The 72,089-nt window shown below is 40.8% G+C and overlaps 1 long non-coding RNA gene across 1 annotated transcript; it reads right to left on the bottom strand.

Annotated features, from left to right (window-relative positions):
- Window positions 1–31,383: 31,383 nt before the first annotated feature.
- Window positions 31,384–37,533, bottom strand: LOC125139086. The gene is made up of 4 exons (XR_007138204.1): window positions 34,806–37,533; window positions 33,765–33,833; window positions 33,593–33,658; window positions 31,384–33,367 (listed from the first exon to the last, which is right to left on the bottom strand). It is a non-coding gene; the product is annotated as an uncharacterized LOC125139086 (long non-coding RNA).
- Window positions 37,534–72,089: the final 34,556 nt, after the last annotated feature.

Raw genomic sequence — 72,089 nt, forward strand, 5'->3', positions numbered from 1 at the left:
GCTTTTGTCTATTAATATTGCTTAACCAATTTATGTTAAAATCTCCTTGGAAGATAGTCTCACAGCGACAATTTAACTGTTTAAGTAAGTCATCTAGATCATTCTAAAATGATACACCATGTGAGGGGATTATATAAAGTAACAATATTAAACTTCATTTTTGTCGACAACACTACAGTGATGCCCACACACTCTAAAAGTGTGTCCAAATTAATTTGGACACATTTAAATGTTTCTTTAATATAAATCAACACACCGCCACCAGTTAGTCCAGTTAGTCTATCTTTTCTAAAACAAATATAACCAGGTACATCAATCATGTGTGTTGGAGTATTGCTATATACCCAGGTTTCACTTAAATATAGATAATCCAAATTAGAATTGATCAGTAAATGTTGAATCTGATCTTTTTTTGATGTAATACTTCGAATGTTCAAATGCCCTCCAACAATGCCACGTGGTTTAGTCTTCGGGTCCCATATAGCCTTTGCATGATTCACAGTCTGAAAGAATCTAAATTGTCTTTGTTTACATACCGCATGTACAGTAGCCCTGGTGGTAACTACACTGCAGCAGTTACTAGGCCCGGAATTGTGCCAGAAGTCTGGCCCAGTGGTAACTGGACTGCTGCTGCTGAGGCCTAGTTCTGGCCTAGTAGTTACAGGGCTACTGCTACTATTGCCACTGCTGAGGCCTGAGCCTGGCCCGGTAGTAGCGAAGCTATTGCTACTGCTGTTGCAAAGGCCTGGCCCAGTGGTAGCTTGGCTACTGCTGCTAATGCTAAGGCCTAAGCCTGGCTCAATGGCAGCTGGGCTACTGCCAATGAGGCCTAAGGCTGGCCTGGTGGTTGTAGATCTTCCGCTGATGAGGCCTGGCCTGGTAGTTACAGACAGTTTGCTTCTTACATCCACTGGTTCATGTTCATATTGGTGAAAAATAAGACCATTAATACACATTTGCTGTTTAGTAGCCATCAGTCCCAGAGAAAATGTATCTGTTGGTTCCTTCCTTCCAGTTGAATCGTTCCAAACCTACACTGCTTTCTGTAAACAGTGTTTGGACAAGTCACTGTTTTGGTCTGGGTTAAAATTTACTGATGGGCCAGTATTTAGTTGTATATCCCCACTTAGTAGCAGCAAAACCAGTAGAATCTTGTAATCATGCCATTTACTTCTCTTTGTATATTGTGTTCTGTCTTTAGTAGCAATTCCAGTATAAGAAGCTTTCTGACAAAAAATAGTATAAGAATTATAATGTCCATATCCAAAAAAAATTGGTCTTGATATATTATTTAAAGATACAGAATGTGCAGGAGCAACTAATTGATTTCTAGCCAAAAAAGGCCTTGAGCTGGTGAAACAACCAGATACAAAGCAGCATTGTCCAAATACATCCATTTTCTCTGTACCTTTTGGTTAGTTCTCGTCTTTGATGCATGCATTTCTTTGAGTTGAGGAATCTTTGTTGAAAAGCATTGGCTAAAACTGTTACAATCTAATGTAAAATGCTGAATAAAAGGATAGGTGGGGAGCCTAAAAACCCACACCTCACCTTGGCAGCCATCTTTTCCCTCTCCCTGATAATCTTAATTCAGAATTTAAAAAAAGTGTGACCTTGCTCGTATCTCAAATTGCTCACATCTCAAAACAATTTTCCCCATTTAAATGAATTGAAATCCCATTAATTCGTTCCAGCTTGTAAAATTCCACTCCAGTTGTTTTGTTTATGTGTTTTGAATATGAAAAATGTTCAGTACCGGTATTTATAAATGACAAATATTGTATAAAAACATACAGTAATAGAGAATGTTAAAAAAATAAACTGGTTTTACTTTACGGAAGATGAGCACGGAGGTTGAGGGAGGAGTAAACAGGCGGAATTTTGTCTCGTATTTACACTTTCGCTTTCGTTCCCTTACTCACTACTGTACACAATTTTGTCTCGTATTTACACTTTCGCTTTCGTTCCCTTACTCACTACTGTACACTCTTAATGCTACTTTACACTTTAATTGAACTTAACCAAACTTCACTAAAATTAACGAACTTAAATCAAGCATCGCGTTAGTTCTGGCAGGCAATGTCGTCAAGCATGCATCAGCTGTTAATCAGCTGTCCATGACGTGCACCAATGCGGTTACAACATCCATATTACCCGAAAATTTTAATTCCAATTCATAGAGATACTCTAGCGCTTTGCTGCTGCCGCGATCTGAACTCCCTCCTCCAACCCCAACTCCACCATGCCGGAACTCGCATTCCTTGTGCGAATTTTCGTCATAAATCTCCCCCTCCCCACTAATTATTTAATTATTTATTTATCCATTCATTCATTTATTACTTTCCAAAAACGCGTAAGCATGCACATGCGTGCACATGCGTGGTCAGTATGCGCTCTGACCACGCATGTGCACGGACGGGGGCGTGGATTTTTGTCTAGAACAGAACCAGACCGCCAACACTAACTGTATGCATATCATCTAATAAATTCTCTTTTGACAAAGTGGTCCTGACAGAAGTGAAATTCTCTTAACTTAACTGAACTTAATTGCTACAATTTCTGTTTTCTTTACATTAATTTTGCTTAATTTTCTCCATTGCATCACTTGTTTTTGCCTTTTTTGTCACTCTTTCCTCACTAACATCTGCCGGTTGTTTTAATAAAAACCTGTCTGGTCGGCATATAAGATGCGGTGTAGTCGCACACGTTAAATTTTCTTACGCAAAAAATTACGGATCCGCAGATGGTCGGCAGTCCCTTTGCGACTCTCTATAGAAAATGAATGACTTCCATTTTACCGGCGGTCGTTTGTCGTGTGCAGTGGAACGGCGGCTTTAACTGATTGAGACGCGGGAAGCTGAGGCAGTGGAAACAGAGCACATGTGGTTGTTGGGATCTTTGTTTCAGCGGCGGCTCGGATGTTCGTATCTCAAAAATTTGCTCGTATATCAAGACAAAAATTTGGTCTAATCACAGCTCGTATCTCAAAAAATTCGTATGTCAATGCACTCATATCTCGAGGCATCACTGTACTATGAACATAATATACAGATGGCTATTAGTATAAACTGAAATTTACAGAATGGTATGTGCTATAGACAAAATATATGGCTATTAATATAATATATTGCTGTTACTATAAACAGGTGGATATATACAATGGTAAGGCAATGGCGAGCAGCGATGCAAAAAAAGAGCAAGTGTGCAAGTGAGCATAGTTTGAGTAATAGTCCATTAGTGCAATAACGTCCATTTTGTAAGCAGTCCATTAGCGCAATAAGGAAGTGTGAGGGGGGAGATGGAACAATGTATGAAGGACATTGATAGTATGATCAGCAAGGAGCAGAGTTCAATAAAGAGACAGATTTAGGAAAAAAGCTGTTCTTTAGTTGGCTGGTCCTAGTCCGGAGGCACCTGAAATGCCTGCCGGAGGGTAGAAGTGAGAACAGTCTATGGGCGGGATGAGAGGAGTCCTTAAGAATGCTGCGAGCTCGACGCAGGCAGCATTACTTCTGGATGTCTTCCATGGCTGAAAGTGGAGTCCCTGTGATGCGTTGGGTGTTTTTCACCACCCGTTGCAATGCCCTGTGCTCTGCTACAGAGCAGCTCCCACACCAGACTGTGTCACAGCTGGTCAGGATGCTTTCTATTGCACAGCGGAAGAAGTTCTCCAGGATATCTGAGGAAAGCTTATTTTTCTTTAGTGTCTTCAAGAAAAAGAGGCGCTGGTGAGCCTTCTTGACCAGGCTGGAGGTGTTGGTAGTCCACGACAGGTCCGCGAAGATGTGGTTCTCCAGGAACTTGAAACTGGAAACGCGCTCAACAGCCATCCCATTGATGTGGATGTTGTTATGTGTGCCTCTTGTCTCGTTCCTGAAGTCCACACTAAGCTCCTTTGACTTAGAGATGTTAACGAGCAAGTTATTGTCATTGCCTACAGGGAGGAGATCCAGCACCTAGCCACATGTTGCAGTCTCATCATTGTTGGTGATGAGACCGATCACTGTAGTGTCATCTGCAAACTTGATGATGGAGTTAGATCCATTCACAGGCCTGCAGTCGGAGGTGAAGAGGGAGTCATTAACTTGGATGGCTATTAACTTGGATGGAATGATGGTGTTAAATGCTGAGCCGAAGTCAACAAAAAGCATACGTGCATAAGTGTTCTTGTTGTCCAAGTGTGTGAGCACAGAGTGCAGCCCCATTGAAACTGCTTCTTCTGTGCGCCTATTGCTGTGATAGGCAAACTGGTGAGAGTCCAATGTGGATGGAAGAGAGTTCTTCAGGTGTGCCAGGACAAGCCACTCAAAGCACTTCATGACAATGGGTGTCAGTGCTACAGGGCAGTAGTTGTTCGGGCACATTAGGCTGGAGTGTTTTGGCCCTGGCACAATGGAGGTGCATTTAAAGCAAATGGGAACAGCTGATTGGGCAAGAGACAGGTTGAAGATGTCAGTAAAGACCCCAGCGAGCTGCTCAGCACATGCCCTGAGTACGCGTCCAGGGATGTAGTCTGGTCCAGCGGCTTTGTGTGTGCTGATCTGGCTCAGTGCATTGCAGATATCTGTGGAGGAGAGTATTATTGGAGGGTGGTCATCCGATGGTTTGAGCTTGGTGGCAGTTTCTCTGTTGTCTCTCTCAAAATGAGCATAAAAGTCATTAAGCTCATTCAAGAAGAGGACATCAGTGGCAGCAGGGGTGGAGTGGGAGGATTTGTAATCACTGATGGCCTGGATGCCTTGCCACAGGCATCAAGGGTCAGAGTTGGAAAAATGCTCCTCTATCTAGCAGTGCTTGGCCTCTTTGATGCTCTTTGATCTGTTTCTGAGTAGTGACACTGTCTATGGTGGTATTGATGTAATCCAGTACAGAGGAGGTGTAGCAATCAATGTCCATGTGAGTTTTATTGGTGGCCTGAGAAGCAAATGTACTCACATCTGTGTGTTGGAACCTTTCTTTGAGTGTGAAATCTGCTTCTGCGGGCCAGACCTTGATGGTTCTCTCTGACCGCTTTACTCGCTTGATGAGGGGTGCATATTTGGGGGTGAGGAACAAAGAAAGGTGATCTGACTATGACTGATCTGACTGATCTGACGGGCAGTGTTGTGCTAGTTACTAAAAAATAGTAACTAGTTACAGTTACTAGTTACTTCATTCAAAAAGTAACTCAATTACGTTATTGATTACTTACACCAAAAAGTAACGCGCTACTGTTAAAAGTAACTTTTTAGTTACTTTTTTTAAAGAACGTACTTTCCTGTTCCCATTAATGCCCTTTTATGCGTTATGGTTTATACAAACACAAAACCAGACATCCCAAGTGTCCCGGATGATGAGTCTCCCGCATATTGATAGCAGCTCCCTGATGCCCGCAAATTAGTTACAATCTCCTGGAATCTAGAGCGAGCAAGCAAGAGCGCACATGTGCGACAGAGACAAGTATTCAAGTATGTGCTCCAAACCTTGTAGCGTGCACAGTAGAGAGGGAGAGGGCCAATCCTGATTGGCCTGTTTTGGTAAGTCAACCAATCAATTGTCAGTGTGGGCAGGCTATAGCCCATGTGTTTCGAAATTACTGCCGCACATACTTGAATAAATGGAAACACGCCCACAGCGCGTCTTCTTTGTGTTTACTGGTTGGCATCCACCAATCCTACACTGCGTTGCTGCTGTAAACAGGTTAGGCTATAGGTTACACTTCAGCCAAAATTAATTAATTTAAAAAAGTAACAGGTAACGCACCATATAGTAACTGTAACGGAGTTACTTTATTTAAAAAAGTAACGCATTAGAGTATTAATTACTGTCAAAAGTAACGGCGTTACAGTAACATGTTACTGCCTAACACTGGAGGTGGGTCACAACATAAGCTCCAGCCATGTTTGTTTATATATGGTCTAAGGTTTTGTTCCCTCTGGTGTGACAGGAAACATGCTGGTGAAATTTGGGGAGCACTGCCTTTAAGTTTGAGTGATTATCACCCGCAACAATAAATGCAGCTTCCGGATGAACAGTCTGTTGTTTACTGATGGCCGCATAAAGTTCTTTCATAGCAAGCTTAGCATCAGCATAGGGGGAATGTAAGCTGCATTTATAATGGTGGAAGGGAACTCCCGCAGTTGATAAAACAGTCTACATTTAACCATGAGAAATTCCAGATTAGCCGAACAATGTCTCCCAACAATAAGAGAGTTCGTGCACCAAGCTTTGTTGACATAAATGCACAATCCACCACCTCTGGTCTTACCGGACCCATCTAATGTCCTATCTGTGTTTTGTGCCACTAGCTCCATAGCGTTGTCCATAGCCATGTTTCTGTGAAAATCATCACATTGCAGTTCAACAGTTTCATGCTGTGAGTGATATGATCCAGATGATTCTAAACCAGAAGGTTATCTTCAACAGTGACCAAACATTGGTCAGGAAGATGGGTAAAGAGAGCCAGTGTGGAGTTAGCTTTAGCTTAGCTTTCACTCCATCACACTTCCACCGCTTTTGTTTACGGTCTCGACACTGCCTGCAAGCACTTCCTCCCGGCCGGGTAGAATAAGCATCCTCGGGTGTTCTAGGTATCTCAGGAAGGAGTTGAAGGTTGTCAATAACACTTTCGGGAAGTTGCAAACCAAAAGCTCCAAAAATATCCAAAAGCTCATGTCGGGTGTGTGATGTATAGGCACAGCTGTTCTGCATGAACAGACTCGAGATAAGCAACAAAAATACTGCAAATTTGCAGATTCTGGAGAGACCCTGAGCCTCGCGATGGACTGGAGCCACCATCTTGATCAGGAGTGGGAGACCCCATCTGGGCCGGGGGCTTTCCTTGTCTTCTGATGCTAAAAGAGTCAATTCACATCCTCTTCACAAATTGTGAGTGCAACTTGATTGCTGAGAGGAGTTTTTAATGGGGTTCCCAGAGGTGTGATGTCAGTCAGTGTGCTGGGTTGGATGGGAGGTGTGAAGCCAGGTCTTTGTTTGCTTCAGTGGGAGATAGGGGGTGATTCTTGTAGTTCGTAATGTCTTGCAGGCCTTTCCACACTGACGCAGGGTTGTTATCTGAAAACCTGCTTTTCAGAGTAGCTTATTTTGGCTATTCTGATCTCCTTTGTCAGTAGGTTCCTTGCCTGCTTATACAGAGTTTTGTCTCCCCCTCTGTAGGCATCTTCCTTGGTTTGTCAAAGTTTCTTCAGTTTGGCTGTGAACCATGGCTTGTTATTACTGTACTTTCAGAAGGTTTTGGTTGGCATACACACATCTTCACAAAAACTGATGTACAATGTCACAGTGTCAGTTAGTTCATCCAGGCTGTCAGTTCCAGCCTCAAAGATATTCCAATCAGTGCAGTCAAAATAGTCTTGGTTCCAGGTTTGGGCTGCAGTATTTATTCAGCACTGTGACATCTGTACACCGATGTTCATTAATGTAGAAACAGATTCCACCGCCTTTCACTTTACCCGTTACGCGATCCGCGCGGTGTAAGCGGAAGACCGAGAGAGGTAATCCAATGTCCGGGATTGAGTGACTGTAAAGTTTCAGTAAAATAGAGAGCAGCGAAGCGTGAAAAGTCCTTGTTTGATCCTTTGAGAAGAATCAGTTCATCCATTTTGTTCGGCAGTGAGCGAAGGTTCGCCAGATGAATCGATGGGAGGGCAGTTCTAAATCCTCTAAAATCCCCTCAGTCGCAGCTTCACTAGCGTACTATTGAGCTTCTATCGCCGGCATTTGCTCCAAGGTCCATAGAATGCAGCTGCGCCTCCAAGTAAGATTTCCAAAAAACTATCCGCGTTTGTGAAAACTGGTGAAAAGTTGTCTGGAGTGAACTGCCCGATTTTAATCAGTTCTTCTTTCTCTTATCACTATAGGGTAACAGAACACACAGAAAGTAGACAAAAAGAAAGAAAGTACTAGAGAGAGTCGTGCCGAGGCAGCCATCTGCGGTGCCATCTTGCTTTATTTCCTGTGATTTATGTAACACTTCTTTCAGTAATTTTGTTGGAATGGGGAAGTTAACAAGTTGTTGATTTAGCTGTAGTAGTAGTAAACTTATCTCTGGCTGTCCTGTACTTGTAAAGCACTGTAGTTGTGAGTGTAGAGCTTTAGGTGAGACTGGGTCACTAGTTGTTCTCATATGTTGAACATCACCTATTTTATTCCTGATGCTTTTAATTTTATCAGTGAAGAATCTCATAATGACTTTTTTTGTTGTTGTTGTTGTTAATCTAGCCACTGTGCTAAATAAAACCCTGGGATTGTTCTGGTTATTATGAGTTTGCTCAGATGCTCAGCCCTAGCAGTTTTTAGAGCCTGTCTATAGCTGGACATACTGTCCTTATACGCAATTCTAAAAACCTCTAATTTAGTTTCTCTCCACTTTTGCTTGAGGTTACGGGTTTCTCTCTTGAGGGTGTGAGTATGACTATTATTGTCTCTAACTTTCTTTAATCTGATGGAGCAACAGTGTCTAATGTGCGAGTGAATATAGCGCCTATGCTGTTAGTCATTACATCTAGATGGTTTGTGTTTAAGGGTAAAGTAAGAGGTCCAGACAGATCAGGCAGGTTATTTGTGAATCTGTCTTTGGTGCTCGGAATAATAGTTCCACCAAGTCGTTAACATGGTGAGGTAATGGTCTGTGATGTCATCACTTTGACGTATGATATTGTCGGAACTCAGAGCCCATCTCAGAGTGGACACATCGCAGGGTGAATCACAGCCAAATTAGTATTCCTTAATATTATCAATATTAATCATTCAATTAATTAATCATAATGTACACCAAACTAGTAAACTGTATATTTATACTATATTGGATCTACACAAAACAATAAGAATAAGATGAATTTCCAGACCAGAATGAGAATGAGCAAAACTTCTTTATTGGAGCTGATCAGCCACCGCTTCAGGGAAATCTTCTAAGTCGAAAGTAATCAAAGAAAACCTGAACAGAGCATCCCCATGCCAAAAAAGAACCCCACCCCTCCCTTGAAAATTTCTTCAATATATACCCTAGCACCTCTAGGTGCGTATATACCTTCTTACGTCAATCCACCTAACCTGTCTGAGTTTTTTCCTGACTTTCCAGAATCGCCCCGTGATCCCCCTCATTTACCCGAAAACATGTCTGCCTTTTACTGAAAATCAAGACTGGCCTTTTGTTTTTTTCTGTTGTTGTTCCCACTGTACTTCGGCCTTATTATTAAAATGCTGCGTTGTCAAAACTGTTGTTAAAAATGTGCTCCAGAGAAGTTCTTGTACTCTTCCCTGTCACGTATCACACAGAAGACACGTCTCGTGGACCAAACTCCCTTTACAGCTACAATGAGTGAGTTTTTCTTTATCTTTTTCTATATTTTTTGTCTGTGTATGATTTCCACTGATCATACGCCTATATATATATATATATATACACACACACACACACACACACACACACACACACACACACACACACACATATATATATATATATATATATATATATATATATATATATATATATATATATATATATATACACACACACACGTAAATACGATAACCATGACACACATAAACCTATGTATGAGATATTCGCACATACATACATATACTACATCAAACACATCTCTCCCTACACAAGCGATGGTCGATGAAGATACGATATTACCTATGTTATATGAATATTGAATTAGGATATACTTATGACATGAGTTCATGATCATAGGTTAGGATTATGGGTTTTGATTAAGATAACCTTCTGATTTAGAATCATCTGGATCATATTTTAGTAGTATTCAACTGTTGATCAAAGTTGGATTGATTATTATAAGTGTAATATTACTACATTTGCCAAGCCTTTGCATTTTATAATGTTGTTTTGCATATATGTGGAGGTCTGTTTATGTGACTCCTCAAGCTTGCTAGACTTATGATCTCAGTCTGACCTGTTGTTCCAGACTGGGCCTGCACATGCATTTTTATTTTTAAGCCTTAGTTCCTCTGTTTCTCCTAAAGGACAGGTTCCCTTTTTCTTGTTTTTTCTCAGATCCTCAGAGTCAGCAAGTTCGTCCGGCTGGTCAAATGATTCGGCCTTCTCGCCCTACTCCTTACACGAGGCCTGTGTCAGGTGAACTACTGGCAGGATACCGTCGATTTCAATTATCTTTACTACTCTCCACATTCATGGAACAACTCTGTTCTCCTGACCTCCCTGAGCGTCCCTTCATGCCATCCTTCATTATGAAGCCTGTGACTCACACTTCCTCCACCCAAACTCCACTGTCTAAACTCGCTGACCAGAGGACTCCGACAGATGGCTGCCCGCATGCCAAAACTTGCTGCCTTGAGCTGGGAACACCTGCCTCTCCTCCAGCATCCTCTCCCTCCGAGGCGTTCGGACCTGGATCTCCTACTTCCTACACTCCTACTTCTCCTCGGCCTGGGCCTAGCTATGCCTACTGAGTTTATGACTTCAATAAACCCAATAAACCACCTTTTTCCTGTTGTCTCAAGTGTATATTATTATATTATCATCGTATATATTACTATCTTATAGCTCCCTAATATTACAACATCTGGCCTACCCCCATATGTTTTATGGCATCAATTGTAATATTATAATATAATAGCACAGTCCAAGATTTTTCCCAACAATATCTATATCAGTGACATCTATTCCGTGTGACATTACTAAATCTAGTGTGTGATTCAGACGATGAGTTGCTCTAGTGATGTTTTTGTTAAGGCTCAAATGTGTTTAGTAGGTCCATAAATGTGAGTCCTAAAGCATCGTTTGTATCGTCAACGTGAATGTTAAAATCTCCTACAATTAATGCTTTATCAAAGTTAACCAATAGGTCTGAGAGAAAATCTGTGAATTCTCTAAGAAAAACTGTGTAGGGGACTGGAGGTCTATACACGGTCGCTATAGCAAAAGACATCAGGGATTTTTTTGTGTGCATGTGCAAGAGTGTAACATTGAGAGCAAGCAATTCACAAGAATTCAATCTATACTGTGTTCTCTGAGTAACAGTAAGGAAATCACTAAAGATAGTCGCAACACCACCTCCACGACCAGTCTGGCAAGGCTCATGCCTATAGATATATCTTGATGGTGTAGACTCGTTTAGACTGATGTAATCATTTGGTTTAACCCAAGTTTCATTAAGGCAGAGTGCATTAAGGCTATTTTCTTAGATGATTTCATTTACAATAAGTGATCTGATGATCAGAAGCCCAAACTTTAGGAACTGTTTTTGTTTGTTTCTTTGCCATGTTTCTGGTCTAATTACAGTAAGATTATTTTGAAAACTTCTCATGCATTTACTTTTTGATTTCACTGCTTGGGGAACAGACACAGTTTCTATAGGATGAGCTAGGATGTTCCCAGAAAACATTCCAGTTATCAATAAAGAGTAAATTCTGAGCCTGACACCATGACTGTAACCATTCATTTCAAGCAAAAAGTCTACCGACACTTTCGATTCCATGATGGTACTTGGGAAGCGGTCCAGACATGATGATTCTCGCCACGGGCGCTGTGCTGCGAACTGTCTCATCAGGGTGTTGAAGTCCCTCTTCAGGATCTCAGGCTAGTGTCATTCATGCCAGCATGAAGAACCACAGCTCCGGTGTTTCTGCTCACGACCCCAGGTACCTGTGCAGTGACATCAAGAAAACGAGCACCAGGTAAGCAGTTAGTGCAAGCCTTACCATTAGCTACAGTAGCACAGATGTGGTGGATGATGGAGTTTTCAATGATCACAGCATCGTGGTTTGTCTCATGAAGGGGGCCAAAGCGGTTCCGGGTGGGGATCTTGAAGACCTTTACTGGGGCTTGGCCCGCATCTTCCGCTGCTAACACCCAGGGTCTGCGGTACCCTGGCACTGGAGTGAACAGCACCTGGGATAGCAGATTCCTGGGTGAGCTGGGCCTGGACAGAGGAACACATGGAGTAGAGGTGGAGGGAGTAGTAATTTCATGCTGGGAATTTTCCTGAGACAGGTGAGCAACCAACTGGGAAGCTTCCAGCATGGCTTTCCGCTCCCACAGATCGGCCTGTTTTACCTGTAAGTCAGGGATCTGCTTCCCCACGGCCGCCAGCTCCAGTTACACCAAGTGCAGCTCGAACATGTCCTCGTCTGCACTCAAAGGCAGACACACAAGCGGCATGGTGTTATAGGGCAAGTACAACAGAGATAATTGTTGTGAGAAGGTTTACTAACCGTAACTGGGCTAACAGGCTAGTGATGCTAACCAGTTAGAAGCGGACGTTAGGAAAACAAATCAAATGTTATTGATAAAAAGTATTTCGAGCAATTTTTCTGCTTTAAAGATGATATTGCTATTGCCGATGTGTTAGCCCTTTGTAAAAAGTAAGGAGTTAAATTATAAACTCAGGATAACTCAAAATTTAATTAAAATAGTCAGCCAAGCAAACAAATGTGACTAGCATGCATCAAACAATTCAAACACAGGAAGTGACAGGAAACAGGAACCAGGAACCACCACTTTGGTGTCAGAACAGAAAAGAGTCTTGTAGTATTCTTGCTTCTTACTCTGAGAGATGGTGGAACCATTTGACCAGTGCTGGTAGACCAGAGGGTGCGGTGTGAGGAGTGATGAGGGCTTGTCCGGAGCTGGTCCGTTTTTAGCTTTGTAGGCCAGCATCAGTGTTTTGAATCTGATGCGTGCAGCTATCGGAAGCCAGTGGAGGGATTGCAGCAGAAAGGTGGTAAGTGAGAACTTAGGCAGGTTGAAAACAAGCTGTGCAGCTGCATTGTGGATCAATTTCAGAGGACAAATTGCATTCATATTTAGACCTGCCAGCAGTGTTTTACAGTAATCCAGTCTTGAAATGACAAGAGACTGAAATCGAAAGTATCAGGAATAAAATAGGTGAAGCTCAACATATGAGAGCAACCAGTGACACAATCTCACCTAAGGCTTTACACAGCTTTACAAGTACAGGACAGGAAGAGTTAGATAAACTTATTACTACAGCTAAATCAACAACATGTTCACTAGACCCCATCCCAACTAAACTACCGAAAGAAGTGTTACATAAAGCTGGTGAGCCTCTTCTTAATATCATTAACTCCTCGTTATCTTTAGGTTACGTCCCGAAGTCTTTTAAGTTGGCAGTTATTAGGCCACTCATCAAAAAACCTAACTTAGACCCTAATAAACTATCAAATTACAGACCTATCTCACACCTTCCGTTTATGTCTAAAATACTTGAAAAAGTTGTGTCTGTTCAACTGAGCTCCTTCTTACAGGAGAGCAACATCCTTGAAGAGTTTCAGTCAGGTTTCAGGCCCCATCATAGCACAGAAACTGCACTTGTTAAAGTTACAAACGACTTGTTCTTAGCTTCGGACCAAGACTGTATGTCACTATTAGTTCTACTTGACCTTAGTGCTGCATTCGACACTATAGATCACAACATTCTTCTAGATCGCTTACAATATTACACAGGTATTCATGGTCAGGCTTTAAGCTGGTTTAGATCCTACCTGTCTGACCGATACCATTTTGTAGAATTAAATGGTGAATCCTCCAGTTTAATACCAGTTAATTATGGGGTCCCTCAAGGATCAGTTCTAGGACCTCTGCTTTTCTCTATATACATGCTTCCATTAGGGAACATTATTAGAAGACATGGGATTAGTTTCCATTGTTATGCTGATGACACACAGTTATATATCTCATCAAAACCAGATGAAATAGCCACAGTGTCCAAATTAACTCAGTGCCTTAGAGAGATAAAAGACTGGATGAGCTGCAACTTTCTATTGTTAAACTCCGATAAGACAGAAATACTACTCATAGGTCCAAAAACCAGTGCACATAAACTCTCACAACTTAACTCCCATTTAGAGGGATGTACTGTTACAAGTAGCTCGACAGTGAAAGACCTCGGTGTTATATTAGACAGTAACTTGTCTTTTAAAAATCATATCGCTCATACCACCAAAACAGCCTTCTTCCACCTTAGAAACATTGCCAAGCTGAGAAATATCCTGTCTGTATCTGATGCTGAGAAGCTAGTTCATGCGTTCATGACCTCTAGACTGGACTATTGTAATGCATTACTAGGTGGTTGTCCTGCATCTTTAATAAATAGGTTACAGTTAGTCCAAAATGCAGCTGCCAGAGTTCTCACTAGGACAAGAAAGTATGACCATATAACCCCAATTTTATCATCTCTACACTGGCTACCTGTTAAGTATAGAATTGACTACAAACTGCTGCTACTTACGTACAAGGCTCTTAATGGTTTAGCTTCCATGTATCTAACTAGTCTTCTAACACGTTACAATCCTTCACGCTCTCTGAGATCACAAAACTCAGGACTTTTGGTAGTTCCCAGAATATCTAAGTCTACTAAAGGTGATAGAGCGTTTTCTTATTTAGCTCCCAAACTTTGGAATAGTCTTCCTGATAGTGTTCGGGGTGCAGCCACACTTTCCCAGTTTAAAGTAAGTCAGGCGTACACATAATACATCCCATAATATCATGCACCAGTACATCAGACCAGCACATTTTTATGAACAGCAGATATGTTAATCCCTTTCCACTACTTCTCTCTTTGTACCTATCCCGAGGCATCCAGACACTGTACCAGCTCCCAACGTCCTCTGTGGGACGAAGCCTTTGGACGTCCACTGAGCCGAGGCCGACTCTAAGAATCCTGAGACATCTCCAGTTAGACTCTGTGGTACTCAGGAGATCAGAAGTCCTTGAACCTCACATCAATACAACATTTAACTGACTGTATATTACAATCACACCCCCAGTGTCACCCATATGAGGATGGGTTCCCCCTTGAGTCCGGTTCCTCTCAAGGTTTCTTCCTTTACCAATTTAAGTGAGTTTTTCTTTGCCACTGCTGCCTGGGTCACCTCAGACTTGCTCATAGGGGAATAAATACATACACACTGTGAACTATATACATCTAATAATAATCTAGAATTTTTATTCTGTTAATTCTTATTTCTTTTATTATTTGTTAATTCCTTTATCATTAATTATGTTTACCTTCTGCTCTGTGTTTATGTTCTGTAAAGCTGCTTTGAGACAATGTCTATTGTCTAATGTCATTTTAATGTAAAAAGCGCTATACAAATAAACTTGAATTGAATTGAATTGAACTGAACAAGTACCTGAGCAGCCGATTTGGACAAAAATGGCCGAATCCTTCTAATGTTGTAGATAAGACAGTGACATGAGCGAGTCACATTAGCAACATGAGAGGAAAAGGAGAGTTGATTGTCCATGGTTACCCCAGGGTTGTGAGCTCATGACCTGGGGATGAATCACCTGGGATGAACAGCACTTCAGTTTTGTTAGGATTGAGCTTTAACTGATGAGCAATCATCCATGATGAAATTTCTGCCAGACATGTTGAGATCTGATCAGAAGCTGTGGTATCTGAGGGTGGGAAAGAAATGATAAGTTGTGTATCATCAGCAAAGGAGTGGGAAGAGAACCTATGTGAGGAAATAAATTCACCAAGAAGAGTGAGTATACAGGGAGAAAAGAAGAAGACCAAGTACTGAGCTCTGTGGGACATCTGTGGAGAGTCTGCATGTTACCTGATATAAGTGTCCTTCCAGGTAGGAAGTGAACCATTCCCAAGCTGATCCACAAATCCCAAGACTCTTGAGGGTGGATAAGAGAATCTTGTGGTTGACCATATCAAATGCTGCTGAAAGGTCAAGGAGGATAAGGACGGATGACAGTTTGGCTGATCTAGCAGCATATAGCTTCTCAGAGACATCCAAAAGGGCTGTCTCTGTAGAGTGAGCTGCTTTAAAGCCAGACTGGTTGGGATCTTGGAGGTTGTTCTGTGAGATATAGACAGACAGTTGATTATAGACAATGTGTTCAAGAATTTTTGAAAGAAACGAGATGAAGTGATACCGACTTGTAGTTACTGATGTCTGATGGATCCAGAGCAGGTTTCTTTAGGATAGGAATAACCCTTGCTCTTTTTAAAAAAGTTGGTACCTGACCAGATCCTATGGATCTATTGATTATAGTGTCAATGAAGGGCAGAAGGTCTTGTGAGATGGTCTGGAGAATAGTGGAAGGGAGTGGATCCAATTGGGCAGGTGGTAGGATTGCAGGACTGGATGAGTTGTAAAATCTCTTCTGCTGTTACAGTTGAGAAATGTGACAACGAAGGTGTAGGGGAAGCCATACTCTGAGATGTAAGTGCAGTCGGTGCTGAAGTGAAGGTCCAGCAGATTTCTTCAACCTTCTCCTGGTAGAAAGAAGCAAAGTCTGCTGTCAGGGAGGATGAAGAAGGTGGAGCCGGGGGTGAACAGAGAAGAGATGATGTGGAATTTACGATAGTCATGTGAGGAAGCTTCAGGCTTTTCCTTGTAGAAGGAAGTCTTGGCAGAAGTCACATCTGAGGAGAACTTGGCAAGGAGTGTTCAGTATGAATCAAGATCTGCATCAAGTTGTGATTTCTTCCACTTTCTCTCTGATGATCTTAGCTCTCTTCGATTGTTGCGCAGAACAAAATGTTTTCTTGAGTTTAGTGGACATAGGGCAGATGAAGTCCATAGTTGAGGAAAGAGATAAAAAGAACATATCTGTGGCTGAGTCCAAGGGTAGTGAGGAAAAAGGATCAGGATCAGGAGGAGAAGAAAGAGTGCCAGAAGCTACAGAAGAAAGGGAGACAGTGTGAAGGTTGTGGCAGGTAAGAGCAAGGGGTTGTCACAACCGGCTCAAGTCATGACAAAAAAATGGAGGACGCAGTGAAAAACAAAATACCAGTTAATCTTTTATTTAACCTGTTACAGGTCGGGGTCGCGAGAACGAGACACCACCGCTAGGAGGCAAGACTGCATCAACTTCATTGTAAATTCATTGTAACTTTTAAGCTTTAAATCCTCTAAATACACGGTTAAATTATATACTGTTTGAAAGCTTAGACTCTCAGGATTTTATTAAGTGCACACACAAAGCATAATATGATTTATAGTAATTTAACCATTTGATAGAAATTTGAACTAGGTGGCGCTAGTTAGTGCGAACACACCTTTAACGCTGGTCTTTATATTTCCCTTTCTTCACATTGTCACTAATGTTAATGTATTTTCCAAAACAAATGCTTGTAAAAATCCCCTAGAGTCCAAGAAACTTGAAAATGTAATCCTTTTAATCCAAAACGCTTTGCTCGCTTCACAAGAATTATGTGTTTGACCGGGAACTGAACACGCCGCTTCACTTCCGCCTTTTGTTGGACTCCTATGTCTCATTGGACGCATACCAAAATTTCAAAATGTTTCAGATTTGTAGTCGAGGATCTGACGAATCAAACAAGCCCTCGCATGAGCCAACCAGTTAACAAATAATTGTGATAATTAATCTGAGCTTTGGCAGAATGTTTTAACAGTTTACATGTGACAGTGAACTCAAATGGAAAACAATACTTACAGAAACAAAACAGAAAACAACCCCAAACAGATCCCAAGTGGAAAAAAAGATCTCCTAAACACAATCAACACCAAACTTAAATAAGGAGAGATAACAATAAACAGGTGCACCCGATTTAGCAACACAGCTCCACCCACTGGCCGGCCGTAGCAGGGAAGCGGGAGACCCGTCACAGGGGTGAGAGGTAGTTTTAGGTAGGGTAGGGAGAGTGATGCTGAAGGATACCAGGTGATGATCAGAGACGTGTAATGGGGTAGCAGTCACGTCTGTAGCTCCAGGACGGGTGAAAACCAGGTCCAGGACATTGCCTCCTTTGTGTGTGGGGTTGTAGCTGTTGAGTGTCGGGGCGAATGAGTCGAGAAGAGTCAGGAGGGAAGAAGATAGAAGCTCGTCAGAGGGGAGGTTGAAGTCACCAAGCACCATCAGAGGGGAGCTATTGGAAGGGAAAAAACTAAGTAGTGTGTCCATTTCTTCCAGGAAGTCACCCAGGGGACCAGGAGGGCGGTAGACAATAATGATAATAAGGTTGATCTGAGAGGTAACTGAAATGGCATGAAATTCAAATGAAGAGATGGGTAAATGAGACAAGTGGAGAGGTTTAAAGCACCATTTCTTTGACAACAATAAACCTGTACCACCACCCCTGCCTGTTTCTCATGGTGAGTGAGAGAAAGCATAGGCAGAGGATAAAGCAGCTGGTGTGTCAGTGTTTGTAAGTATCTCACATTGTAACATTAGTGTCTAGTACTGTTTTAATATATTCTACCATACCTTAATTCTCACTTTTGGTTGACTGCAAATATGTGCCTCAAAGCCATCTCTGTACTCAATTCCTACTGTTGCATATGCTTACGTCTACAGAGCAGAGGCCACAATCCCAGTAACCTCCTCTATCGTCCTCTGTTGTGTAAGTCTCAAACAGTGGTGGTAGGTGGGCTCTGGAACTGCCAGTCTTTTGAAAAGAAAGCTGATTTTGCCCCTGCTTTAACTTCCCATTACTCCTTTGATTTTCTTGCGCTAACAGAAACCTGGATATCCCACAGAACCACTAGAGACGCTAGCGGAGAACCTTCAATTCAAATGGGTAAGCCCTGCCCACAATTCACACCTTAAGGGAGACTGAAACTACTCCTGATTAATCAGCTGAGAGAACAACAAAGACTGACACTATAAAATCAACAATGATATAGAACCACCACCTTATTGTGGTGGAGGAATTTGCGTGCCTGAATGGTGAAGAAGAATGAAGAAGAATACAACAAGGTCCGTGACGTCGCCCAGTATGGCACAACTGGGGCACCACCCTGGAGCCAGGCCCGGTGTTGGGGCTCGCATGCAAGCGCCTGGTGGCCGGGTCTCAGCCCGAAGGAGCGACGTGGGGCCGATCTCCAGTGGGCCCACCACCTGCAGGAGAAACCGTAAGGGGCCGGTGCATTGTGGATTGGGTGGCAGCCGAAGGCGGGAGCCTCGGCGACCCAATACCCGGACACGGAATCTGGCTCTAGGGACATGGAATCTCACCACGCTGGGGAGAAGGAGCCTGAGCTAGTGCGGGAGGTAGAGAGATACCGACTAGAGATAGTTGGGCTCGCCTCCATGCACAGCTTGGGCTCTGGAACCCAACTCCTTGAGAGAGGCTGGACTCTTTACTACTCTGGAGTTGCCTGCGGTGAGAGGCACGGGCTGGTGTGGGCTTGCTCATAGCCCCCCAGCTCAGCCGCCATGTATTGGAGTTCACCCCAGTGAACGAGAGGGTCGTTTCCCTGTGCCTTCGGGTCGGGGATAGGTCTCTCACTGTTATTTGTGCTTACGGGCCGAATGGCAGTGTAGATTACCCAACCTTCTTGGCGTCTCTTGGAGGGGTGCTGGAAAGTGCTCCGACCGGGGACTCTGTCGTTCTACTGGGGGACTTCAACGCTCATGTGAGCAGCGACAGTGACACCTGGAGGGGCGTGATTGGGAGGAATGGCCACCCCGACCTGAACCCAAGTGGTGTTCTCTTATTGGACTTCTGTGCTAGTCACAGTTTGTCCATACCGAACACCATGTTCAAGCATAAGGGTGTCCATCAGTGCATGTGGCACCAGGACCCTAGGTCAGAGGTCGATGATCGAATTTGTGGTTGTTTCATCTGACCTCCAGCCGTATGTCTTGGACACTCGGGTAAAGAGAGGGGCGGAGCTGTCAACTGATCACCACCTGGTGGTAAGTTGTATCCGATGGCAGGGGAGGAAGTTGGACAGACTTGGCAGACCCAAACGTATTGTGAGGGTCTGCTGGGAACGTCTCCTGTCAGAGAGATCTTCAACTCCCACCTCCGGCAGAGCTTCAACCAGATCCCAAGGGGGGTTGGAGACATTGATTCCGAGTGGACCATGTTCTCTATTTCCATTGTCGACGTGGCTGCTCGGAGCTGTGGCCGTAAGGTCTCCGGGGCCTGTCGTGGTGGCAACCCCCAAACCCGGTGGTGGACCCTGGATGTAAGGGATGCCATCAAGCTGAAGAAGGAGTAATATCGAGCCTGGTTGGCTAGGGGGACTCCGGAGGCAGCTGAGAGGTACCGGAGGGCCAAGCGAGCTTCAGCCCGGGTGGTTGCTGAGGCAAAAACTTGGGTATGGGAGGAGTTTGGTGAGGCCATGGAGAAGGATTATTGGTCAGCCTCGAAGAAATTCTGGCAAACCGTCCGGCATCTCAGCAGGGGGAAGCAGTGCCCTGCTCACACTGTTTACAGTGGGAGTGGGAATCTGCTGACTTCGACTGGGGACATTCTCGGATGGTGGAAGGAGTACTTCGAGGTTCTCCTCAACCCCACCAACATATCTTCAACTGAGGAAGCAGAGGCCGAGGACTCAGTTGTGGACTCATCGATCCCCCAAGCTGAGGTCACTGAGGTAGTTGAGAAGCTCCTCAGTGTCAAGGCACCGTGGGGTGGATGAGATCCGCCCTGAGTACCGCAAGTCTCTGGATTTTGTGGGGCTGTCTTGGTTGACACGCCTCTGCAACATCGCATGGCGGTTGGGGACAGTGCCTTTGGACTGGCAGACTGGGGTGGTGGTCCCTCTGTTTAAGAAGGGGGACCGGAGGGTGTGTTCCAACTTCAGGAGGATCACACTCCTTAGCCTACTCAGAAAAGTCTATGCTAGGGTACTGGAGAGGAGAATTCGGCCGATAGTCGAACCTAGGATGCAGGAGGAACAATGCGACAAACGGTCCACATGTGCTTTGTGGATCTGGAGAAGGCATTTGACTGTGTCCCTCGTGGTGACCTGTGGGGGGTGCTCTGGGAGTATGGGGTCCGGGGCCCTCTGCTAAGGGCTGTCTAGTCCTTATATGACAGGAGCAGGAGTTTGGTTCGCATTGCCGGCAGTAAGTCAGACTTGTTCCTGGTGCATGTTGGACTTCGGCAGGGCTGCCCTTTGTCACCGGTCCTGTTCATTATTTATATGGACAGGATTTCTAGGCGCAGTTGGGGGCTGGAGGGAGTTCGGTTTGGGGACCACGGGATTTTGTCTCTGTTTTTTGCAGATGATATTGTCCTGTTGGCTTCCTCAAATCAGGACCTCGCCATGGTTCTCAGCCAGAAAAGGGTGGCTTGCCCCCTTCAGGTTGGTGGAGAGCTCCTGCCTCAAGTGGAGGAGTTTAAGTATCTTGTGGTCTTGTTCACGAGTGAGGGAAGGATGGAGCGGGAGATCGACAGGCGGATCTTCTGCAGTGATGTATATACCGGTCTGTTGTGGTGAAGAAAGAGCTGAGCTGCAAGGCGAAGCTCTCTATTTACCAGTCGATCTATGTTCCTACCCTTCCTACCCTTTGGGTCATGACCGAAAGGACATGATCCCGGATACAGGAGGCCGATATGAGTTTCCTCCGCAGGGTGGCTGGGCGCTCCCTTAGAGATAGGGTGAGGAGCTTGGTCACTCGGGAGGAGCTCAGAGTAGAGCCGCTGCTCCTCCACATCGAGAGGAGTCAGCTGAGGTGGCTCGGGCATCTATTCCAGATGCCTCCTGGAGGCCTTCCTGGGGAGGTGTTCCGGGCATGTCCAACCGGGAGGAGGCCCCGGGGAAGACCTAGGACACGCTGGAGGGACTGTCTCTCGGCTGGCCTGGAAACGCCTCGGTATTCCCCCGGAAGAGCTGGAGGAAGTGTCTGGGGAGAGGGAAGTCTGGGCATCCCTGCTTAGACTGCTGCCCCCGAGACCTGGTCCCGGATAAGTGGTAGAAGATGGATGGATGGATGGATATAACAAAATTCAAATCACACTACTCTAGAACAAAGTGAGTTAAGCAGATAGTATGCAAAAGTCAGGAACCTACATTACCAGAAGACAATATATTCAAATGTAGAGAATTAAAGCACAGCACTTGATTACAGCGCTCAACCTGACCATTGGTCTGGGGCGGAATCCTTCTGTCAGCAACGTTGGGGTAAAAACAGACCTAACTGCAGGATAGCGTAAAAATAAACTGGATTTATTAACTAAAAAACATTAAACAAAGATGCAGACAATACCAGACCAGACAAATGACGACATAAGAAGACAAGGATTCCATGCTGCAATACGCAATGCGGCACCGTTAAATAGACAGGACAATGAACACATGAGGAACAGGTGTGCAGAGATGGGGAGGAGTAAACAAGGGCGGGGCTGACATGTGACAGGGAACATAAACAAGAGAATGTGGCCAAAGTCCGGGCAAAGTCCTGTACCCCTCCTAAAGTAGCAGCTCCCGACGCGCCAATGCCGTATCCATGGCAATATACGAGGGGACCACAATCCCGAATGAGATCTGGGGGGGGGCAAAGCACACTGTGAGGCAGGTGGAGGGAGCAAGGCACACTGCGAGGTAGGTGGGGGAGCAAGGCACATGGTGAGGCAGGTTTGGGGGCAAGGCACACAGGTGGGGGAGCAAGACACACAGCAAGGCAGGTGGGGGGAGCAGGGCACATGGCAAGGCAGGTGGTGGGAGCAAGGCACACGGCAAGGCAGGTGGTGGGAGCAGGGCACACGGTGGCACAGCCAGAAAGGGCTGAGCGATGTCCACAGCCGAGCTGAAGAGCCGAGCAACATGCACAGCCGAGCTGAAGGGCCAAGTGCAACCCCCTTAAAACCCAGGAGGGGGAGGCAGGAAAGGTCCTCCACAATGGGGCAAAAAATAAATAAATAAACAAAAATCCTATATTCCGCTTGCTTATTCAACTCAGTCTTTTACAGAAGGCCTAAAATTCTGTAGGTTAAGCTGGTGCAGTGCTGCATACACCTGCAGAAACTGCAATTGTGCCACCCTTTTTTTCACGGTGGGCTGATAGGGCTGATCACTAATCCTGTGCGAACCAAATACATGCATCCTGAGAACCTGCACTGCATTGCAGAGTCACATCATTTTCATTAATACACAAAATTGTGACAGTTTGTGACTGTTAGATGCAGGTCATTTTTTTAACAATGGGAATTTACTACTGTTTACATTGTTGGAGTTTACATTCCTATAGCTGTTGAGTGTGACAATCTGAGTGTGACAATCTGAAGTAGCATTCTTGGGTGGTATGTCTCTCTTGTACTTCTTCTGTCTACCCTGATTCAACATTTTTTGGTGTGTATGGCATGTTGCTTAATGATGTTCAGTTTACCATTGTCACAGGTTATGCAAGTGTTTGAATCTGTTTCTTAAGTGCAGCTCAAACACTGACTCAGTCACCCTCCAGGTTATCTGGTTTCAGGAGCCTACTGTGCACATTATGGACATCAGTGAGCCGTGTCAGGTACTAGGTGACAGTTTCTGAGTTGTTGTTTACACAGTCATGTTCATCCTGGCTGGAAATGTGTCTCACAGGCTGTGTGTAAACGGGCAACCAAGTCAATATTGAGCGTTGTCAGCTTGAGCCCAGTCTGGAACTTTTATCATCACAGGTCCATCTGGCCACATCATTCGCAGACGTGTGACAACCACCCTCAGCTGATGACCCCAAGAGCCGTCTCAGTTCACTGAAAGTTGGTCGAAAACAGAATCGTTCTAATTCTTCTCCGAATCTCTGTCCACCCACGTCCTTCAGATTAAGGAGTTGTTTACCTCCTTTATGTCTGCAATAGTCCATGGAAGGTGGATGACAGATAGGTTGCCATCATGACAATAGTTTACTTTAATATTTGCATTATAATGTAGCCGGTCTGCCATTCTGTCTCGTATCTGGCTACCGTTCTGCATTGTGTTTTTGTGAAATGTGAAATAAGAGACCAGAAACAGTCTGCTGGTTCAAATGCTGTTCTTTATCCAGGTTGCTGCATAAATTGGAAACATTCAGTTATAAACCATTGTACACTCAGTTGCCTGCCCCTGCATGCTCTGCTCAGGCCTCATACAAACTGAAGCAAGCTCATAATACAGGAAACATTGTATTCCACAATAACAATATATAGATATAAAGGATAACAATAAATTGCAATAACAAATACCATATATAAATTACTTATGAGAACTCAATTACTTATCACATATGTATCAGAACTAACAAAATATACATTGACAGTATGAAATACATTAAGCACTTATACCAACATCTCAACATCTCAAGATATATATATATATATATATATAAAACTAACATAAAGTTATGCACAAAGAAATGGTTCCATACCTGCATAAATTGGAAACATGCAGTTATAAACCGTTGGACACTCAGTTGCCTGCCCCTGCTAAACATTCCGACACACACACAGAATTAGCAACCATGCTTAACAGGCCAACCTCTATGCTAAACAGATAACGTGGCACTGTATTCCCTCAGTTACATACACAAATTCCGCTGTTACAAAACACATTCATGTTACATTCCAACACAAAAAACAGCATTTTATTATATATAAATATAGTTGAGGCCAAAATTATTAGCCCCCTCATGAAATTAAACAAAACTCTTGATTTCTTCATGGAAATGACCATTAACAACAAGTGTTTTATAGTGTATTTGTTTCCAAAATAACAAAGAACAAAGACAAAATGTCCACTAAGTTTGATTAGGATATTTAATTGAAATAGTGAATTAAAACAAGAAAGGGCAAAAATAAATCGTCCAAAATTATTAGCCCGTAGTCATTACTAGTCAATAGTGTACTCTTTCTGAGCCACAACTGACAACAACCTCTTAGAGTAGTTCTTTACTAGGTTGGCACATGTCTCCTGAGGGATTTTAGCCCATTCTTCCATTGCAAATTGGTAGAAGCATGGTTTCCATGCATGGACATTCACTTTGAACACTTGCCACAGATTCTCAATAGGATTGAGGTCTGGGCTCTGTGCGGGCCACTCCAGAACCTTAGTTTTGGTATCCTTCATGAACTGTTGGACCAATTTTGATGTATGCTTTGGGTCATGGAAGACCCAGCGACGACCTAAGGCTAGACTACGAGCAGATCTCTGCATACAGATGCAGCAGCTCAGAATTGCTGTTTGACTACTGCACCATCACTGTGTGATTCTGCCAGACATCCACTAGGAGTGCTACAATGATCTTGTTCCCCCGCTCTGACTTGGTTAATGAGTAGCTGCCTTATTCACGCCCCCTACACGCATCTATTGCAATAACGCATTGATCAACCAGGTAGCACAGTGCTCAGCGTAACAGTGAAATGTCTCTAAATTAAATTAACCAATGAAATGTCTCTAAATTAAATGTAACGCTCATTCCTATGGGGGATGTTGTGAACATCATTGTCAAGACCTAAATGTGCCTAGTAATAATAACAAAGAATGTTGCTGTCCCCCACTTCTTTCAGACAGAATCGTCAGTCTCTTTAGAACAGGCTTCTGCTGCTGCAAATCTGAGCATTGTAGTCATAACAGTACACTATAAACCCTCTGCTCGGTTTTGTAATATCTTTTATAGTCTTCGATCTTAGGGCTTTTTTACATTTCTGCATACACATGAACCCTCCAGATCTACTCCTTTACCTAAGAAAAGCTATTGATAAAAAGCTAGACTAAACAAATATGTTTTTGACTGAACTTAAGTCAAAGTCCCGAACACTAATTGGAAGTCTGTGGTGCTCTGTGAGAAAAAAAAACTCTAATCCCTGCTGTGGCCTTTTGTACTTGAGGTACTACCAAACAGCCTGCTCCTTTTGATCAAAGTAGGCATGACAGATCATCCTAAAATAAAAGATCACTCAGGTACTGTGGTGTGAGACCATTAAGTGCTTTATAGTTTATTAATGGTATTTTATAATCAATGTGAAACTTGACTGGGAGCCAATGCATTGAGGATAAGATAGGGCTGATGATTTCATATCTTCTGGATCTAGTCAGAACTCTAGCTGCTGCATTCTACCTCTGGACTAACTGGAGCTTGTTTATGCTCCTACTGGAACATCCAAACAGTAAAGAATTACAATAATCTGACCTAGAGGTAACAAATGCATGTCTCTGCATCATGTATTGACATCATATTTCTTGTATTAGCAATATTTCTGATATAAAATGTGATATTATTTATGTGATATTATTGTACCCTGTGATATTATTTATGTAAGCTTAAGCGAGTGCACCATGCTGCACATGATGTAATAGAAAGACAATCCAGAGTTATTCTGTAATCAGAAAGCTTACTTCTGGCTGTCTGTAGACCTAGTAAAAGCACTTCTGTCTTGTCAGAGTTAAGCAGGAGAAAGTTAATAAGCATCCACCGTCTAATGTCCTTCACACAATCTTCAATCTTATTAAGCTGGTGACTCACATCTGGCTTAGCTGCAACATATAGCAGCATGCCATCAGCATAACAGTGGATGCCAATACCATGTTTCTGAATAATTGCACCAACGGGAAGCATATATAGGGAGAAAGCAACGGGGCTAAGGTAGAACCTTGCAGAGCACTGAACATTACCTTAGTTTGTTTATAGTTTTAACCATTTAAATTTACCATCACCATTTAAATCTATGAACTGATATTGAACTGTCAAATCAGATTCAAAACACTGTTGTTGGCCTACAAAGCCAAAAACGGAACAGCTGCCTCTGACCTCAAAGCCCTCATCACTTCTCGCACTGCACCCCGCACCCTCCGCTCTATTACCACTGCACAACTGGTTCCACCATCTCTCAGGGTATGAGGCAAGTATACTAAAAAACTCTTTTCTGTTCTGGTTCTTTTCTAGTCCGGACAGCTGAGTCACTGATTATCTTCAAACAACAGTTGAAGACCTACTTATTCATAAAATACTTGAACTAGCACTTTGAACAGTGATGTCTTAATGGTATCTTTTAAATGAAGGCCTGTGTCAAAAGCTTACATCACCTGGTATTCCAAGGTGGTCTCTAACCCTAACCCTAACTTTCAGGCTTGTTTGTTAGGGATAAATATAAATGTATTTCTACTCCTGTAATTTCTAGTCTATTTTTTTATTTATGTATATTTGCTTTGAGCAATGTCCAGAGTTAAAAACACTCTACAAGTAAAATTGAATTGAACTAAATTGAATCACTGCCTGATTATGCTCACTTACATTTTTATGCTTTTTATGCTGTATTACTCCCTCTGACCACTGGGCCATCTTGTACAGTACCCTTAGTGCTATCTCCTGCCACAATCAAAATGATACTGACTTTAGAAATGCTTTCTTGAGTTCCTTTAGTCATCGAGTTCCTTACACACAGACTATAGACATGTCAAAGTCATGTAACCTATTAATATGAACTATCGACGTAAACCAGCAAACTTCTACAATAATGTCTGCATGGAGTTTTTAGTGTGATGAGCATGTGTACATTGTGCTGAAATATACAAAGATCCCACATGTCCTCCAAAAGACCATTACACTTATACTTCACTTAAGGAGAAGCAGTAATGCCAGATAATGAAATTTCTCTTTAACAGCAGCAGCTCAGTGTGTTTGATACAGAATTAAGACATTTAAAGGGCATGTTCTGCTTGCAAAATATTTGAGGTGAAAAGAACAGAGAGCTTTTAAAATAATAAACAACAGTAATAATAAATTGTTAATAAATTATTAACTTTATTGATTAGTGTGTGTGTGTGTGTGTGTGTGTGTGTGTGTGTGTGTGTGTTTCTAAGTGTACTGGGTGTCAGTAGAGAACCGACTGAGAACCATTCTAAATTATAAATAATTGATAATTATAACTATTTTATATATTTATTGATTAACATTCATACAGTGCAGAGTGTTTGTTCTAACTGGCCAATCTTGGAGTCTAAAATCTGGAAACTCGTGACTCTGTGATTGTGTGTAATTTGCTAAAACATTCAACAAGGTCAAACAGTGACCATACTACGAATTTATTATGAATATCTTTTCATCAAATCTCTCTTCATCCATGTTGGACCTTCTGTGTAAGCTGAATCTAAGTGAAATTGTGAACCAGTATCCATGTTTTCATCAATAGAGACTTCAAAGGACTTTTGTAAGTCACTTTGGACAAGGTCATCTGCTAAATGGAGTAAATGTAAATGTTAATGTAAATCTCCTTGTGCCCTGAATAAAATCAGTACCTTTGCTGTATAGCTCAAATTTTAATTATTTGGCTGAATACTTTGAAGTCAGTGGAATGCAGAGAAAAGGGATTAAGTGATTTGCATAATCCATTTTGCCTAAAAGAAGACGAATAATCAGCTCAGTTTATCACGTAAAGGATAGTCTCTGAAGGTCACAGAGTTAAAATAAAACCACAAGCATATATTTCATATTATATATAATATATTATTATTTCATATATAATATTTAATATTTCAGCTTCCATTTAATACAAAGCTCTTAGACTTGAGTTGTTTCTCAACATTTAACATGGTAAAAATGGTGCTGCTCTTTGTGTGTTATTGCAGTGTAGTGTATTGTCCTATTACACTGTCTTGCACAGTCATCTCCAGTCTTGCATTGTTTACACACGTTTGCACACATTCAGGCAGACAGTGTGGACTGTCGTGAAGGTTATTGTAAGTATATCTGTTGCAGAATCTGGTAATAACACAAGTTTCATGAACATAAAACAAAATCCATAATTAATTAAGAAAGATCCACAAATAATTAATGAGTCTATAAAATAAAAAGGTTTTTGTTTTAGGCTGCTCCATGTTGCCTGCTGTGATAAACACAGCGGAACATCTGGTCCACATATTTGATTTGGCACAGATTTTATGGTTGATGCCCTACTGACACTACCTTCCCATTTCCTCTGGGCTTGGGACCGGCACTGAGAATTAGCACTTCAGTGGCTATGTTAGTGTGAGGGAGTGATGCTATCCCTCTAGATTTAACTGGTTGAGGTGGCCAAATATGAATTCAATTCAATTCAATTCAAGTTTATTTGTATAGCGCTTTTTACAATAGACATTGTCTCAAAGCAGCTTTACAGAACATAAACACAGAGCAGAAGGTAAACATAATTAATGATAAAGGAATTAACGAATAATAAAAGAAATAAGAATTAACAGAATAAAAATTCTAGATTATTATTAGATGTATATAGTTCACAGTGTGTATGTATTTATTCCCCTATGAGAAAGTCTGAGGTGACTCAGGCAGCAGTGGCAAGGAAAAACTCCCTTGGTAAAGGAAGAAACCTTGAGAGGAACCGGACTCAAGGGGGAACCCATCCTCATATGGGTGACACTGGGGGTGTGATTGTAATATACAGTCAGTTAAATGTTGTATTGGTGTAAGGTTCAAGGACTCCTGATCTCCTGAGTACCACAGAGTCTAACTGGAGATGTCTCAGGATTCTTAGAGTCGGCCTCGGCTCAGTGGACGTCTAAAGGCTTCGTCCCACAGAGGACGTTGGGAGCTGGTACAGTGTCTGGATGCCTCGGGATAGGTACAAAGAGAGAAGCAGTGGAAAGGGATTAACATATCTGCTGTTCATAAAAATGTGCTGGTCTGATGTACTGGTGCATGATATTATGGGATGTATTATGTGTACGCCTGACTAAAGAGATGAGTTTTTAATCTACATTTAAACTGGGAAAGTGTGTCTGTGCCCCGAACACTAAGAAAGGGATTAACATATCTGCTGTTCATAAAAATGTGCTGGTCTGATGTACTGGTGCATGATATTATGGGATGTATTATGTGTATGCCTGACTAAAGAGATGAGTTTTTAATCTACATGTAAACTGTCTGAGCCCCGAACACTATCAGGATGACTATTCCAAAGTTTGGGAGCTAAATAAGAAAACGCTCTACCACCTTTAGTAGACTTCAATATTCTGGGAACTACCAAAAGTCCTGAGTTTTGTGATCTCAGAGAGCGTGAAGGATTGTAACGTGTTAGAAGACTAGTTAGATACATGGGAGCTAAACCATTAAGAGCCTTGTACGTAAGTAGCAGCAGTTTGTAGTCAATTCTATACTTAACAGGTAGCCAGTGTAGAGATGATAAAATTGGGGTTATATGGTCATACTTTCTTGTCCTAGTGAGAACTCTGGCAGCTGCATTTTGGACTAACTGTAACCTATTTATTAAAGATGCAGGACAACCACCTAGTAATGCATTACAATAGTCCAGTCTAGAGGTCATAAAGGCATGAACTAGCTTCTCAGCATCAGATACAGACAAGATGTTTCTCAGCTTGGCAATGTTTCTAAGGTGGAAGAAGGCTGTTTTGGTAGTATGAGCGATATGATTTTTAAAAGCAACTTTCTGTAATATAACACAGAGGTCTTACACTGTCGAGTATTAGAACTAATAGTGACATACAGTCTTGGTCCGAAGCTAAGAGCAAGTCGTTTGTAACTTTAACAAGTGCAGTTTCTGTGCTATGATGGGGCCTGAAACCTGACTGAAACTCTTCAAGGATGTTGCTCTCCTGTAAGAAGGAGCTCAGTTGAACAGACACAACCTTTTCAAGTATTTTAGACATAAACGGAAGGTGTGAGATAGGTTTGTAATTTGATAGTTCATTAGGGTCCAAGTTAGGTTTTTTGATGAGTGGCCTAATAACTGCCAACTTAAAAGACTTCGGGACGTAACCTAAAGATAACGAGGAGTTAATGATATTAAGGAGAGGCTCACCAGCTTTATGTAACACTTCTTTCAGTAGTTTAGTTGAGATGGGGTCTAGTGAACATGTTGTTGATTTAGCTGTAGTAATAAGTTTATCTAACTCTTCCTGTCCTGTACTTGTAAAGCTGTGTAAAGCCTTAGGTGAGATTGTGTCACTGGTTGCTCTCATATGTTGAGCGTCACCTATTTTATTCCTGATACTTGCGATTTCATCAGTGAAGAATCTCATAAAGTCCTCACTACTGAAATGTGATGGAATAGTGTGTTCAGATTTCTGATTTTTTGTTAAACTAGCCACTGTGCTAAATAAAAACCTGGGATTGTTCTGGTTATTTTCTATGAGTTTGCTCAGGTGCTCAGCCCTAGCAGCTTTTAGAGCCTGTCTGTAGCTGGACATACTGTCCTTATACGCAATTCTAAACACCTCTAATTTAGTTTTTCTCCATTTCCGTTCGAGGTTACGGGTCTCCCTCTTGAGAGTGTGAGTATGACTATTATACCATGGTGCAAGTGTTTTATCTCTAACCTTCTGTAATCTGACTGGGGCAACAGTGTCTAATGTGCTAGTGAATATAGTGTCTATGCTGTTAGTCATTGCATCTAGGTCGTTTGAGTTTGAGGGTACAGTAAGAAGTCCAGACAGATCAGGCAGGTTATTTGTGAATCTGTCTTTGGTGGTCGGAATAATGGTTCTACCAAGTCGATAACGTGGTGAGACACAGAGTGCAGTAAGGCTATTATCTAAGATCATTTCATTTACAATAAGTGCTTTGGGTGCAAGAGATCTAATGTTCAGAAGTCCAAACCTTAAGAACTGTTTTTGTTTGTTTCTTTGGCATTTTTCTGGTCTAATTACAGTAAGATTATTTCGAGAACTTCTCGTGTATTTACTTTTGGATCTCACTGCTCGGGGAACAGACACAGTTTCTATAGGTTGAGCTATGTGTGTATTTTCTGTGTCAATGTGCTGAGGTGAAGGATGGCTATTAAGATTTAAATTAAAAAAACTAGAAGAAAACAAAAATGTAGCTTGGATTTCCTTACAAAAAAAAAAAATATTGCAATATACTAGAATTTATATTGTTTCATTATCTGTAAGGGAATACACTGAGTGCCATGAAACATTTTCAGTATCTCCCCATTAAAAGACTCAAAAATATATCCTGAATGTGCCCACAAAGGTCCCCAATTTCTCACAGAGTCCGGCAAATGAAGACATAAATGTATGTTAAATGACACCTTGTCCTTTCCATACAGTGTTTCAAACTGTTTGACAAACTCAACAACTAGTTTTTCACATCTTTTTAACCCCTCTGATGGAACAATGTCCTTACATAGCAAGAACATGCAGGTGACAAGGATTAACCAGTGCTGGTAAAATGCATGGGGTAGTATTCCCTTTAGCACAAAGATGCTATAAAAAAGTAACCAGTTCTGCCATTCACTGGCTTTCCAAAACTTCCTTTGCTGAAATGAGCGGGGCACTCTTGTGATATTGCAAGGTAGTTTAATTCTCAAGAGTTGTTTGTCGAGCTCAGGAACACGATTACCAATATAGTATGGCTCCTCATGGTGTTCACTATCCAGCCACATGCTTGTCATTTGCCGAACAACTCCAAGATGTACATTATCCATATGGTCAGGAGACATTCCAGATATGAGGTTAAAGTGTGGGATGTTGACAAGACATGTGGGTCCTTTAATGCCCCTCACAGATTGTGTGGTACGCACAGCCTCCCTTGCATCATTTAGGGTTGAAGCATGATCCCTTTTTGGAACTTCTTTGTATGGATAAACCCTAACAGTTCCATTTCCCTTTGGAACTTATTCACCAGGATGTAGGCAGAGGCTGCACCCATAATGGCCATTAAATTGAGTCATGTTTTGCAGAATGGGCCTGGAAACTGAATCACACATCATAACAGCTGCTATCACTCTACAATGATTCACAATGTTGTTGCTGTGTAACTTGAAGCCAACAGTTGACAATGACTGACACTATTTTGTGAATGGTTTTAAAAATGTATTAACATTTGGCTTTTTAGCACCAAACCACAGGCCAAAAAGTAAAACATTCTCTTTACGGACATGAGAAGGAAGCTCGTTTACCATCCCTTGTAATGGCCAAATTCCATATTGGGATGATTTGAATACTGTAACTCCATCACAATTTAATGTTAAGGAGAATGCATGAGGGCTATCTAGTGGGCCGCCATTTTGGTTCAGATTATGATACATTTTACCACAACATATGTCATCATAATCGTCTGAATTACATGTGCCATTTCCAGACTTAAGACAAGATGCAATATCTTCTCTTTGAAGAAGATGTTCCAGTTGTGTTTGGATGGGTAAGTATTGTATAGGAAGAAATTTCCATTCTTCAGTGAGCTGTTTCTATCCCATGTAGAGTCACATACAGAACACTGCCCTTCAGTGATTTGGTCGCCGATGTAATATTCACAGTTGGGACAGTATATGTGACATTCTAGGTGACCTTGTATTGGTTTAAGCTCTTTTAAGAACAGATGCTTTGAAGTTAGAACATTTTCTGGACAGTGGATATTAATCAAATCTAAAAGATCAGACAGGGCCCACCAGTAAGTGAGTGTCTCAAAGCATATGAAAGGATAAGTAAAAAAAATCTAAGCTTTGGTTAGTTGTGAGCCTGTGTAAAGTTTCTCGTCATTTACTGGAGGAAAACTTTCATTAATGCCTACACTCAAATGTGATTCTTCATTTACTGACTTGTCAGTACTGACTTCCATTGGAAATTTTTCTCCACTGCCAGTGGATTCAGAGTCAGTAAAAGACTGCTATAGTGGTTCAAACACACCAAAATCAACACTGTCCACAAAACTGAAGATTAATGACTCTGTTGTTCGGCTCAAATTTGGTGGTAGTTCATAGGATTCAGGGTCTGCGTGCAGGGTCTGTAATGGGAAATACAGTAAGTTCAAGGCATAGTTGACAAGCATAAACCCTAGGAATTTTGCACAAAATTAAAATTTGACCAAAATATTAAAGATGTGGCATTGTTGTATACAGAGTAAAAATAAGGCTTAGGTTAAAAAAGGCTAGGACAGGAAAGCAAAATTGTTAAAGATTGAAGACACGAAAATCAGATGTGAGATCATTGCACTCTTAAAATTACTTACTTTAATGTCATCAACATCATGTGCATTTTCAGATCTGTTGTCAGAGGAATCCTGAACCAGGTTCTGCTGTGTAAGAATAGAGAAGTCTTAGAGGAAATGCTTTTAGTGAAATACTGTAGTCAAACACAGAAAATAGTAAATTAGTAGTAGTAGATATTAGTAGATTACTTACAGTAATCCCACCACCATCATGTGTGTCTTCTGAGCCACTGTCAGAGTCGTGGTCAGAGGAATCCTGGTTCTGTTGTGTAAGAATAGCAATTGCAATTGGGTTAATGTTCTCTGATTTGTCCTTACCCAATTCAAACAACAAAACTTTGCTTTTACTGATATTTCCTGAGAAGCACAAAATATTTTGGAATATTTTTGAAAATGGAAATAGTGTTTTGGAAAAGAGCTCTTTGTATGTATGTATATATATATATATATATATATATATATATATATATATATATATATATATATATATATGTGTGTGTGTGTGTGTGTATATGTGTGTGTGTGTGTGTGTGTGTGTGTGTTTGTGTGTATACTGTATATATTTTCTCTGCTGGTGTATGTTTGATAAGCAATATACTTAGGCTGTATTTCATATATCAATATTTAATAAATCCTAGCAAAAATGTACTCCAAGGAACTCTTAAAAAAGGGAGGGCGATAAGTGTCCAATGCTGACCACCTGCAAAGTGGATGTCAAGATGAGATTTTTCCACAAAATGCCTCAAATGGAGGGCTTTCCAATTATCCCACTCAACATTTAGTCTGACCCAGGACTACCTATTTGCTCAATTTTCTTAACAGAGAGTAATCAAGAAGGATTACATTTCAATTAACTGGTTATAAACTGTGGCCATTTAGTGCAGCATACTGTCTAATGTGTACAAATTACACACAAAATGTCATGTTCATGACTCACCATTTTCTGGTTTGACTGATGCATGTTGATGGCCTCAATCAGTTTCCCACGATAAGAATAAAAAAAATGTCTTTATTTTAAACAATATCTATTGTCAGAGGCTGTACATGGTGTAGGGTGTGTTAGGCACTTTTTAATTTACATAAATATTTTTTTTTCTACTTAAAAACTATAATTTCGTTATTTTATTTTGGTGCATACTCAAACTCATCTTGAATCGTTTCAGAGACTTTGACATGTAAATACAGAACAACTGTTTAGTAAAGTAACTTAAATGGGCTGGAGTAAAACACAAACCTCCTTTTCCTGTATCTCCTTGTTCTTGATGGAATCACATGTTCTGAACCAGGGTCAGTGTATTTTCTTCTCCTTCCGTCCATGCCTCTCTTCTTCTGGAACGGAACCCTCGATCAATGTCGGTAGCACTTTGCTGTTTGCATGATCCGTTATTCGCATGCGCAGATGATAATATGCATGCGCATAACCGATCGTGCCGGCAGTACGGGACACAAGCCACCACTACTCTGAGTCTGTGCGCACGTGCCTCAGTGGTGAGAGGAGAAAAGAAAAAAAAAGATGAAGTTTGCGCTAGTGAGCTGATCAAAGAGGAAGGATAAAGATACTCGCAGTATAGTCCCCGTAAATTGGATCTTAGATCGTAGACTTCGATCCTGAAAACTCTAAAAAGGAGTATCTTATCGAGTGCTGCAGCATCGGTGGCAAGAGGCCTACTAATGGGTGGATGGTCAAAACAGCGCACATTTTGCAGTTGGCAGGCAAGTACAGTGCTTTTTTATATGTTTTTTAATTGGTTAGTCATGCAACATTATTTATAGCAGTTATCCTGTTGAGGTTTTGCATTATTGGCCAGGTAATGTTCGCTGTAGGCTATTAGCTTTGTGATAGTGACAAGCTAGCTAACGGCCGTCACGATCGAGTCACGCTTTATTTAATCTTTTAGCTAGCTTAAGGGCCATTAGTCACATAAGTATGAATTTTTATGTAGAAGTGAAACACTAATTAAGCACTTACTTTAAAAGTCCTAAATTGAAGATTGTCAGCTAAGATTTGACTGAATAAGAATACTTAACTGTCAACATTGTCAGCCAATAACATTGTACAGTGAAAATCAGTTTAGCGGCTGTAAATGGCAGCAAAATTTAACATGTTAAAATGTACAGACTAAACTTATGAAAAAGCAGGGGGAAACAATGCAAAAAACTGTAAAAACAGCACAAAAATTGACAGTAAAATACAGTATTTGATTATGTAAGCCACATAGTTTTGTTTCTAGGCATTAAATTCTGTCTTGCTACTATTTCTTACTAATAGAAAATGAGTCTACACTTAAGACTGCTGAGAAGAAACTCTTGCAAGAGGACCTACCAAAAAGCAAGAAGAGAAAGAGGGAACCCAACAAACTTTACCTTGACACACAGGAGGTAGAACAAGTGGCAAAAAAGGTAATAGTGTTCTTTTAATGACAGCTATTTTGATAATATATTTTTACATTTCTGTCTGTATATATTTGTACATTTCTGACAGTGGTTAGCACTGTCGCCTCACAGCAAGAGCCCAGCAAGCAGTTTTGCATTTAAAAGACATCAAATAGCCGTCCAAACACAGCCCACACGTCTAAGTTAAAACAAGGCAAAATTTGGGCTGTCAGTGAAAATTTAATAGACCAAATGAAAACACCTTGTAATCACTGTTGAATTTGCATACATGGTGGAGTCATCTCACAAGTTATTTTGGCAGAAGCGACATGTAACCAAATTCAAGGTTATTTTCCCTAGAAGTGTTAAAAATTGCCGGACTATATTTGGTCTATAGTTAACCTAGACGGTGAAATGACGGCTACTGCTTGCTGGGAGGGTTCTGGGTTCAAACCCGCTGGCTGGCTGGGGCCTTTCTGTGTGGAGTTTGCTATTCTCTCTGGGTACTCTGGCGTCATCCCACAGGCGAATATTTGTATGCATGTTAGGTTAATTGGTGACTATAAATTGCCCATAGGTGTTTGTGTGTCTGTATATGTTAGCGCTGCTGGATTGTACAAGAACGTTCCTGGCAACTTAAAAAAAAAAAAAGGAACTATAGTACTACAGATATGAATTTAAACAAAACAGAGTCTAACCATGGAACCTATTAAACTTAATAATTCATTTTAATCAGTTTTTGGTTTAATTTTCCTAACTTTTGTGTGTATTGTTTCATACATAATTGATTTTATAATTTTTACCCATTAGAAAAACTACAGACTCATAGCTGCAAGACAGTTTGAATTAGACTGACCTCAGCCCAGTGGGGACTGCTTTAGAGGCACTTGAGGAGGAGATCAGGGCCCTCAGGGAAGAGAATGAAAGACTGCAGGAGCAGCAGAGTGTAGGATCTTCTGCAGCCAGTAAAGATCTTGAGACCCAAGTCAAGGCTTTACATAAGGAGAACACCAGGCTGTGCAAAATGGCAGTTAAAGGCAGTTAAACTATCTCTTGTACATTAAAATAGTGATTCTTTTAGATTGAATAAATCAAGTCTCCTTATTTTTGGTGTTATTGTTAGAGATGTATCTGTGTCTACATTTTAGAGGATATCTACTGATATAGTATAGGGTTTCCTGTAGGAAAATTTAGCCTAGAGCTAAACACTGTAGCGCCACTGAGACAAAATTGCTCTAGCAGAAACGCTGTTATGCATTCAGAACCTCTTATCAACACATTTTGCTACACTTTGAGACACCAAAAAATGAGTTGGGGTGTATTTGTTTTTTTGACTTGTTTGGAGTCATGTTGTGGTAAATTCGGTGGGCCATATTTTCCAGAAATTCCATCACTCTTAGCAGCTGTGAGGACCCTCATTTCAGACAAGATCACAGAGAGCTCAAGCAAACCCACATCTCCCAAACCAACATCAGTAAGTAAATTTTTGTAACGGTCAGATAAAACATTCTGTGGTGATTTTCTTTGTTTTTATTCTGGTTTGTCTTTCCTTCTTACAATTAATTACTTGCCACTAGGGAATGATGACTTCACCACAGTGTCTGCCCCTTGTTGGGAGACTGCAAAAGCACAACCTACAGCGAAAGGAATGGCCTGCACCCTCCTGCTGGGCCTGTTCAGCATTGATATCCTACTGAAGTCCAACCTGACAGGAGGGGTCAACAAGGTCGATCCATCTGCAGAGAGACGCCAGCAACTGAAGAACTGGCCAATCAGAGTGGGTCTTGAAAAGTTAGCATGCGGAATCCATAACACTGCACTAAAGGATTGTCCTGTTTTTGTTGCACTGAAGACTATTTTATTTTATTACAATGAAGAACAGTTGTCCTTTAGGAAATGTTTTATTAATTCTTTTAAGTATTTTTGTTCATTTATAGTTATTGCCATCTATTGGATCACATAAAAATATCACATGTTCAAAAGAAGAAAAAAAAAGATTTTATAGCGTTGAACTAATTATGATATGGCATATATGGCACATCCCTACCAGCAAACCAGCCGTTTGCTGAGCACATTATGTACATTATGTGCACATAAGATTCAGATGGAACCATGGTGACATGCCTTCATTCTGTTTGTTCTCAGGTCACTGTCCCTTCAGCTGCTGCTTTTGAAATAAACCTCATTCAGTTACTGTGAACTATATTGATGTCTTATTCAACCTATTATATTTTAAAATATATGACCAACATTGTACATTCAATTATTTCATATTTACCATGTATACAATATATAATATGCTAATTATATATGATTATATTACATAATATAAATACATATATTGAAGACATATATCTTTCCGTCGACCCAATCGGTTCGTCAGGTTCCGTCGACCCAGTCGGTTCCGTCGACCCGGTCGGTTTGGCAGGTTCCGTCGAACCGGTCCGTTCAGCAGGTTCCGTCGACCCGGCTGGTTCTGGCGACCCGGCTGGTTCCGGCGACCTGGTTGGTTCCGGCGACCCGGGTGGTTCCGGCGACCCGGGTGGTCCAGCTGGCGGCTTAGGGATGCCGGCCGCCCGAGCCGACCTCATCGGGGTGTCCGCCAGTTTGGAGACCAGCCGGTTAGCACGGACCTCAGCCGAGCTCGCCGGTACGGTAGCCATGAGAACTGGCTCGGTCACTGGTGTGCGCGGGACTGGGCTGGATGGAGGCACTGTAGTGCGTCCGGGCATCCGTGGCTGATTCCACTCTGTGGCCCATGGACCCCGATGCTTGCTGCCCCCCCCAAAAAAATATTTACGGCCGGCTTCCGTCTCTGCACTGCTCAAGGTTAATGCGGACCCGCCCAAGAGCAACGCCAAGTTGACGAAATCCGAGAATAATTCGATCTCTTGGCCAGCCGGCATCAAATACCGCAGAATGTCCCTTAGTCCATGCTTGAAAATGTCCTTGAGCGCCTTCTCGTTGAAGTCGACCTGAGGGTTCTGCCTTGTGTTGTCTGCCTGTTCATCTGTGTTTGTTCATTAAACGGATAACTGCATTTGGATCCCCACTCGGCATCAAGTGGCGCACCTTGCTCTCCAGTCCATACCTGAAAATGTCTTTCAGGGCCTTCTCCCCAAAGTTGACCTCATTGCACAGGTCCACGCATAACTCCATATATTCCTCAACTGGGGAGTCCTCCTGACGTAGACAGAACAGGATTTTTGCTGGATCCATTGGTTGGTCGTTCTGTCACGAGGTGACATGGTGAGACAAAAGGCAAGAGAGGATCCAAATGCAGATTGAACTTTTATTGAACGAAAACAAGAGACAAATAGATAGGCAGGCAAAACAGATCAGGACACTGAACAGGAACAGAGAACAACACAAACCAAACACCAACAACGACCAACACCAGGGAAGTGAACAGACAGAGTAAATGTAGTAAACAGAAACCAATCACAAAGCAGAGACAATCAGAGACAAAGATAAAACACCTGGGGAAGAGATGGAATGCAATTAGTGTCCATGGTAACGAATGAGTGGGCGGAGCAAACAATTAACATCAGAGAGAGACGGCAGATGGAAACAAGGGGAAACACAGACACGTTACAACAGTACACTGTAAAAAGTGATTTTTTTTAACTTGTCAATAAAGATAGCATCATTTAGATAAATTTTACAAACAAATACAATTTTGTCTTTTTACTTCAAAATGTCACGTTTAATACAGTAAGCTACTTGATTTTTCATTTTCATTTATTGTGCTTAAATACATGGGTAAATTCAAATGGAACTGCCTAAGTAATATGTACTTAGTGTTTTGTCATCTAATGAATTAATGCAAAAAAATTACAAAACAAAGTAAAACTTACTCAAAGAAGCCTGGCAATCTATGCAAATGTGTTCTTGGTTGTGAGGAGGCAGAGGAATACATTGGAAATTTGTCTCGAAGACTGATGTGATTATTACACAGTAAGTTAATTAAATATTTGTTTATTGGTCAATTTAGCTACATTTGCAGAAAATTATAGAGCTATTAAGCTGTCTGCAGTCTGGTGGCTAAAGAGTTAAGGCATCAACTGTTAATAGTTGACAGAGTTAAGTTTGCTAAAGAACCGATTTGCACAAACATCTGTTATTAGCAAAATGCATCTGTGTCGAAAACAATTGTCTTGTATTTTACATGTAATCTATGCATATGTTTAATGAACAGTGAGCTTAGCCCGACAAGAGCGGTCTGACTCTTTCGACAAATGGCAATAGAGTCCATGGGTGTGCATCCATCTGTGTGAATAAGTAATTGTGCCCTATGTACTATCTGAATTATAAATTCAAGTTTCCTAATTAGAAATTGGACATGTAACGTTACAGCCTCGGAAGTCATATTACGAACCCAGCATGATACCCGAGCCCCGTGGGTAACTTTAAACGTGATGGAGAAAACTCAAACTTTTTGTATTTGCTCATTGTTTTGCAAGTGAAAATGTCCTCAAAAGATTTGTTAAGATAAATATGAGCAAAGTTTGTACTGTACTGTTTCACATGGACTGTTTGTCCATTTGTTTTATCATTTCTTCTGATTAATTGTTTTTCAAGAGGAAATAAAAGTACTCAAGGAAAATGTCTGTCAGTGATTTTTTTTATTGAAGACATCAGTTGTAATACATCACAAATTATGTTAGGAAATCTTTAAAGAATATTTAAAGTAAAGGTTACTAAAAAACTAAAAAAGACTAGAACGGTACATTTCCTAAAGAAAATGTGAATGTGCTTGCACGTGGCAATTTCCCCTCATCGTGCTGAGTGTTTTGATATAGGACGTGTCCATGTTGTGCTAAATTTTTGATTTCGCTTATTTTGGGGGCGGGGCTACACGTGACGTCAGTTCCCCTCATCGTGCTGAGTGTTTTATGTTGTGTAACTGAGATATGGCTTCTTTATATTTCAATATGGTTCGTAAGGTGCACTACATGGTTGCTAGGGTATGGCTGCACAGTTACTATGGTTATATTTGCAGACTAGTTTCTCACCTGAAAATCCATTTATCTTTTCCTGAAACAAGCGCCATGAAGATCTTGAACTAAAGCATCAGTGATTTTACTGGGAAAAAATATAATCACGTTACAATAAGGATCATTAGTTCAAATGTAATGTGTTAACTAACATTTACTAACCATGAGCAATAAATTATTGTATTTAGTAATCTTTGTTAAAAGAAAGTTTATTCTTTGTTGTAGACCAAAGATGTTTATTGTAACCAGATTCGGGGCTGTCAGGCCTAGTCAGTCTGAGCCCATTTGTAATAACACACTGCAAACTTGTTATGTAGAATGGAAAAGACCATGGTTCTCAGACCTTAGCTCATAGCGATAACTTGTTATGTAGAATGTAAAAAAAACATTCATTCACAGACCTAGGTCATGAAAAATAAGGGGAGGAAAATCCATAAATGGGCATGTGGTGCTCATAAACTTGTTGTGCAGACTGAAGAAGGCCCAGGTGTTTAGTCTGAGGTCATGAAAAATAAGGGGAGGAAGATCCATAAATGGGCATATGGGTGAAAGGTGATGGGAAATAAGGGGAAATTGGGTCAGTGTATTTAGAAAACATAGGAGGTAATGCCGGTAAATAAGGTGATATGGCACCTAGGCTCCTAGGAGCGCCAGGGTATATATTGAGAAGATATCTGAGGCTCCGGTCTCTCTTCGGGGGCGAAGGTGTGTGCGAGTGGTGAGTGCTTTTATTTTTGCAAGGACGTCGCGAGAGTTCTTGTTTTTCTTGATTGATTTTGCATGACATGCTCTTTTTGGGGGTTTTCATTTGTTACTTTTAATTTGGCAACGTTGTTACTTTTAATTTGGCAACTTTGTTACTTTTAATTTGGCAATTTCTCTTATAATTTGTTGGCTGATTGACCACAATAAAGAAGTCATTCTCATCCATGTCTGAGGAGTTTTCTCAGTATTTTTTTAGTAATTATAGAGTTAACAGTTAAGTCTAACTAAAACTAAGTCTTTAGTAACCAAAAAGTCTAAGTGTGGAGATCACCCTGCGATGTGTCGACTTGGAGACCGGCTCTGAGTTCCGACATATTTAATGGCACCCCAGATGGGACTTCAAAGGGGCTAGCGTGACCTGTGTCCGGGACCAGGACCACTCTCTCTGAAGGGTCACAGAGGCCGGCCATAATATTAAGGTAAGCAGACACCTGTTATATTCAAAGTCTGTGTATAGTGAATCTGTGACTCTGAAAAGGGAGGGATGGCCCTGCGAGGTGGACAGCTGCCCTTGAAGTCAAGAACTCTTAAGGGTGAAATATAAGAACTGGATGAGAGGGGAAATAGATAAAGTTGTTTTGATTTGTGACTCTGTGTGTGGCGGGGTAAAATCTCATGAGTGGATTCTGTTGTGAGAGACACACACACTTAGAAAGAGAGAGAGGTGTGTGTGTTTGACAAAAAAAATCTCATGGGTGAATTCTGTAGTGAGAGACACACACACGGAGAGAGAGAGTGAGGGTGTGTGTGTGACAGAAAAAACTCGAGTGAATTCTGGTGTATACATTTTGTTACGTATTTATATTTTTGGTATTAAGGATTGAAAATTCCTGTGGCGTACCGCCGGTGTGTATATAAATCACAGCCGGGACTGAACGGGCAGGTGGAGAAAACGCGTTGGCCCTAGATACCGCTGTCCGGCGAGACAGGTCTGCTTGTTAGGGCTGGGGGGGGGGGGGGGGGTGTACGGTAAAGTGCACGGTATTTATATGTATTTATGTGTATTCATATACGTGCACGTTATCATCATAAGTATACGGCGATACACAATGATAAGTGGATAAGGCAACGTACACATTGATAAGTGGACACAGCCAAATGAGTATTCATAAATAAGTGTACATCGCCATATAAGTATACATAAATGATATGTGTACGGTGTGTAATGTGTATGAATTGTTTATGTGCACATGTGTATTTGTGTATTGTCAAACTGAATGACGATTCAGTTTGATTTGTGATAAAGTACAAACAAGCAATTGTGAAGTGTTGTATGGCACTTATAAGATCTTATAAAATGAGTTGCAACGGAAAAAGCGCTAACATAACTCACACAAGCATAACATCCATTTAAATCACACAAGCATTCAATTTTAACAGAGAACTGTATGAGACACACTGAGTGAAAATAAGATTCACCTGATTCATCTGATTCACCTTGCTTCATAGTTTTCAATATTTTTTCATAAATCCCCAAGGGTCCAAGAAGTATCTAAGCCTTTTAATCCAAATTGCTGTGCTCGCCTTACAATAGTTATTTTTCTGACCGAAGACTGTACACGGAGTTTACTCCCGTCCATTTTTTTGTCCGACTCTCACTTCCTAGTTGATGAACTACAAATTCGGTGTCATATTTGTAGTCGAGCCTTCACATGAGCCAATAGGTGCCCCGTAGAGCAGAGATAGACAAGCTTAGAAGCCAATATCCGGAACACCCGCCGTTTGTTTGGCAGTTGGGCCAGCCAGTAACAAGTAGCGAGACCCTGATATCTTTAGCCAATAAGGAGACGATTCCAACGAGGAGCGATAAGGGCCATCTGGCAAGGGGCCAGCTGTGCCAGCTAGAGCGCTGTGAAAACAGTTATGACTGTTATGACTTAATTCCCAAGCTGAACACACACATACACACAGAACAGCTTTCCTGAGTTTTTTTCTCTTTTTGTGAGCAGATACTAATGCCTAGTGGGAAAAACATTCATATAAAATCAAATCTTTTTAATTTTATTAATGAATTTAAACAATTCTTGGGCCATTCTTTTTGACTTCATAAAAAATTGTTTTTGTTGGGGAAAGTTTTTTTTTTTTCAGGAGTGTTAAACCAGGTGTAGGTTATTTTTATTTTATTTATTTTGTTTTTGTTGTTTTTGTTTGTTTATATGGATCCCATTAGCTGAAAGTCTATGCAATCAGCTAGTCTTCCTGGGGTCCACACATATGCATACTCATACATACATAAAATCTGGTTTTAATTCATAACAGGACTAGACATAAAATACAATATGATTTATAATTACATTAATCAAGACATATAAAAACCTAATGTAGTGTTTTTGTTTCAGTAAAAGAAACCCTCCATTCTAGCCTCTGTAATTCTGTGCCAGTAAGGCCTAGAATCACCCTGACATTTGTAACACACACACAGAGATTGTTTTGGTTCCAATAAGATTGTTGTTTTTTCTTTTTTCTTTCTCTCTTTTCTGAGTGCTAGAGGTTTTAGAAGCTGAAAACTTGGAGCATTGTCTAACCATGTAGAGTTACATAATGTTATAAGTCAGTCGTTAGATGAGTTTTACCAACAAGTTAACAGCAATTTAATTGATTTATTCTTTTCACTTTTATTTTATTTGTATTTTTTCCTTTTTGACAATGTAACTTTAAATTTTTTACAACTTAATTTGTTGCGATTATTTATCTAATTGATTTAACTGGTAGTTTATTTGATTGATTGATAGTTTATTTGATTTTATTTGATTTATTAGTGAGTTAATTAATTAAATGGATCAATACTTGGTTGAGTATGTAATTATTTGAATGTGCAGTTGATTGATTTTAATCAATTTTAATTTAATTTTCATTTTAATTGAAGTTATACTTATTGGACTTATACTCTGATCTTGATATCTGCCTTGTCTTTTTTGAGAACCATACTAGAAGGAATCCTGCACAACCACGTTTTCCAGAAAAAGAATAAACGTTCAACTTCAACTGCAATAATTACAGAACCACGTGACAGTGGCACAAGGGCGAGACAAGGGTGCATGATGGAGAAAGGTAAAAAAAACTTAATTACTCCAAAAAGAAATTAAGAAGCACATGAAAAAAATGGCAAGACCGGACAAAAAGAGGATTGCAGTGGCCTGAAGGAAGGACGTTTGATGAGGTAAAATGCAGGAAGATGAGAGTAAGAATAAAATGCTGTGGAGAAGTAAAAAAAGAAAGCATGAGAAATTTTTTTGTTTAAATTTTTTACATTTTAGTAAGTTTTTTAGGAAAAAGTTGTAATATTGCAACGTTGGGCTCTGCTAGGAGCCGAATTTCTGTATTTGTACCCACTTTGTCTGATCAGATACAGAGCATTTAGGCATTCATTTGCAGGGTTGATTGCTTACTGTGCATAATCATATGATGTATGAATGGGCATTTATTGATATGGGTATTGAGAGGAAAATATTTAGGAAAGCTTTTGTTTCTGTTTTGCTTTTGTTTTTGTTCTGTCACTTTTGGTGTAGTTGGAAGTCTGTGATTGGTTGCAGTGATAGGCCCTAAGACAGTTTTTTTTCTACTGAAGAGCACAGGCGAACATTGCACTTGCTACACAGTGTGTTTGTGTATCCACAATTTATAAGGACATAAGGTGCACAGGCTATTTTGACTACCACTTTGGCCCAAAGTTGTAGAATTACAGCATGGACATAACAAGCTCTAGTTTTCCAAAATAATTAAATATGCATGTGTTCTAGACATTGTAATGAACACAGAAAAAATTTTGAGGAATTTTATTCGGATCTTGACAAAACCAGTCATGGGAAATAAATAAACAAATAAATAAATAAATAAATATTGCAGGTATGGTGAGTTCATGGACAAATAAACAAGGTGGTGTTGTAATTCTGCAACGGTGGGCTTTACAGGGTTAAAGAAGCTAAAAGCAGAACAAAGCAAAGAACAGGGGAAAGAGAAGGCTACAGCCCCACCATCAGGTGAATGGGGGAACAGTTCCAGCCCCCGCCTTACAACAAACAATATAAGCCCAACCACCATGGCATATACCCCGTAATAAATGCGGGAGAGGCGAGTGAAACACAAGAAATAGAACTGGAGATTATAGGAGGGCAAGTCAGAGGAGTAATCGGGCAGACATCAGTAGAAAAAAAACATCCCAAGGGAGAGCAAGAAGTCTGCCCTCCCCTGGTAAAGGGCGGCAGCAGAGGAGAAGAAGGAAAATACCCAGAATGCCCAGAAAGGGCTACAGGAGGAAGAGAGGAAGCCCTGGAAGATGATGAATACCGACACCTGTACTGGGACAGGGAGGTGAAGAAAGCTAATGCCCGATGGGAGGAAGGGGACTCCCACTTATCGAGGCAACAAGCAGAGGAGCGTAATATGGAGTGGTTGACTGAATACACACGCCCGCCAGGTTTAAAAAGACACAGCACACCGACTCCCTGGGCAAGAGAATACATTATCCACGAATGGAAGATGTTTGCCAGCCAGGAAGGAGAGGATCAATAAAGACTGGGCCGATGGAACATCATAAGAACCTCAGCGAAGCACAGGGGTCCCTAAGCAAACCAAACGACCGTGCGACAAAAAAGACCCTCATAGATGACCAGGAGGAGCAAGAAAAGAAACAACAGACCAAGGCAGATGGGAATTCATCACCCAATGGAAATAAAAAGACAGGGGAGGTGCGTCAACAGCTGGAGGAAGGTACAGAGATGCCCGGCGAGAGAATAAAAGGACAGAGTGACCAAAAGTCTCTCACCCTAATGGAAATAGTGAGTGATGACGAAATAAGCTCAAGGGCGGCCCCAGTGGATGTGGAGCCCCAGCTCGATATGAGAGGAGTAAGAGTGAGACTGGCGGGAGAAGTGTAGCTGACCTCCCTGGAAACAGAAGGTGTGTGGCAGAACGAAGGGCAGGAAAGAGCAATAAAGGAAGCTCTGGAACGAAGCCAGAAAGCAGATGTGACGATGGAGGAGTTACGAGGTCAGGCATCACGACTGGAAATGAAGGTGGAGGAATTGGAGTTGGAAAATAAATACTTGGAGGAAGAACAGAAACGAGCGGAGAAACAATTAAAAAATCTCCAATGAATAAGGAAAGCACGGAAGAAGTCAGATAAACAAAAATGGGGCGACATCCAAAGAAACAGACACATGCGGACCCGATCCCAGACAGGAAAAGGCAAAGGTGGGGAGACGCAGCAGGTGGCACCCGAAAGTGAGAGCTCCAGTGAAGAAGAGGAGGAGACAGAAGCACTGAGAGCAACACAGCTCCCCCTGATAGTTAAAGGAAAGCAAATGCTTTATGTGCCATGGACATTCATGGATGTGACTGGATTGGTAAAAAGACTGCCAAGCGTGTGCAAAGGAGCACAAAGATGGATCACAAAGTTCGAGGAACAAACAACCGGACAAAGCTTGGCTCTGGGAGATCTGAAGGCAATCCTATGCCAAACCATAGGAAAAGCAAAAATGATGGAAATACTCCACCTTGCTGGATTAGGAAGAAAGGCAGATGATCCAAGGGGAGATGGAATAACCTTCAGGCCCATACAGGAATGGCCTGTGGGATCAGTTAAGGATGGCCTACCCAACCAAGGCAGACCCAGGAAAAGTGGAAAAAATAAAGCTGGAAGAAGAAGAAGGGGTTGCCGAATTCATACTGAAACTCCAGGTGTCCTGGAGAGAGGAGATGGGAGCAGCATGGGATGAGACACCCGCAAGTGAGACACTGTTTAAACTCATGTTAAAAAGGGCACTCCCTGAGGAAGCGAATGTAATACACCATACAGAGTTACACAGAAAGAGGAAGAGGGAGGCAAAAAAGGCTGCAGAAGATTTATTAGTGCAATTGCACAAGGCGCAGCTGGGAGAACTAGCAAGAAATAAACAAGAAAGCCATGAAAAGAGGAAAAGGGAAGATAAAGTCTATGCCTCAAAACAGGCGGCAGTCATGGTGGCTACAACAGCTGCTGAGGCTGTGCCACCTCAAAATAGAGGAGTACCACAAGTGATGATGACACAGCCACAGCCACTGCCTCCAACCATGATGCAATACCCAATGCAATACCCAATGTGTTATCCCTTGAATCCTCAGTATGCACCTCAACAGCGCGCATGGGGACCACCCAGAGGTCGAGGAAGAGGAGGACAACCTCCACAAAGACCGGCCTGGAGAACAGGAGGACAAGGGAGAAGAACCTGCTGGAATTGCAATCACCCAAGTCACCTGAGACAAGACTGTCCCTACCTACAGTATGGAGCACTAGGAGGGGTCATGGGAAGCCAAGGACAGGCACAGAAGCCTGCTCCAATGCTTCAATAAGGAGCAGGGCAGTCAGGAATTTAGCAGGCACTCGCAGCAACACCACAAGGAGCTGGAAATTGGGCAGGCCAATGGATGGGCCCAGGATTTCAAGGACAAGCCCCAGCACCACCTGGAGGGGGCCCATTGGGCCCAGCTCCAGGAGGAATGTGAAGAGGCCCAGAGAAGCCAGAGGGGGAGCTGGTGCAGTGTACCACCTCATTGCACCCTGCACAAGAACCAACCATTATGGTGGGAATTGGAAATGAAGTACAGGCCCCATTCCTGATTGACACAGGAGCAACATTTCCAAGCATTGGAAAAGAATATTTACTATATATCCCAGACACTCTAACCAATCTTCTTGGTAGAGATGTGCTCTGCAAATTAGGAGCCAAAATACACTGTGGGCCAACAGGAATGTGGATAACACTCCCAGAAATGTTAGCACGACAATACCTAGTAGTAAGCCAAGAAGAGGAAATGACAGAACTGGACAAAGTGTATTGGATGGAAGTCAAGGACAAAGATACATCAAAAATATGGCAAGAATACTCGGAATGGAATTCCATGATTAACTTACATAGATCCGGATTGCTGTGAAGCTAGAGGACCATGGAAAACAATATGATATCAACATAGACAGTATGATAATTGGCCAGCAAGGAGTAGCTACATATGCTCTACTCCCTGAGCAGATTCAAGAATGGTATCAAGTTGGAGATGCAGTTTTTGAATCCAAAGATTTAGGGCCTAAGATGACAGAGGCAGAAAGGGTAGTGAAGTGGAACAAAAAACCCTAGAGTACATATCTCAGAAGATAGAGATTTTAAGGATAGATTAGGGGACAATCATGTTATCATGTAATCGTACACAACCATGTTAGTAAGTTAGCAAACAAACATAAATTCTGGTAAGAGTAGAAGTACAGATACAGATGCCACAGATGGCAGATAAGGAAGAGTCAACAGAGAAAGAAGTAGATGAAGCACTAAGTCAAGTCCCAGAGTAATTATGGACTAAACATTTAACAGATGTAGGACTAGTTAAGTCAGCAGGATTAGCAAAAATAAAGGTTAGACCCAATGTACCATTACTTTATCAGAGACAGTATTCATTGTCTAAACAAGCAGTGGAAGGGATAGAAACAACTATTAAAGGGCTGGTGGAAGCAAGAGTTTTAATCCCCACAAAAAGTCAGTGCAACACTCCGATTTTTCCGATCAGAAAGCCACACTTAGATAAATGGAGATTGGTACATGATTTAAGACCAGTCAATCAAATAGTGGTGGCTGTGACCCCAGTGGCCCCGGATCCACAAATATTCAAATATTATCAAATATTTCGGAGGGAACAAAATGGTATACAGTAATTGATCTATGTTCAGCATTTTTTAGTATCCCATTGCACCCTGATTCTCAGCACTTGTTTGCATTCACTTATCGTGGGCAACAGTATACTTATACGAGTCTGCCCCAAGGCTATTGCGAAAGTCCATCGATATTCAACCAAGGACTGACCGGAGATCTGTTGAATTTACAAATGGAGAGCCTGACTCACTGATTTGTAGCCAATCGAAAGAGCAATGCATACAGGATTCAATAACAGTACTGAAAGCCCTAGCAAACAATGGGCACAAGGTTAGTAAAGAGAAGCTACAATTCTGCCAGAGAAAGGTGGAATATTTAGGACGAGTTCTAGAAGGAACAACACGAAGAATATTACCAGCTCATGTACAAGCTATACAGGATACACCACGACCTCAAACCGTGCGACAGATGTTGTCATTCCTGGGCATTGCAGGATTTAGCAGACCATGGATATGCGAATTTGCCTTAAAAGTACAAGCACTTAGAAACATGATAAAAGCTGCAGATCAGGCTAAGCCCAATACACAGCTGACATGGACACCAGAAGCATCAGCAGCCTTTGAGATGTTGAAGTGCACACTAGCCTCAGCCCCAGCGCTGGCCAGTCCAGATTACAGCAAACCATTTCACCTATACGTGTCAGAAAGACAGAGCTTTGCATCGGCAGTACTAATGCAGCAACAGCAAGGGGTAGGAAAATAACCTATTGCCTACTTCAGCACAGCATTGGATAACGTTGAGAAGGGCATACCGCTATGTTATCGTGCTCTATCAGCAGCAGCATTTGCATATCAAAAGGCTTCTACCATCACAATGGGTCACCCCGTGACCCTGTATACATCACATGCACTGCATGCATTATTGACAAGTCAAGCGTTCGTAATAACCAATGCAAGGCGCACAGGGTATGATGTGATACTGTCAACACCAGAATTGACAATTATACGATGCAACACAGTCAACCCAGCCGAAAGGATGGTGCTGCCGAGTGAAGGGACTCCACACAATTGCACAGAGGAATCTGAAAAGTTCCTGAAAGCACGACCAGATTTAGAGTCCCAACCTCTACTAGGGGCACAACAAATTTTCTTTGTGGATGGATCATGTTTTCGTACCAATGAGGGAAACAAAGCGGGTTATGCAGTAATAGAATACGACCTCATGGAGAATGTATATTGAACAATAAGCGAAGTGACTGTCCCACAACCATGCTCATCTCAATTGGCAGAGATAAAAGCATTGACAGCAGCTTGTAAGCTAGGAGCAGGGAGAACTTGTACAACATTCACTGACTCAGCATATGGGTATGGGGTATGCCATGCTTTTGGACCAATCTGGGCACAGCCAGAGGGCTGATGGTTCAACTATCTCCCATGGACCAGCCATAGTAGAACTGCTGCCAGCGATACAGATGCCTAACAAAATTAGCTATTGTGAAGTGCAGAGCTCACAGAACAGATGGAACAACAATAACAGAAGGAAACACTGCAGCTGATGAAGCAGCTAAAAAGGCAGCAGTAGGGGGTGGATGCATAATGGCACTCATGCAGGGAGAAGAGCCAGATGCAGGTCCAGGAGAGATGTCATTGGAAGATGTGAGGGATGCCCAAACACAGCCACTCGCCGTAGAACAAAGCTGGGCTAAATGTGGTGGTTCAGGCAATAGTAAATGAGAAAACCCGCCGCTCCAGGGTGCGGGGGAATACAAGGCACTTCAGGATTACGTTAAAGTGACCAGTATTAACCAATACAATACCACAGCTGACGGCATCAAGGGAAACCTCTATCGACAGTGGCTGACAGAAACCGCTCACCAGGTGTACCTGTGTAATATGCCATGACCGGTCTAATCAAACTCCCTATGTAATGCCTACTAGAGGTGTGGACGACTGTGATTAATCTCCATATAATGATACATATTTATGTCCTGCACTTTGCCTGTTAGGTTCAGCAGCCAAAACACATGGGCCGAAATGGATGGGCAACATAAGTAGATCCTGTGCGTATCAGCCGGTAGCCGTGCCAATCCCTACAGATATGACTGTTCAGATGCGGCCTAACCAGAAGTTTCCACTATGTATTAAGTCAAGAGGATCAGTGTATGTTGGTTTAATTGGATCCAGACTCCCACTGCTGGACGAGAACAATAGTGATTTGGACTGGAACTAGTTGCGCATATACAGGACTGTAACATATTGGTGTGTGTCCCTGTTTGTCTGTACCCCCTATGTGTCTACAGGATATGCAAGGGCCACCCAATGATTCGGATGCGGTTGTTCCCATAACTCGAGCTTGAGATTTGGGGATCCCTATATGCGGGCCGTCACATTTGAGCCCCCTTGCCACAGTGGAATCAAACCATGCAGTGCAATCACTGTTGGTGGTGGTCGCAGGGACAGCTAGTTTTCTTTTGCCCTGCAACTGTTTTTTGTTTGTTTATTATGTTGTATGTTTATGCTGTATGTTTCGGTGACCCTGGTGATACTGCTTTCACTGTCGCACTATATATGCGGGCAGAGTGAGAATTTTCCCTCAAATCTGGCATCTAGAGGGTTTTTCGCTCACTCTTGGCTCACCTTCTGAGAAAGAGCATGTGTGAATTGTGGTCATTGTGGTAATGTTTTGTTTTATGTCATTGCGTTTGTTATGTTTTATGTATTATGGGTTTTGTTTTCATTGAGGAGGAATAATATTCTGTTTATGTTATTGTGTTTATGTTTTATGTATTATGGTTTTTTTTTTTGTTTTCGTTATGGGGGAATGTTGTAAGTTGTTGTAAGTTGGGGTAGAGGTCGTCATGATTAGATAGATATATGGGTTAGTGGAAATGACAAGGTAGTCCACTGCACACTGCAACATAAGTTTGGTGAGACTTTACAGTCTCACAGGGGGAATGTTGTAAAAAATCTAAATGAAAAATTATGGGTCTAGGATAAAAGCTGCGAGACAAGTTACGCGCCGAAAAAGTGTCCGGAATAATAATAACTAGAATGGTACATTTCCTAAAGAAAATGTGAATGTGCTTGCACGTGGCAAGTTCCCCTCATCATGCTGAGTGTTTTGATATATGACATGTCCATGTTGTGCTAAATTTATGATTTCGCTTATTTTGGGGGCGGGGCTACACATGACGTCAGTTCCCCTCATCGTGCTGAGTGTTTTGATATATGACATGTCCATGTGTCTGCTGCCCTCAGCTGGATGTTAGCACATCTACAGAGATAATTAAGAATTCCCCATTCAAGTCTAAGGGGAAAAAAACACCCTTTGAGCTTCCGTATCGCTTATAAAAACCATTGCACACCTCTCCTCAATGAGCCGGTCAATTTGACACCTCATCCATGGGTCTAGGACAAAAGCTGAGGGACAAGTTACTTGCCAAAAAAGTGTCCATAATAATAATAATAATAATAATAATAATAATAATAATAATAATAATAATAATAAGTATGCAAGAGAATAAGAATGTGCTTTAGCAAGCACATTAATAATAACAATAAGTATGCAAGAGAATAAGAACGTGCTTTAGCAAGCACATTAATAATAATAAGTATGCAAGAGAATAAGAATGTGCTTTGCAAGCACATTAATAATAATAATAATAATAATAATAATAATAATAATAATAATAATAATAATAATAAGTATGCAAGAGAATAAGAATGTGCTTTGCAAGCACATTAATAATAATAATAATAATAATAATAATAATAATAATAATAATAAGTATGCAAGAGAATAAGAATGTGCTTTGCAAGGCCTCTTGTGTAAGAAAAATGCAATAAATCATAATATATTTATAATCATTACTTAAGTAATATTTACAAAGAAAGATTCAATAAATTTAACTGGGAATTCTCAAGTACTCAACTTAAAAATGTCTAATTAAACATACTAATAATTATGTTTAGGCTTTTACTTGGCAAATGTTTGTAAATTTACTAGCCTTTTCTGAGTGAAAAAACTTTCCAAATGTTTTACAGTTACCTGTTAGGAGTTCTTTTTATGTGTGTGTTAATTATTATAGTATTTATTGCATTTTTTTATTGTGGATTTTTTTATGTATTTTATTTATGCTTTTTAGTTCTATTGTTTATACAGCACTTTGCTGAACAACTGCTGTTTTAAAAAGGTGCTCTATGAATAAACTTTTATTTGATTTGATTTGACAAAAGTTTGATATGTTTTAGATGTGGTAAAAAGTTGCATGTTCAAGCTGAATGCTGGTTTAGGGACAAGGAGTGCAGACGTGGTAAAAGGGGGCACATACAGAATAGCACATATTCTATTCTACTAATCAGAGATAATGTTTCAAGTGAACTTTTCCTAAGTTGCAGCGAAGAACAGAGTCCTGTGGAGTATCAAACTTCTTTATTCAATACACTTGCAAGTGTGAGGTCAGTCTGTCCTGACCTAAGTCTGAACAGTGTGTTAGTTGGATGTTGAGTATTGGACTTTTTATACATTGAGGTAAACAAATATGTGTGTGTGTGTGTGTGTGTGTGTGTGTGTGTGTGTGTGTGTGTGTAGGTCTTCTTTTCTTTGCTGTCTCTTCATCTTCCAGGACGGAGGTTCCATTGTTCATGGGTTTACCCTTGTCCCTTCATTTATGATGGAAATACTCAGATAACCTCTGTATCATCCTAGTTGTCCTTGTTGTCACTCGGTTCTGGTATGTAGTCTTTAGGGTCTTGTGGGAAGGCTGACCCGTGGTCTTCTTGGTCTCGTAACAGCAGTTGGTAATCAGATTGATGGTTTATAAATCGCCTGTTAATCATCTGTTTGAGACAGCGAAGCACACAGGGTCCAAAGAAGCATGCCAGTATTAATACCACTGCTACTGGAACTACTAGGGGCAAGTAAGGGGCCCACTGACCAAACAAATCATACCAGAGGCCCCAGGAACACATCTCCTCCTTCATCCCACTGCAGTTCTTTGGCGACTTTCTTCATCTTGTCCAGAGCTGTAGAGATCTGCCCATCGTCATCATTGTTGGCAGGTATGTAAGTACAGCAGGTGTCTCCTACCATGTGGCAGACACCTCCTTCTTTTGCGGTGATCATGTCTAGCACCATTCGGTTCTGAATTGCTGTGAGGCGTAATGCTGTAAGTTCTTTCTTAATATCGTCTATGGCTTGGTTTGTAGATTCCACATATGTCGCTAGGCGGAAATGGGTTACTTCTAGTTGGTTCTGTTGTAAAAAATCTTAGTAGAAATAATTAAAATATTATTCCTTACAATACTAAAGTAAAGTATTAGGCCTTGCAAAATATTACAATTGTTGTCATAAGACATATGTAGGTGATGTTGTAGGCCAAAGATGTTTATTGTAACCAGATTCGGGGCTGTCAGGCCTAGTCAGTCTGAGCACATTAGCAAACTTGCAACTGCAAACTTGTTATGTAGAATGGAAAAGACCATGGTTCCCAGACCTTAGCTCATAAATTGTTATGGAAAATGAAGAAGACCATGGTTCTCAGACCTTGGTCCATAGCAATAACATGTTATGTAGAATGAAAAAAAAACAGTGGTCCACAGACCTAGGCCCTGAAAAATAAGGGGAGGAAAATCCATAAATGGGCATGTGGTGCTCATAAACTTGTTGTGCAGACTGAAGAAGGCCCAGGTGTTTAGTCTGAGATCATGAAAAATAAGGGGATGAAAATCCATAAATGGGCATATAGGTGAAAGGTAATGGGAAATAAGGGGAAATTGGGTCAGTGTATTTAGAAAACATAGGAGGTAATGCCGGTAAATAAGGTGATATGGCACCTGGGCTCCTAGGAGCGCCAGGGTATATATTGAGAAGATATCTGAGGTTTTTTTGGTTCTTTGGGGGCGAAGGTGTGTGTGCGCGTGGGGGCGCGCGCATCCGCACGCGGGCGCGTGCCCCTGTCCACGGGTCAAGGTGGGTGTTTTTTTTTGCAAGGACGGCGCGAGACTTCTTGTTCCTGCCAAAAAGAATTTCAAATGGGTACGTGTTCTCATGTAGTGTAATACCAATGGTTGTGCTTTGGGCCATGGAAATCCAGTCTCTTCACAGCATTTGGCCACTTCATTTTTTACGGAATGCAGTTTGGTCCACTAGGTGGCAGTAATGGGTAGTATAAAGATGGGTGCATTGAGTGAAGAAGAGTTGGTAACTTGTACGTGATGGATGTCCCCGGTGGAATAAAGAAAACCAGTTCCTGCAATCTCGAGTTCCTCTTATTTGTATGATGCCTGAATAATACATGGTACCAGGAGAACGCAATGGACGCCCCTGTTTCACTGCAGTTGTGTGGAAACGTTGCTGCAAACTGAAGGAGTTTCAAACAACAGTTTGAGTTGTATGTTACAGCCATTGGACAAACGGCCACTACAGATGAAAGAAAGATTGCCCTGCTACTTACGATTGCTGGAGTAGATGCTGTGGAAGTTTTTAACACCTTTATCTTTGAAGATGAGGCAGATAAGAAGAAACTGGACAAGGTATTGGAAAAATTTGATGCTCATTGTTTCACAAAGAAGAATGAGACATGTGAATGATATGTGTTTAGAGCTTGAATACAGCATGAAGGAGAGGCTTTTGATTGCTTTCTTACTGACCTCAAGATCAAGGCAAAAACCTGTAATTTTAATGACTTGAGAGATTCCATGATTCGAGATCAGATTGTGTTTGGTATCTAGAATAAGAAAATACGAGAAAGATTGCAACGAGAATCTGAGCTTACATTGGATCATGATGTTAAATTGTGCCAGTCCAGTGAATTAGCGTGACAGCAAGTGATGCAGTTTGATGTTTCTTCAACGATGTCCTCTCAAAATGCAGCCACAGCAATAGATTACATTTCGTACAGAGACAAGAAACGAGGTTATGCAAGAAGTAGTAGAGACAATGACAATGAAACTTTTCTTTGCAAATGTTGTAGGACTAAGCATAAGTTCAGACAGTGCCCAGCATTTGGCAAAAGGTGTTCTAAGTGTAATGGCCTAAACCACTTTGCAAAAATGTGCAGGTAGTAGAAGAAGATACAGATGACAGTGATACCTTGAGTGATTCCTTTTATGTTCAGATGGTTTCGGAGGAAAAAGAGGTATCTGTACAGTCATCAAAGTGGATTGTTCCTTTTGTGGCTAATGGGACAATATTACCTTTTAAATTAGACACCGGTGCTAAAGTCAACTTAATTAATGTCCGAGATGTGAAAGCACCGAAAGAAAGACCTCTAATTCAAAAACGCACAGTTCCCCTTAAAGCCTACAATGGACAACCAATTGAAATAAAAGGAGTTTGTAGATTGAAAATACAAGTTAAAGGAAAGACACAGAATTTAATGTTTGTTGTGGTTCCAAATGGCCATGAATTTTAGGAAATAGAGCATGTTCCAAATGGCTCTATCTCTTTTAGGAGATAGAGCATGTGAAAACCTTCAGTTGGTTAAAAGAGTGTATCAAGTGAACTAAAGTGTAGTTGTCCAGACTGGATATGATTCTGTTATTGATCTTGTGAATCAATTCCCAGATGCTTTTGAAGGTCAAGGAACGCTGCCATTCACTTACAAAATACAACTGAAGGAAGATGCTACACCTGTTATCCATGCTCCTTGTCGAGTTCCTGTCCTTCTGCGAGAGGTCTTGAAGCCGGAATTGGATCGCATGACCCAACTGGAAGTTATACGGAAGATTGAACAACCAATAGATTGGGTAAATTCCATTACTTGTGTGAAAAAGCCTAATGGTGCATTAAGAGTTTTGCTTGGATCCTAAAGATCTTAATGATAACATCAAAAGAGAACATCATCAGATACCTACACATGAAGAGATTCTTAGCGAAGTGTCCAGTGCCAAAATTTTTAGTAAATTAGATGTATCGCATGGTTTCTGGCAGTTTCAATTGAATTCTGAGAGTAGCAAATATTGCACTTTTAATACTCCCTTTGGAAGATATTGCTTTCTGCGTCTTCCATTTGGAATTAAGTCAGCTCCTGAAATTTTTCATAGAGCAATGGAAACACCGATTGAAGGTCTTGACGGTGTTCGTGTATATATTGACGATCTGGTGGTGTGGGGGTCTACCCTTGAACAACAATCAGCGACTATTACAATTGATGGAAAGAATTCGAGTTCCACTAAATTCTACTGGAAAAATAAGACTCCAAGAATTAAATTGACTACACTACAGAAACCAAAAACACAAGGAGGACTGGAAGCACCACATTTCTACCACTACTTTTGGGCCAATCAGCTCCAAAACATATACAAATGGATTCATCTTAACCCATCAGAAAGCACATGGCTAGATGTTGAACAGTCAATTTGTAAAGAGATTAACATTTCAGAATTACCTTTCTATAGTCAGGCAATCAAAAAGCACCACTGTTTTAAATCACCAACAATAGCCACAGCTCTGACATCCTGGTGGAAATTTCATCAAATCACAAACACCCCTCTTGAATCATCTAAATACACCCTGATCTGGAATAACCCAGATTTTATAGTAAATAAGAAGCCACTCAACTTACGCACATGGGTAGATAAGGGCATCACACAACTTCAACACATCCTCCTTAATAACAACTTGGCACCATTTTCCCACTTGGTCCAGAAATACGGCATTGGGAGTAATTGTTTTTTGGAATATTTACAAATCAAATCATCTATTCAATCAAAAAATTGACACTCAGAGAATTAATCTAGACCTTTCGCCTCCAATTTCAGAACTAATTAATATAACCTCCCCCCAAAAAAATTACTCTCCAAAATATATAAAATAATATCCAAATCAGACAACACATTAAGCCTACCCAATGCTAAATGGGAATCAGACTTATCTATAGCTCCCAATGCCCCTTTCTGGACACAAATCTGCAACTTCATGAGAAAAAACACCAACTTACAACTTAGACAGTATAAAGTACTTCATAGATTTCACCTAACTGGACTGAAATTATGTGACAATTATGTTTCTGAAGTAAAACCCATTTTAGGTGACATATCCATAATCAATTTAAACAGTACAAACAGTCAATTACTCCTAGTGGCTCTAACTATCGCCAAGAAAACTATCCTCATGAACTGGAAATCGAGGAACGTCATACACATTACAACTTGGAAAAATTTACTAACAGAGTACATCTCCATGGAAAACTTGTCTACCTCCACTCAAAATAATACATCAGAATTACACCCGTCTTGGTTATCTCTCTTTAACTTCAAACAGTCATGAATCCACTGACCTTCTTTGTCTGAAGCCATCCTCAATGATACACCATCAATAATCACATCAATAATCACACATGATTGGGAGGAGGGAGGGTCAGGAAGAGGCAGCAACACAGACTAATAAATATAAATTAAATACTTCTTATATTTAAAACTCTCTCTCTCTCTCTCGCTCTCTCTCTCGCTCTCTTTCTCTCTTTTACTGCTTCTGGACCCTGGTTGGCTGTGGCATACTAGTCCCTGCCATGTGCAGTTCTGATTAGTCGTGAGTGGGTGTGATGTGGGGCCGGGGGCATTGGACTTTCACCCTCCAGCTAGTTCTTCTGTCTGATATTTCTTGTCTCTGGCTGGCCCAGCACTTGTCCCGCTGTTTTAATGCATCACATATTACATGAGATGCACACACATTCATTTGGAGCATAATAATATAAAGAAAAAAAAAATAGGGTAAGTGTGTCGTGTGCACATACATAGGGTAAGTGTGGCGTGGGCGTGGTGGAATGGGCTTTGCACTGGGCTGGTTCCATGCTACACACCATGCTTTTTTAATGCATTATACACTAGTTGACAAACTGACAAACATATCATGAGTATAACAATGAAAGCAGCCATATTTATACCACAAAAAAAACATACACACACTCAAACAGGGTAAGCGTGGAATGTGCGGGACGGCTGGGGATGGGTATGGATTTTGGGACCATGGATCCCACAGCACTTCACCTTGATAGCCCGTTGTAATATGACGCCGGCGATGGTCTATGCTATGCCATGGCCATGAGGGTTATCAGCGGCAGCTTTATAATACCTTATCATTAATATTTGTATCAATATTACCGTTGTTATTATTATTATTATTATTATTATTATTATTATTATTATTATTATTATTATTATTATTATTGCTATTATAACTACTACTATTATATAACTACTACTATTACTATTAGTGGTTTAAAGTTAAACAGAAGCAAGTGTCAGTTTGGAGTCACAGAAATAACCTTCTTGGGATGTGGTAGCTCAGTGGTTAAGGTGTTGGGCTACTGATCGGAAGGTCATTGGTTCGAACCCCAGGTCCACCAAGCTGCCACTGCTGGGCCCCTGAGCAAGGCCCTTAACCCTCAGTTGCTCAGTTGTAAGTCACTCTGGATAAGGGTGTCTGCTAAATGCTGTAAATGTAAATGTAAATGTAAGCTGTCTGCCAAAGGTGTAGAACCAGATCCGGCTAAAGTACAAGCTTTGCTGGATATGCCTCCGCCTAGTGACAAAAAGGGGTTTTTTATTGTATAACACTGTGTAAATGCAAACTAGAACATAACATCTTTGTCTAATGAACTTACAGTAAAACGTAATGAACTTACACTAAAACGTACAGTAATTTACTAAGTTGTGTCAAAAAGGAATTAAGTCAATTTAACTAACAAAACTGAGTTAGCTAAACAAAAAGAAACCTTTGACTTTTTTCAAAAGTTGAGTAAACTCAAAAAAGCTGTGCAGCAAGTTGCCTTGAAATTTTAAATTGAGTCAAATTTTATTTTTTACAGTGTAGATGAGTGTATCAAGTATTGTTATTGTAGCAGGCCAAAGCTCAGAATTAGCCTATAGCCAGCCTGAGCTAATAAATGTGGTAAATAAAAGAAAAAAGTGCACTGCACTATTATGTATGAGACCTGGCTAGTTTAAAGTCCAGTACGGACCAAATTTTGTAAATGGCTGCAGCTCCACACCCAAAGCATTGTTAGTTGAGCGGTTCATGGTAAACTGAGGTAAACTACTGCCCATCCTACCCCCAAGGGGAAACACCCAAAACTCTTGAAGCGATCAGAGTAATACTTTTGTCTGAAATAATAACAAAGTACAATGAGAAAAATGTAAGAATGCTCATGACCAAGACTTTTTCAATTAGGAGGCATGAGTTGATCAATGAATCGCCTCTTATAGCAGATTTCAAAACCAGATATCCTGCTCTTTTCAAAAAAGTTAAGTGAATATTTTTTCTGTTAAACTTATTGGGTTTCATGGTAACAGTTATTCTTTGTCTATTAGAGGTTTGTGCAGAATTTGAGCAAATCACAACAGTCCCACTGGTATCTACTTTCTTTGCCAGGATGAATGAATACTCTTCAAAACCTATGATGTTTCCAAAGCACATGTCCTAGTACAAAGACACAACACAAGTATGAACAACAACACTCACATTGAACAAGTAACAAGTGGGTCACTGTACTTGGCTGTATGTCACTTCACCATCACTTTCACTTTCATCAAAACCTGAATTTCTGCAAAAGTGGAACATCTTTGAGTTAGAAGTGTCTTTGCGCTTCATTTTCTGAGGTCCACTTACATTAGAAATATTTTTAAATAAAAATGTTGTATTCAATATTTGAAATAAATGTGTGTCTGATTTGGAAAGAAAATGTGAAGACTATAATTCCTTAACATTTTATATTTGCATATTCATACAGACAACACTGATGTGAAGCGAGAGTTCATACTCAAATCTTAATGAAGACCCTAGCAGTCTTATGAAGGTGTAAATGGTAAGAAAATGTGCCTTCTTTAGTTTGTTGTACAATGATGTGAAATGCTGTGGTAAAGTAAAAGGGATAGTTTACCCAAATATTGTCATACAAATTTAATCATGATACTGGAGGGTATGAGAGTTCTTGCACAGATATCAGCAATGTAGCGTATGCCCCAGCCAAGCTAATAGGGCTGATGTATGCACTGAACTTGAGCTGCCCTACAGAACTCAGGTACATTTTTGAAGCACTGCAGAAGTTATTTCCGGAGCTAGATGGCAACAAGCAATCTAATAAAGTACAAATGATGAAGACAAAGCTGCTCTCAGATGTGTTCGAGTAAGGGCTGATCTAATCTAATTTGTAAGTAAAAATAGCCGTAATATCAGTAATATATAATTGTAACTATTCAAAGTTCAAAAAGTGCACGCTTGTTGTGTAAAGTGCATCTAATTTTCTTTAGTAAAATCGCAGTTTTGTAATGTTTAGTTGTAATTATCCAAAGTCCAAAGTGCACACTTGTTTCAGTGAGCTTGCATGGTGCAAAGTGCATACAGTACATTTTTTTCAGTAAACATTACAGTTTTGTAATGTTGTTACAGTATTGTTTAATTGTAATTATCCAACTTTGTAGGCTTGTTGCAAGCTAACTTAATGTTGCAGAATGTATCCAGATTTGTCAGTAAACATTATATTTTGTTTGTTTATCTAGCTGTAATTTAAGTGCAATAAACAGTGCTTTGAAAAGAGCTGGTGCCTGACAATTCTTTGAAAAATAATAACAAAGCAAAGCATTTTTGAGGGAAACTTGAAATAGAAAACCTTGTGTTAAAGGAACTTGAACTAATTGGATGGAACCACTGTCAATAATCTAAATGAGTTGTTTATATAAAATGTTCTTATGTTGGTTTAGTGAAAAATATTTGAAGAGTTTTTAAAAGATAAAAACATGTTCAGACAACTGAACCATTTTAAGTTACAGGAAAGTAATTATACTTATTTGATTGAACATTAAAAATTCATGTTCATTTCATTATTGAGATTTGTTGTGAAAACAACAATTTGGCACGGATTAAACACAAATCTTAAATGTTAATTAAAACTAATAAGGTTGTGTGGAACCACTGTCCATAATTTATTTGATTATTTGCTTTGGTTGTCTAGTTAAAGGGTACATGAGTCGAAACTGCAAAAATAGGCAAACATGTTCAGTGTGCTCTAAAACCCATCCAACTATTTTGCATGTGTTCCAGAATAAAAGGAATTCTTCAGATGATTCAGGCAGGTATCCTGGAAAAACAGTGAGCATTGGGCTGGTTTCACTGAAAGCAGAGGCATTCGACCATAATAATGAGCACTGCACCTTTGCAATTGTCCCAGTTCAAGTGAAACTGAATAACTCAAACCAATTCAGTTCATTCAGACATTGGAACAGATTGATGGATTTCTCTGGAGATGGATTCTCCCTGATTTTCTCCCTGATGTACTCCACTGTTTCCTGTTTGCTGTGAGATCTGCTTCCTGTCTGTGGCATTAAGCCTCGTAAGAGAGTCTGATTGGACTCCAGTGAGAGACCCAGAAGGAAGCGGAGGAACAGGTCCAGGTGTCCATTCTCACTCTGTAAGGCCTTGTCCACTGCTCTCCTGAGGAGATCAGACATGTTTGACTTAATGAGGAGATCAGACAGATCAGAGGTTTGATGTTCTGTTACATTTCTGCTGATGAAGGAGAGAAACGTCTATAAAACCGCCAGAAACTCCTGAACACTCAGACGTACAAAGCTGAACACCTTCCCCAGGTGAAGCCCAAACTCCTCTCTGAAGATCTGGGTACACACTCCTGAGTACACTGACACTTCTCTGACGTCAATGCCACACTCTCTCAGGTCTTCCTCATAGAAGATCAGGTTTCCTTTCTCCAGCTGGTGGAAAGCCAGTTTTCCCAGTGCCATGATACTCTGGTCTGCTGAGAATCAGGGTCACATTTCTGATGGTACTGATGGTACATTTCTGATGTGAACATTTGAGTCAGAGTCTTGGGGATCTCTCCACCCTCTGCTTCACCCAACATTCTCTCTAGAACAGTGGCTAAGATCCAGCAGAAGACTGGGATGTGGCACATGATGTAGAGGCTTCTTGAAGACTTCATCCTCTTTCTGAGGGTCACTGAAGCCTCTTAGCTCTGTTACCTGGCCTACACACTCAGGAGGGATCTGATTGGCTGCTCCTGGTCTTGTGGTTATCCAGAGGAGAGCAGTGGGAAGCAGATTCCCCTTGATGAGGTTCGTCAGCAGCACATCCACTGAGGCTGACTCTGTCACATCACACAATCTCTCATTCTTCTGGAAATTTAGAGGAAGTCGACACTCATCCAGACCATCAAAGATCAACACCACTTTGTAGGAGTCACAGTCTATTGATTCTAGTTTTATTATTTCTGGGAAAAAGAGATGAAGTTGTTTCATCAGACTGAGATTTTGTTTCTTCATCAGATTCAGCTCTCTAAAGGGAAGTGGAAACATAAAGGTGACGTCCTGATTTACTTTTCTTTCAGCCCAGTCAATAATGAACTTCTGCACAGAGACTGTTTTTCCAATTCCAGCAACTCCTTTAGTCAGCACAGTTCTGATGGACTTGTCTTTAAAGAGCTCATTACATTTGATGGGTTTCTCCTGTGTTGCTGGTCTCCTGGAAGCTGCCTCAATCTGTCTCACCTCATGTTCATTATTGACGTCTCCACTCCAACCCTCTGTGATGTAGAGCTCATTCAGAAGTGCTGAGCTTCCATGCTGTGAGATTCCTTCATTAATTCTTTTAAACTTCTCTCTCAGCTTGGACTTCAACTTTGACTGATACACAGAGGCGAGTTCTAATAAACAAAGTAATATCTAGTTTAGTAATAAATGGTTATAATGCAAAATCCTTCAAATCACCTGCACTGCTGATTGATGTACTATTTATTACTGAAGGAACAGTACCATTGTACAGAGTAACCACAGACTGGTCCAGGAAAAGAACAGAAAGCAGCAGATTTACATGAAAGTAAAATTAAATGTAAAACTAAAAGTCTTCATATCTAAAACTATTTCCTCTCTCTAAATTGAAGCTGATGGAATAAAGTCATGACTCGGAGCTCTTACTGTTGTGCAGTGTGTTTGCGAGATCTGTGTGGTTCATGTTCTTCAGGACATGCAGTGTGATCTTCAGCGCTCTGTCTCTGACACTGTGCAGATCCTCCTCATCCTCCACCTCCCTCTCAGTGCATGCTGGGTAATCTGGACTCGGGAGCTTCCTAAACCTCTTCAGCTCATTCTTTATCAGACAGCTGACTTTGTGTTCCAGCTCCTGGTTAGAAACACACAGGAACAGATCTAAAGATTATCATGTTACACAGTTACAGATTATTTTATTTTATGACGAGAAGAAAAGTCTCTTTTTTAACCACAGTTATAAAGAGTTCTGTCTGATTACCCATAATCTTCTGTTTTTATTTAAAACACAGTAAAAATTATTTAAATCACATTTAAAACTTAGAACTTAAATTCTGACTACTCTTTCAACTGATTACCCATAATGCTGCTGCACATCAAGACATTACAAGGGATCACAACACACACATTACACACTTTAAAAACAACACACACACCTTGAATATAGAGTCCAGCTGATTTGTGCTGATGTTTGATTTTTGTGGTCTGTGAACAAACAAAACCCATCATGTAATATGGACTATATGTATTCATAGCTGCACAAATCACACACTAATAAATACACACAGATATTTAACACTCTTTATTCAATTCTCTTAACACCAGAGGTGGGTAGTGTAGCCAAAAATTGTACTCAAGTAAAAACTGTTACTTCAGAATAATATGACTCAAATAAAGTTTTAGACATCCAAATAATTACTTGAATAAGAGTTAAAAAGTACTTGGTGAAAAAACTACTCAAGTACTGAGTAACTGTTGAGTAACGTCTGATTTATTTTTTAACACAAGACAACAATCAGTCAGATAAAAATACTAAATAATCGTTAGGCAAATTATGGCTCATCCAATCAATAAAATTTATTTAAATTAATTAATTACAAAATAGCTTAAATTAAAATAATTCAGGTAAATTCAAGTACTTAATAAATAAAATAAAATGCACACAAATTTCCAAACCTTTATACTTTTTTTACCAGGCAGAACTAGAATGAGGCAGCCCATAAATTGTCATAAACTGTGTGTGTGTGTGTGTGTGTGTGTGTGTGTGTGTGTGTGTGTGTGTGTGTGTGTGTGTTTCCAGTGACAGAACAATAGAAGGAAACACACACATTTCATACCAGGCATGCTGAACAGAAAACTGCACATCGGTCACCGTAAAACGTGTGTGTGTGTGTGTGTGTGTGTGTGTGTGTGTGTGTGTGTGTGTGCGTGTGTGTGAAAACATGCAGAAACAAACTATTTCACCAAAAAATCACTCGATGTCACTATTAAACGTCACCATCTGCATTGCCGACGGTTTGTGTTGCTACAGTAACTAACCTGTCCCGCTGCTGAGAGTGTGTACGGTAACGTGACGAGACTGCACAGCTACGTTTGAGTGGTGAAACACAGTCATGTGGTAGAGCCTTAGCGGAAGTTTCTCTCTCTGTCAAAATAAAACATTAAAATTGATGCGTAGAATACCAAAGAGGTAAAAAGAAAAGTAACGAGCTCATTGTAGCCTAATGTAGCAGAGTAAGAGGACAGTTTCTTCTTCACAAATCTACTCAAGTAAAAGTAAAAAGTCTAGTGATTTAAAACTACTCCTAGAATATACTGTATATTTTTTTCAAAAACTTACTCAAGTAAATGTAACAGAGTAAATGTAACTCGTTACTACCCACCTCTGCTTAACATAATCACTGATTTCAGGATTTCCTAACTGACACCAACATGTTTAGAAACAAATGTTTGAATAAATGAATAAAATCTTTATATTGTCATTAATGTCCCAGGTGTAAATGTTCTTCTGTAGCACCACAGACCCTCCAGCTCAGGGACTGCAGACTGAACTGAACTCTTAAAGCACTTTTCCTCACTGCCAGTCCGAGAGCTGCAGCACTGCACAGTTTAGTGTTTTACTGCTTCAACACCTGATAAAGCTCATGAAGGGCTTCATAATGAGACGAGTGAGTTTGATCAGGTGGAACACTGCTGTAAAACACCTCACTATACTGACCTCACATCAGTAGAACTGTCTCTGTCTCTGAAGGTAAATGGAGCATCCATTGACCAGTCACTCTTCATGGACACACAGCTGGGTTCTGGTGAGTCTGATCTCTTTCCCTCCATCATTCTAGAATTACAACAGAAATATCAGATATAATTAATACTCTGTCTCAGCACTGTTAAACAATGTGTTCATCATTAACCATGTAAAACGCAAACAAAAAAAATAACAAAATTTTTTTTTGACTTCTCGTAATATTGTTTTAGGCCCCTGATGTAGGAATTAAAGATTTTTTAATTTTCTTTACAGTTTAATAAGTTTTTAGCGAAATGTTGTAATATTGCAATGTTGTGCTCTGCTAGGAGCAGAATATCTATATTTATCCCAGAAAGTTTGAGCCAAGTGTTGTACCTGTCTCCACTTTCGATTATGAAGGTTTTTGACCCAATCCCCAGGTGGGGCAGGAGCAATTGTGACCTTTTGCGTTAGAAGAGCATTAGGTGTAAGTATGAATGGGTCATCTGAGTCAGTTGACACTGGGACAAGAGGTCGAGCATTGATTATGGCAGCAACTTCTGCCATTAAATTGGAGAGTGCTTAATGCGTTAATGCTGAAGGTCCAAGCTGTTGGATTATTGCATCTAGTATACTTTTCGCAAGTGCAATCATCCTCTCCTAGGATCCACCCATATGAGATGCATGAGGTGGGTTGAACTGCCAGATTCAATTCAATTCAAGTTTATTTGTATAGGGCTTTTTACAATAGACACTGTCTCAAAGCAGCTTTACAGAACATAAACATAGAGCAGAAGGTAAACATAATTAATGATAAAGGAAATAACAAATAATAAAAGTAAAAGAATTGACAGAACAAAAATTCTAGATTATTATTAGATATATATAGTTCACAATGTGTATGTATTTATTCCCCTATGAGCAAGTCTGAGGTGACTCAGGCAGCAGTGGCAAGGAAAAACTCCCTTAAATTGATACAGCCGTGGTCCACAAGAAATTTTTTAAACAGAGGCATTGTTGAGATTAGAGGACATGTTAAGCTCCTTGCAAGCACCTACAAAATTTGTTCCTCTATCTGAGGAATATGTGCATGTAACACATTCATAAATGACACTTCAAACACGTCTCTTGCCACCAATTATCCAATAACCAGCAGCACGCACTGCACACTCTGTGTAATGTCGTCCCTGGTGTTGCACCTTCTCATGATGATGTTTAACAAAGTGTTGCAATGTGATGTTTCACAGGGATGATAAGGGGCTTTTTCATGTCAAGCTCAATCTGTGCTTCTGCTAATCGTCCTCCTACTCTTAACAGGCCATCTGCATCTATGAACAGGACATACCTCTGCATCTAAAGAAGGATCCACAAGCTTATATGTGCCCTTTTCAGGTAGGGTCTGGGTGTTGTTTTTCAGAAACTTTGGTCCATGTAGCCAATTTGTGTCTTGGAGATAAGCAGCAGTGACAGACCTTGTTGCAATGTCTGCTGTGTTTTCAGCTGTTTGAACATACTTCCATTGATTTCGATGTGAAGACTTGCGAATCCGGAGGACATTGCTGACATATACATTTAAGCGTCGGGTCTCATTATATATGTAGCCTAACACTACCTTACTATCTGTAAAGTTGGTTGTGTCATTTAAGGGTATGTCAATTTCTTAAGTAATGAACTCCACCAGTTCCACTGCTAGAACTGCAGGACACAACTCAAGACAGGGAACTGTTTGTTCAGGGCTGAGTTTCGCCTTACCCATGATGTAGACGACAAGGTTGATTCCACATTAATCTGTCAATCTGAGGTAGGCCACTGCAGCTATTGCATTTGTTGATGCATCAGAGAAGACAAACAACTCCTTTCGTGTAGCTGTAGAAGGTGATACATTTGTGTAACATCAACGCGGGAAGTGCGGGAATTTCTGCTCTATTTTCATCAATGTTGTTACACTCTAGCAAATTTGGTAAGGAGAGGATTATCTTTCCATCTACAGACTCGATTTGGTAGCCAGATGCTTTTCAACCGATAGTCTCTGTCACTCCAGAACAGGTTCTAAGGGTATACGGAGAAGCTGGTCCGTTTTCCTTGAAGGCATCAAAGAATTCAGAACGAGCTAAAGACCTATTGCTCTGCTTATCAAGGATCACGTAGACTTTCAGTGCTTTTCCAGGCTGGTCTTTAGGGTAAACTTTCACCAAGCTGATTTTTGAAAATGACTTATTACTAAGGTCACCTTTGCAAACTTCAGTGCAATGATCTTCCACTTCTGTCGGTGGCTTGGAAACTTCCTCCCCACTATGCTGTGGTGAATCTTTGGAGCTGTGCCTGGATGTAGTGCAGAAATGTGATTCTCACTTCCACACTCAGAACATTTAGTCGCAAATCTGCAGTTCCTGGCTATATGTGTAGTGGCTAAACAACACTTGAAACAGATTCTTTTTTCTTTCAAAAATGCAAAACGTTCCTCCAAAGGCCTTTCACGGAAGGAACGACTAAGTAAGTGAGGTCTTTTGTGAATAGGACAAAGTCTCTCAGCATCCTCAGCTTTCCATTCGTCTTTATCTGTGTCAAAATGAACAGGGGAAGATACACTTATTTTTTTAACTTAGACTTCTCTTGATTTGCTTGGCTTCCAGATCTGTCCTTGTCTGTCTTTTGAAATGAATCTGTTTGAATAGAAAGGCTGAACCCTGGGTTGCCAACTAATAAATTCATCCAAGACCTCGAAGGGGGGAAATGAAACACGATACTTCTCTTTATAACCAGATCCGTGTGACAACCACTTTTCTTGTAGATTAAATGGTAGCTTCTGAACTATGGTATTGACACCCCTAGCTGTGTCCAGATATGACAGGCCTGGAAGGTATCCATCAGCTTTGGCTGATTTTATTTCCATAAGATGATCACTGAATTAATGAAGCTTTGAGTATTCTTTGTTTGAAATTCTTTGAAAATTTTCAATATGCTTGAAAAGTGCTCTTTCGATAACTTCTGGAGCACCATAACACTCTTCCAGTATAGTCCACATCATGTCAAGCCCCTTCAATGGCTGATTAATGTGTACAGACCTCACGCGTTTAGTGTGCTCGGCTAATTCTTTTCCCAACCATTTTCCCAAGTCCATTTCTTTGCTAGGTGTCAGGTGCAAACTGCTTATAGCAATCTGAAAGGAACGCTGCCAAGCTCTGAAGCTCTCCGGTTGGTCATTGAGCTGTACTAATCCTGTATTCATGATTTCACGGCGAGCTAAATATCTGACAAAGTCTGAAATGTCTGTCTTGTCGAGACATTGACATTTGGAAAGGTTACGTGTTGCTTTGGTGAAACTTGTGTGCTTTCTGTGCTGTTTATCGCCTTGAGTGTTACCAGAAGGATGATCCATGGCTGGTGAGAGATGTGGTGGTTGAGCAGGATTTGTCTTTGTTTGCATGTGATAAAATTCAGCATCGTCTGAGCAACTCTCTACCTTGAAACGTATAGCATGAACAGAATTTCTGACAAATAACTCTGTGGGAGCTTCTCTCTCTAACACCATTCTGTCCATTTTTGCTTCCAATTTGGCTTTCTTCAGCCTTATTCTTTCCTCCTCATCTGCATATATCAAACGTGCCTTAGCTGCTTCAGCTTTAGCTCTGGCTATTGCAGCTGCAGTATTTGTGGAAGAGCTACCTGATCGTGGACATGACGAATATGATCTGGTTTTAAGTGAAGGTGTGGATTCCATTGTGCACACAATACTCGTTCAATTTACTTGAATCTTCTCAACTATTGTTGTAACTTTTCCTGCAGCCGCTTTTTCATTATACTGTCCTCAACATGTGTTAGTGCTTTGACAGTCAGATAAACTCCCTCCCCTCACACGGCTCTGAAGACAATAAGTTCATTTATCCACAGGTTTAATGGTCTGGGTATGGAGTGAAACTACAAATGAACACACACACACACACACACACACACACACATATATATATATATATATATATATATATATATATATATATATATATATATATATATATATATATATATATATATATATATAGAGAGAGAGAGAGAGAGAGAGAGAGAGAGAGAAAAAGATGGCCTGAGGTTTGAACAAGTCTGGGATGGGTGAGCACCCAGAGATAAAAGCTTAAGCTAACTGCCCTTTTCCACTTGTTACTATTTCAATGTCTAGCAAAAAATCTGAGTATTATATCTGCGAATGAAAGTTATGCTAAATATAATGAGCCCAGGTTTAAAGAAATGCCTGTGATTACATTACTAGTCGAACAAATACCGATACAGTTTTTAGTTGACTCAGGAGCAGCACTCTGTGATATGATTGTGTTAATTATCTGTTTCACCTAAAATGAGCAATCACTCCCTGTTTATTACGTGAGCATCAGGAATGTCAGTCAACGAGACATTCTCAGTGTCCTTAAGGTGCAAAACCGTAACTACACAGAAACAATTTGGATTTTGCTTTTTGATTTCTGAGTATTCCCCAATAAATCTGTTGGGTCGAGATTTGACGGCAAATTAAATTTATATCTAATCAGCACATCACTAGACCTTAAGATAGAATGGGGAGATGACTCCTGCTTTGTGAAACTTTGATATGGAGTGAGCACAGATGTGCGTTAGACTTATCTTGACTGGTTATCCACACCCATTCCAAATGAACCATGCATCTCCACATCGTTCTTTGGTCAAATAAACCTGTCAAATTTGAAATTTGTTCAACAACAAGTGAAGTTCCTAGGACATTTAATTTCTGCAGAAGGTAAACAATTCGAGTCAAGTAGAATAGAGGCAATTCAGAAAATTCCAAAACCGGTAACAAAAAAAAACCAAAAACAGTTAATGTCTTTTTTAAGGTATGTGTTTATTTTGTAGGATATTTATACCCAATTATGCTGTTTTAGAGGCACCACTGAGCACAATTGCTCATGGACAAGGCCTACAAGCAAAATGCAAAATGACTGGACTGAGACTGCAAAAGTTGCATTTGAACGACTGAAACAGACATTACAGATGACACTGGGCATCCCTGACCCCAAGACTACTTACACAAACTGTTGACGAAAAAGGGGGAGGCATGACATTATGACTCATAGAAGCCTGCAAATTGTCAGAGGGTAAGACTATTACTGTGTATACTGATAGCAGGTATGCCTTTGGTGTTACACATGATTCTGGCACACTGTGGAAACATAGGGGTTTTTTTTAACTTCCTCGGGCAAACCCAACACACACCATGGCTTGATAGCTGACCTCTTGGATGCAATCCTATTTCAAAAGCAATTGCAATATGTAAACGTTTAATAACGAACCTATTTCCATAGGTAATGGGAAAGCTGATGCAGTGGCAAAGGCAGCAGCAAAGCTACCTGAGCAGAAACAAAACATACACATCATGATTGAACTGTTTTCTTCTATCCTAAATCCCACTGAATTACAGGGTATGAGTGATCATGAGGAGAAACAATGCTGGAGGAAGGTGGGAAGTGTCCAAAAATAAGGTGTTTGGTATGGTCCCTCAGGGAAACTGGTTTTACCAAAAAGATTGTATAGTAAATGTATAGGATGTATAGTAAAATAATAAAACCTGGTACACTAAGGGATTCAAAAATTACTCTAAAAAATTCTGTAATCTGTAAGAATCTGTAAGAAAAAAAAATCTGTAAGAAACGCAATGCAGGAAGGGGATGGGAGGTGAATCCAGGCATCCCATTCCAGTCACAAGCACCTGTCCAATACCTACAGATAGACTTTATTGAACTT

Source organism: Tachysurus fulvidraco, chromosome 16, assembly GCF_022655615.1.
Source record: "Tachysurus fulvidraco isolate hzauxx_2018 chromosome 16, HZAU_PFXX_2.0, whole genome shotgun sequence".
NCBI lineage: Eukaryota > Metazoa > Chordata > Actinopteri > Siluriformes > Bagridae > Tachysurus > Tachysurus fulvidraco.